The sequence below is a fragment of the Mya arenaria genome, chromosome 13 (assembly GCF_026914265.1).
Source record: "Mya arenaria isolate MELC-2E11 chromosome 13, ASM2691426v1".
Classification (NCBI taxonomy): Eukaryota; Metazoa; Mollusca; class Bivalvia; order Myida; family Myidae; genus Mya; species Mya arenaria.
Window position 1 is genome coordinate 35,936,242 of NC_069134.1, and position 50,786 is coordinate 35,987,027.

Below are 50,786 nucleotides of genomic sequence, written 5' to 3' on the forward strand. Positions count from 1 at the left end.
TTTCCGGTCGAGTACCACTCTACTTTTATCCGTTTTATCAATATAATATTGCCTTCTTGCTCGATTGTAAACAACTGGTTTGTTTTTAGACTGAGGCCCGGACCATGATTTGGTAGTCTTAACCGTATTATTATTATTATAACTATAAGAGCTTTTACGTTTTGCGGATGCAGTATTTGTGGCTGCCTCACTAAAAAGATCGGAGAATGTGCTGGCTGTGCCATCTATAACATCTTGTTTTTCTTCACTATTTCCAAATTGATCTTGTTCCGATTGCAAATGTTATAATTTTCCAAAATTTATTTTATTTACGAATAACGGGTGTTTTCTTCGCTCCACTTTCTGAATTAAAGGATATATTTTTTTATCAACAGACGGCTTATTTACAGTATGTAATGCCACGGTTCAAGATTATAGTGCATGACCGTCCGAATAAGTGGGTCTAGATCAAGTATTTCAAATCATAGTTTTTCATTCAAAAAGAGGCGAGCTTATGAAGTAAACTATAACGGAATTTTGTCTACAGGAATTTTTGTCTTGTTTTTCAAATCTACCGTTTAAAATAAATATATTAATGTTGTTGCATATTTGCAAACTTGTAGTACCGCTTGTTTTCATTTAAGTATCATCAATAGCGCATTTCAGCATTTCATTCTATTTCTATCATGGCTTTTTTATCATTTTCTAACAACAGGTACTATAAATGACGAGCACTTTTAAATGCGACCTAAAGTTTACGAAAATCACATCATAAATTATATATAATACATTCTCAATTGTAGTAAAGGCACTACGGATGCGGCTTTTCATTTATTTCAGTTATTTTTTTATTGGTCCGGTCAAATAAGATTATACAAAATTATAGCCAAGTGGGCCAGAAAACCGAAGAAATTTACAGGCCATGTAGAAGTCCAACGTTGTTTTGCTTGTTCGTTTTTAAGATGAGTTTACGCTGTCGATCTGTATAACTAAAATTTGTTCAAAAATAGCATGGTGGTGAGGGTTTCACCTGTGAAGAAATATTTATGCATTCTTCTAAAGTGTTACCACATTGAAGATCTTATTGTAATGAAAGTCATTATATTACTGTCATTTACATTTGCTTGTTTCGTATGGATTCCAATTTCAGTTCGCTCTTTCAATGGAATCCGCACGTCACCCGGAATACCACCCAAAACAGCCTAGAACCTGGTGTTCCAGAAGTGTTTTTTGATGACAACATCCGTTTAAGGGATGAAAAGAATGTGGTTGTCAGGCCTTCCAGGAAATGAAAACTTACTACTGGGAAATGGTGATAGTCAATCAAGTCAATATTGCTTTAGTATCATAAGCTCTTGTTTTCAATTGGCCGAGCAAGATGGTATTAAATATAAAACTTGTTTAGTAAATAATTTGCAAAGTTTGAGCCTAATCAAAGGATCAACTGTGCAAAGATATACATGAAAAGTGATGTATACACACAATAAAATAATCATCGCAGAATAGAAATTGGCAGTTATTTCTCGTGTCCCTTCTGTCACTCTGTCAAACTGCTTATACTTTGATTGTGTTCATTTATAGATGCGAGAATTTTTAAATAGTTTTCCCCTAAATCATTTGTGTCTAAGTATGCTATTTAGCTTTAGCGATCGCTGGATTTGTGTCGTTTATCCATAGTTGGGCTCATCTTTCTAAATAAAATTGTTATTTCTAATTACATTTTAATTACATGAATCATAATTGAGAGGTTGCAGTTTGTTTTCCGGGACAACAAAAAATCTTAAAAAGTATTGTCAAAGTTTTATTTCATAAATGTGTAGGTGACCCTCTACCAAAGTTGCTCCAACATACGTAATACGGTTGCCAGAACAACGTTTTTGATGTAATGGTAACTTCCTAAAACAATGTTCTTTGGTTGACCCCTTTAAAATTTGTTCAAACTTTTTCAGCCGTTGCCTTCGCCATTAACATGACTGTAATGCCCCTAAATAGCTGGTGAACATTTGGGTTAGACTCTAGACACGAAAATAAAATAATGGAAAAATAAACAGTTACATACACGAAGTGCTTATACTTGGAAAACAATAATTTGTAAATGGCTACTTACTCGTACTTTAGCTAAACTTCGGTAAGAAATTTAGAAAAGTATCCTTTAAGATCTCAAAGTAAAGAAACGCGTTGAAAACGAGTCAACATTCTTTCCTATGGTAAAGTGTTATAATAGTGTTTGGCCTTTTGAGAACAAGTCATGTATTTTAAGGGTAAGGCACATGTACACAAATGTATCAGTATATTTCGTTTATATACTTTCATCAATTACTGAACAGTTTTAATTAACATTTCAGAATAGTCCTCAGATATGTATTATACAATGTTTACGTAGAACGATTATTTCACCCGGCCAAACCATGAACTCTTACTTAAGTTACTAAACATCTCGGATAATCTTTCTAGCTTATTTTTAAAATAGTATTCTCTTTTTCTTGCATTGAATTCGCATAGATTATGTCCGTAACTTTAAGCGTGTTTTTTAACTTTTAAGAAGCATAAGAATAACGACTAAAATTAATGATTGAAACTGGCCCCTGACGCTAAAAAAACGTGAAGCATTGTCTTTGAACTTTGATCTATACGTATGTGGTACCCAACATGGATAGCAACATCTTATGGAACCTTTAACCAAAAATAATAAAAAATAAAAGTCTGTGACCGCCTTTCCGCTAACAAAAGGTCCTACGAGGTATGTCCGAACAGTTTGTTGACGCTTGAGACAAACAGACATACAGACGGACGGCATACAGACGGACAGACGAACGTTCAGACGAACGTACTGACGAACGAACGGTGAAAAAACAATATGTCTTCCTCATTCATTGGGGAAGACATAATTCAAAATTCATTTACCTCAGTTGGTTGCCACAAATGAAATCAAAACATTTCCTTGCTGCCCATCATATACATTTATTAAGAACTCATTTTAGGACAACTAAATACACGTCAGAGTACAAAAGACAACTTTGTCTTCTTTAGTTTACTTTTTCGCCAATGCCACTTTTCTTTTTAAGTGTCGGATACCAGAATAGACACAAAGCAAGCAATGACGTATGCGTGGTGTAAAGGTGAAATATCTAGTTTCAGTATATTAATGTCTGCCATATTCACAGTATTTTGAGCCTCTTGCTGTTTTCCATTTGTTCGCCATTTCACAGTGTCTTGAATTGTTTTTCATGTCAAACTGAAATATTTCACACGTATCTATGCAAATTCAGTTTTATTCATAAGCTCAGGTGATGTTCCAACTAATTATGTGGTACAATTAAGTTTCATTTGCATGGCCAGCACCCATGGCTGGGTGTATTGTTAAATGGGTTTATGACAACCGTATAAAAGAAGCTGATATGAATTGATTTAGAAATCACATTTGTGAATTATGCGCATTGTTAAATGTCACAATAATGCAGAATGTTTTGAAAAAAATATACTATCACAAGGATACTTACTATAATTAGATGCTATAAAATTTCAACCATTAGCACCAGTTTGTGAACTTTTTCTCCATTCTGTAATATATTTCTTTACACGCTTTGAACGAAGATTGTATGATGTTTTATGCAATAACTGTATCGTTTCGATACACGTTCAAACAAAAACAGATATTTCAATAAAAATACTGTCGGATTGGTCAACGCTGGTGTCCCAAATCTGAGGTAAGTTTCAAATTAGTTTTTTTTCTTTATCTTTTTACTGTTGTTAAAACCTTAACGTATGTTCTACTCAGTTATGATCGAAAATAGCCAGGTAAATGGAACTATTATTTTCCAAGTTATTAAAAATGTTGTCAATTAAAGGTCAGTACACCGCATAACGCATATGCTTAAACATATTTGATTTAACAAATAGGGCTTTAATAGATTAATTGCTTGATATTGTATTTATTTATTCATATATTTAAGAAAAACTAGCTGTATATGAAGGTGTGCATAGAATCAATGATGCAAAGTTCAGTGCACGATGATCTGGATGATAATAAAGCGTCTAATAGGGATTGTGACTGATATGGAGTAGGCCAACAATAACATCCCCTTCTTTTTTTATATGTTAAATTACTCCAGTTCACTTTAGTATGCATTTACAGATAAATTTCAGCTTTTATACTATTCTCAAACAAATAATGAACACTTTGTCTGTTAATGTAACAACAGAATACCAAATCCACATAGCATCGTTTTTCAGCTATCATCATTTCTTTACAGTCACTATCTATATAGTCTATGTGACACAGATATGGCCGCATCTTTGGGGTCATCTCTGAATCCTTCCACCTAAGAAAGAGGTCCTGCAAAATACCATTCAAAACCACATTCATTAATGTCTTCAAATATAATATGCATCATATGTAAACTTGAAAATACATACAAAATGCAATGAACACATCATTTAATTCTACCTAAATGCGTAGAGAAAAATGTTTACAAGGATTACTTAAAGGGACTCGGGGGCATTTCATTGTGCGCCGAATCATATGCAGATATTGTGCATTTCCTAAGATTTTACGAAAGAGGTTATTAACACTATAGGTGGTTGTTATAAATATCCGTTAGTGATAATAAGTACTTGTGGACCTTGTTAATAACAACCGGTACTGTGAAAAACTCCCATGCTTACAACGCCAATGATACATGTCTACCACACACCAAGCTGATATCTTCATTGTCAAGAGCATGACTTGAAATTATGAAAACGTGTTGAAGGGGAAGGAATACAAGATATGCTATAGATTAACATATTTGTAGTGTGGGTGTGCCAAGACAAAACCACTCAACTTCGGAGTTCGAATATTATTTATTTATACGTAGTCGAACGAAGCCTAAAACATATAATAAAACATATAAAAGTATATGCTAACATAATCATATTATTAATAACACCAAATACAAAGACAATGGACAGTGATCGGTAAATATATCAAGGGAGACTTCGCGGTTAAATACATAAAACATTCTAAGAACTATGAGCAATAAACTTACCAGGCACGTCTAAATAATAATTAAATATGAATGAATATTTGAGCTCAAAGATAAGAGCGAATATTAAATAAGTAAGAATATAGTAACATCTGTTACAATTGAAATCTTGACTTGCGTCGATGATGATTCAGAACGGAATGATATATGTGTATATATAAATAAGGGCGTGTGCAATGAAGCGGGAAAAAGGGGAAAAGGCATTATGAACCAATCAATCACTCTATAAATTTAGACAAACTCGCATAACCAGTATTCACGCTCTGACGCACTCGGACATAGACGGACATTGACGGACATAGACGGACAGTAACGCACAGAGGACAATAACTACGTAGCACAACACTAAACACGACGATACACAAACAATACAAAACGATATACGATATAGAACCATACCAAACACACAAACTAATAAAATACTGAAATATGCACCATGCTACATACTCCCCCTCCTAGTTGGAATGTACCCTACATTCAGGAAACATACTTTCCGGGTAAAGAGAGTAAATAACTTTATCTCAAGGAAATGAAATATGATAGATATCAATATTAAGTGTCAACGATATTGTATTCAAATAATATTACGAGAAAAATAAAATCTCATAATGTATAGCAAAGGCTTAAGTATTGTTTATAAAACATGAGACAAAGGATGTGGCAAATACAATAGAGTATATCTCAAACAGATACAACTGTTAATACATATATGTCACAAAGGGCAGCAGTCGCTTCGCAATGAAAATGCCTGTAACGCAATATGAATATTACAATGGGTAAAACCATAGTACACTGCGCTATAATAATAAAACTACTAATATTGTTGTGAAAAACTACCTGAAATGCTATAATGAGAGCAGTACAACTCATACATAAGCCTACTCAATCTACTTAGTCTCAAACAAAGAATTCAGCTGTTTGCTGATAAGCCCACTCGCCATACCTATCAGGTGGACGTTTAGTACGTCGCGGCCTGGGCACGGGTATGGGAGTAACAGGACTAGGACTAAGTCTAGAAATACTTGGATCAGGAGTACGTAAGGACGGGACAGGACTGGGCGTAGGTGGAGCGTCACTATGAGGGGTTTGGACAGGAGAGGACGGGGCTAAAGAATTGACGCGTGTGGGCGGTTGAGAAGAACTGAAACGACGGAGACATCGACGCTGCGGGATGATATAGACAGCGGAGGAACTTGACTCATCCGAGCTAGTGTCGCCATCATACTCATTGTCAACAGGGGCTGCTCTGGTCCTCGGTCTGGCTTTTGGGACAGGTTGAGGTGCAGGTGACTCCTCGTCAGTGGGAATTGACTGAAAAGGGAGAAGCATGTTCCGGTGTAATGTTCTTACAGGTCCGTTGCCGGACTCCAGGCGAACCTTGTACACCGGCTGACCATCGTACGGAACGTCTACGATAACGTAGGGGCTACGTTCCCATCGGATGGCGAGCTTCTGCCTTCCCTGGAGGTTGACATTCCTGACCAAAACGATATCACCAACGACAAGCTTATTCTCGTGAACACGACGGTCATAGTGGGCCTTGTTCTGGCTGGCTCGCTTTTGTGCGGCTTCTCTGGCAACCTTGTATGCATAGTGCATACGTTTCTGTAACCTTGCGGCGTAGGTGGAATAATTAGAGTCAGCAAGGTTACCCGGACTGGTGCCCATAAAAGCGTCAACGGACAAACGGGGATGCCAGCCGAACATCAGGAAATGTGGGGAGAAACCTGTAGAAGAACTTTTAGTTGCGTTGTAAGCTTGAACAAGGGCTGGAAGGTAATCTTTCCAGTTGGCTTAAAGATCATCGTTAAGCGTGCCAAGCATACGTAAAAGAGTGCGGTTGAAACGTTCCGCAGAAGGATTACCCATAGGGTGAAAAGGTGTAGTGCGCGTTTTGCGGACATTCGCAATAGTACATAACTCTTTAATAACCTTGGACTCAAAATTACGCCCTTGATCAGAATGCAATTGCTCGGGAAAACTGTAATGCACAATAAAGTGCTCATATAGGGCCTTGGCGGTGGTAGTCGCTTTTTGGTTGCGACATGGAATCTCCTTTGCATAACGAGTGAAGTGGTCCGTTATGACAAGGACATCCTCGTACCCACCCTTGGACCTCTCGAGCTTCAAGAAATCCATGCATACAAGCTGCATCGGTCGTGTGGTGTTGATGGGTACGAGTTCTGCGCGCGGTACCACAGGCATCTTCCTACAGACACAAGATAGACAGGAAGAAACATGATCCTTAATAAAGGATTCCATACCAGGCCAAAAGAAGCGTTGGCGGGCGAGCCATAGAGTCTTGTCGACGCCAGGATGACCGACATCATGGTGGATACCACGAAAAGCAACAGACCTGTAAGCAGCAGGAACAACTAACTGACGGACCTGCTCACCATCCACGGTAGCGGTTCTGTAAAGTATACCATTATCAAGAGAAAGAGATGAAAGATCACGGAGTAGACAACGGACTTCTCGAGATAACTCCTCCCCCCTCGGCCGAGAACCGGACCGCAGGATGGAAACAACTCTGGAAACATCAGCATCCTTGGCCTGCTCCTGCACCCAATCGACAGGATTAACTGGGACAGTATCTGAAAAAATATCATCTCCAAGGACTGCATCACTATCACAAGAAAGACTCTCAACAGCAGCAAAAGAAGTAGTAGCTGCCAGACAAATAGCTTTGACAGCTTCAGAAAACATCTGTGGCTTACGACTCAAACCATCACAGTCGTTATTAGATTTGCCGGACTTGTAAACAATATCGAAGTTGTACGCAGACAAGGCCGCCACCCAGCGGTGACCTGTCGCGTCAAGCTTCGCAGACGCCAAAACATAGGTCAATGGATTGTTGTCCGTGAAAACAGTGAAGGTGTTACCAAACAAATAGTCGTGGAACTTGTCGGTGACAGCCCATTTGAGTGCGAGGAATTCTAGCTTATGAGCAGGGTAATTCCGCTCACCTGCCCGAAGACCTCGGCTCGCATAAGCAATCACCTTCTCCTCGCCTTCCTGCTCCTGTAAAAGAACTGCGCCTAAACCGGTCCCACACGCGTCTGTATGGACGATGAAGGGTTTACTGAAGTCAGCGAAAGCTAGGACGGGAGAAGAAGTAAGTTTAGTCTTTAAAAGATCAAAAGAATGTTGCTGGGCGTCGGACCAGGACCACGGGGATGGGAAATTTCTTTTAGATTTCCTAGACTTCTTAGAAGACTTGGTGGAACCGTGCCCTTCGAGGAGTTGGTTAAGGGGATGGGCTATCTTAGAGTAACCCTGTATAAACCTACGGTAGAAACCAGCAGTCCCTAAAAAACTACGCAACTCCTGGACATTCTTAGGGACGGGCCAATCAGAAATTGCAGATGTCTTGTCCGGGTCAGTGGAAATACCATTGGCCGAGATAACATGGCCAAGGTAGGTAACTGACGACTTAAAGAACTCGCATTTTGATCCTTTTAGTTTAAGACCATGAGAATGGAGGCGTTGAAAAACAGATTGGAGACGGGACAAATGTTCTTCGAAAGAGTCAGAGAAGATAAGGATATCGTCAATGAAAACAAGACATTCTCTGAGGTTTAAATCGCCCATACATTTCTCCATAAGACGCTGAAATGTAGCGCCACTGTTCGTCAGACCGAAAGGCATTTGGTTGCACTCAAAGAAGCCAAGATTGCCTACAGAAAATGCGGTCTTGTGCTTGTCTTCTTCTTCCATTTCGACTTGTCAGTAACCTGAGCGTAAGTCTAGTTTGGAGAAGAACTTGGAACCTACCAAAGTGTCGACGGTATCATCGAACCTTGGCAGCATATAGGCGTCCTTACGTGTCCTGGAATTCAACATACGGAAATCCAGACAAAAACGCAATGAGCCGTCTTTCTTTCGCACAAGAACTACATTAGAGGAGTACGGGCTATCACTTTCGCGAATCGCACCGCAGTCAACCATATCTTTAAGATGTTGACGTACCTCCTCATACATTCCTGGTGGAATCTTGCGGTATGGTTGTTTAAAGGGCGTGTCATTGGTAAGAACTATCTTATGTTTGACGATATTGGAACAGCCAAGATCAGTAGGGCCGGTAGAAAAGATATGACGCCAATTACCAAGTACTTGGCGAACCCGCAGAATCTGATCTGGTGACAAGTTATCGATATCGATTTTGACACCAAGATCGTCAACTGGGTCAAGACTAGAAGAAGAGGAAGGAGGAAGTGAAGAAGCAAGATTATCAACGACCTTGACCTCGTCTACAACACATATGTCTGACTTTGGCCGGATGAGGACGGGTTTGGCAGTCATGTTGCACAACCTAACAGGGACCTTGACATAATTACCATGGTGAGGGGCCTTCAAAACATGGGGTCTAACAAGGTATGGGCTATCAGGAGAAATGTTCTCAGTAACAATCTTCTGAACATCATGTTTAAGACCTCTGGCAATTCCGTTAAGGGTAACAGACTCATAAGGACCAAGTTCTACAGTATGCTCATTAGTAGACTTTACTGTAATAGGTTCACAGACTAGGGCATCAAAGGCTGATTGCCAAGAATCAGGCAATGGACGGGCGGGTGCCACAGACGCTGACTTACAACGTCTAATGATATTGGTGCCCACAATCACCGGATGACTGCCAGTGTCGGGAACTACAAGTACTGGAACATCAAGTTCAAAATTCAAATCAGGAACAGCCAGAGTGATTTCAATATACCCAAAAATGGCAAGTTTGTTACCATTGGCAACAGTAACATTTATGTCGATATTCAAATCAGACAATTCCTTCAAAGGAGGCTTACTAGGCAAAGACCTAAAGAAAGTATCACTAATAGTAGTGACCATGGAACCACTGTCTATCAGACCTATAGTAGGAACTGAATCAACGACAACATTGGATGTATTGGACGCACCAACAATATCAGAAACACTAACAGACTGGCCGAAAACGGCGCCAACCCCTGGGTGGCCACTGGCAGGGGCGGCTAAAAGTTTGGGTGACTAGGGGACTGACCAAAAGAAGAATGGCGGCCACCACCTCTACCACGCCGGGAACCACGGTTACCACCAGAGTATACATTGGGTGTCGGAGGGCCGTAACCATGCGGTCTGGGAGGTGCCGCCTGGGAAGGGGAAAACAAAGGAGGAATGTATTGGGGTGGGGGTACACTAACATTAGGCGGAAGTGTGAGAGTGTCTAGGCGCTGTAAAATAGTGGAAAACTTTTTATCAACACCAGACTGGACAGAAGATATCCGGGAATTGAGCCGTTGCTCTAAGTCAGAAAGCTTCTTATCAAAGTTGGGGTGCTGAGAACTGGGGGGCATAGATTGCTGTTGGCTAGAAGCATGGGGGGATTTGGACTTTGGTAAAGAAAGGGACAGCTCTTTATCAACCTGCCTGACATCCCGGAGAAACGCGTCATAATCTGCTGCTGCGTCTAACTTGTGGCGTGTGTTTGTGCGCAACATCTCTGTGCGCAAACCAGACCATAGTCTTTCGCAAAGCAGTTCGTTACGATTTGTCAATGGGATGCGGCCGCTGTCAAAAGCTTGCGTCAAAGCCGACTCGAGCCGACAACCAAAAGATGTGACAGACTCATCTGGTCTTTGAGCCAAATTGAAAAACTCCTTCATAGATAAAGACTTTTGAGAAGGTTCGCCATAATTCACTTCAAGCTTCCGGAGTACCGTGTCTACTGTAATATTTTCACCAAGTGAAACTAGTAAACGACGAGCTGTACCCCGTAATGAAGACCTGATAGCTTGCAGCACTAAGGAAGAAGACAAAGAAGCGTCTTTCCTCAGACACCGCACCTCATGGCGCCACTCATAAAAATTGATCTCTGACTTAGGCGTAGGATCATCACCCGAGAACGGTGGGATCTTCGGTGCCTTAGTCGCCATAGAAGAAGGTGTAAAAGCAAAATGAGATGGGGGCGTGGAAGGTTGGGTCAAAAGGGACATCAATGGTTGGGGCTTTGGCTTGACATTAGAACCTGAAAGAGGTTTGGGCTTAAAATCAAAAATGGGTGGGGCAAGCTTAGGTGTAATATTATACTTGCTGGACAGTAACTGTAACATTTCAGCTTCAGATGGGTATGACATATCACCACCAACTGCACCAAGCTTCTCCTCGGACATGGGGGCTTCTTCGTCACTCATGGTGACAGAAAGCAACAACAACAGAATGTATAACAAACCCAGAATGAAGAAATGATGTACAGAAAATACAGTAGGAAAGAAAGGGCAAATAAAACAAAAATAAATTAATAAAACAGAAAGCGGCTATGATCCACTACACTGTGTGTGACTATGAGTGTATTAGTGATCACAATGTGCTATGCTAACCAGTGAATTATTGACAAATGCAAATTATGTATATCTTCAATTAAAAAAATGTATCAACGGATGTGTAAAACTATATGTGTACTGTATGTGTAATTAAATTTTAATGTGTGTAAATTAAGTCTAATTAATTATGATGAAAATAAATTTCAAAGTTGATTTATTGAAATAAATAAATTGAACTTATCCTAGTAAAACTATTTTTTCAGTTAATGGTGATATATGAACGTTATACAACGGTGGGCTGAAATTTATCGTTGCGTTTAGGCTTGTAATAAAAACAAAAAGTTAATTTCAAAAAAAACTTTCATTTTTTTTAAAAACGAGTGCTTAATGTGTTTAAGCCGTCAATGTTTGAGTACATTAACTATAACGCTACATATGTTCATCCAGATATCTTAAGGAACATATCAACTGGCTGGTTTACCTAAGAAATTAAGAATATCTTGGTCACACTGTAACACATTCACTTTTTATTTTATCACGGTAACATATCGTTACAAGAAACATGTAATAACATATACATGCAATTTGGTATACAACATGATGGAAAATACAAATTGAGGCCATTTTGCCACCGGGTACAGTAAAAACAAAAATCAAACAGCCTAGTTTCATGATAAAGAAAGTCGGTGTAATCTAAAGCTTAACAGCTTAAGAAGTTTTCATATATAATGCTAGTTGATTTGCTATCAGATTTGTAGTAAAAAAGTCCCTTAAACTTGCCTCGGGGTATTTTGATCAACGGAAAGTTGTGACGTTTTATGTGCAGGCAGAATAAATAGCTCGAACATGTTTAAATTGGAGATAAATTGTTAAGCGCAATTTATGAATTATTCTGTATAGGAAATGAAAAGCTTTTTTGCTTGGTTGGTAAAATGTTCCTTGGCTTTATTAAATGTCCCAGTTGGGCTAAATACCATTCCTAAACACTTATAGTCATCAAGGAATCGTAGTATTTCGTTGTTAAGCGTAAATCTAAAGTGTCGAGCCATGCCCTTCTGTTTGCACCCACTATCATGACCTTTGAAGTTTCCAATGCTGATTATTTTCATTAAAATCGCTTAGGCATTTCTGACGATTTGGCCAGTATTATTGTATCATCCGCGTACCACAGGACACGCAGTTTTCAATAAATCGTTAAATCTTCGGCTAAATATTCAATCGTTACCCCATCATTATTTTTTGTATCCAGAAATTCGTACAAATCATAGAATCGGAGAAAGACTTTCTCCCTGGCGAAAGTCTATAATACAAGAAAAAAAATCGCTTTTTTAAGCATTTTAAGGTAAGATCCACTGGACACAGGTATGTTTTGGTTGTTTTTTTCCGCATATTCCACAAGGTCTTGGCCTTAATAAATTTGTGTTGCCTTACATAGTATATTATCATACGTACGTTAATAATCCTTACTTTTCCGGTCGAGTACCACTCTACTTTTATCCGTTTTATCAATATAATATTGCCTTCTTGCTCGATTGTAAACAACTGGTTTGTTATTAGACTGAGGCCCGGACCACGGTTTGCTAGTCTTAACCGTATTATTATTGTAAGAGCTTTTTACGTTTTGCGGATGAAGTATTTGTGGTTGCTTCACTAAAAAGATCGGAGAATGTGCTGGCTGTGCCATCTATAATATCTTATTTTTCTTCACTATTTCCAAATTGATCTAGTTCGGATTGCAAATGTTATAATTTTTGGAAATTTATTTTATTTACGAATTTACGGGTGTTTTCTTCGCTCCACTTTCTGAATTAAAGGATATATTTTTATCAACAGACGGCTTATTTACAGTATATAATGACACGGTTCAAGATTATAGTGCATGACCGTCCGAATAAGTGGGTCTAGATCAAGTATTTCAAATCATAGTTTTTCATTCAAAAAGAGGCGAGCTTATGAAGTAATCTATAACGAAATTTTGTCTACAAGTATTTTTGTTTTGTTTTTCAAATCAACCGTTTAAAATACTAGTATTATATTATTATTTTCGCATATTTGCAAAATCGTAGTACCGCTTGTTTTCATTTTAGTATCATCAAAAGCGTTAACCTATTCAAACCAAGGGTTAGTATTTGATTAAATAATGTAAGATTTCGTTATCAAAATTAAATTAATCTGCGATAAAATCAACTCTTTCAACAAAATCCTTTGCATTAGAATTGTAATCATTAGTATCAACGCATTTCCTAGTATTGTTATTGTTATTATACATATCGATAAGTTCACTTTAGAAAATAAGCATTTAATCATGGTTAAAGAATCTAGAAGATTCTGAATGAATGTAAGTAATACCTAATATTACATCTTTATCTATGGACAAAGATCCCTTTTTAGCCCTTACAAACATGACATTATCAGACGGTGTTTCTATCAGTTCAAAGTGCTTAACTAGCGCTTGTTGTGATAAAAATTCATAATCATACTAGTAATGTATGTTTTAATCTGATATATATTCAGTAGAGCAGAATATATCATAAATATTAATCAATTATGAAAATTCTTTGTAATGTAATCTTGATTTGGTCCCGCACACATGTAGGAATCCTATTGTCAAAGTTTCCTAGTTTCTATCATTGGTCACTGGACCCTGTCTGTCATAAGAGAGATCGTTTCCGGGGGCTGTGCAGGCGGTTCTTTCCGGGGCCATTTGGCCGGGAGAGGGCGTTTTTGCACTGTTAACTGGCTAAGCACAGTCTAAGCTTAGATTGTCATCACATAAGCTACACATTGAAACAGCCAGTTATACCCCCAATAAAATTAGAAGAGATATGTCTTTATGTTATATGTTATCCAATTGATATTGAAGACGAGTTTCACGTTGCAATTATATTTACAGTGTACAGAATTACCGGAGAGGAATTAATAAAAAGCATAAATATGTATAAGTTCATTAAATTAATTAAATTAATGAAATTGAAGAACAAACTTATAAATGTATAATCAGAAATCTCAATAAAAGTTTATCTCAAGTTTTTGTGTAATGAAATGTTCAGTAACACAGCCTTTTCATTTTCTTGGAACAATATTGATTCATAAGGGAAAACCATTATTTATGTGTACTGGTACGTCTTGCCTTATTTCAACTTTGCTAGAATACATGTTTTATTGTTGAAGTTCGACTCGTGTTCATCCATTTACTTTTCAAAATATTGTGTTCTATGATAGATAAAGGTCAAATGGTATACCTGAGTAAACAGGAGTTAACTGTTCTGCTTCGGTTAGGTTTTAAGAGTGTCACCCCATCCACAAAACGAACAATTGCTTTTGGACCGGAATCCGAAAAACACTTCATTTTGAGCTGGAACCCGGACAACAATTTAATATAAATATGGAGTAAAATGTCCAAATTGAGCTTGATTCCAAATATCGTATATTCTATTTCTATCATGGCCTTTTTTATCATTTTCTAACAACAGGTACTATAAATGACGAGCACTTTTAAATGCGACCGAAAGTTTACGAAAATCACATCATAAATTATATATAATACATTCTTAATTGTTGTAAAGGCACTACGGATACGGCTTTTCGTTTATTTCAGATTGGTCCGGTCAAATAAGGTTATACAAAATTATAGCCAAGAAAACCGAAGAAATATCATTTACAGTCCAACGTTGTTTTGCTTGTTCGTTTTTAAGATGAGTTTACGCTGTCTATCTGTATAACTAAAATTTGTTCAAAAATAGCATGGTGGTGAGGGTTTCACCTGTGAGGAAATATGTATGTATTCTTCTAAAGTGTTACCACATTGAAGATCTTATTGTAATGAAAATCAGTATATAACTGTCATTTACATTTGCTTGTTTCGTATGGATCCACTCGTCACCCGGAATACCACCCAAAACAGCCTAGAACATGTTGTTCCAGAAGTGTTTTTTGAAGGGAATGACAACATCCGTTTAAGGGATGAAAAGAATGTGGTTGTCAGGCCTTCCAGAAAATGAAAACTTACTACTGGGAAATGGTGATAGTCAATTAAGTCAATATTGGTTTAGTATCATAAGTTCTTGTTTTCAATTGGCCATGCAAGTTTGTATTAAATATAAGTAATTGTTCAGTTTAAAGATTTGCAAAGTTTGAGCACAATCAAAGGACTAACTGTGCAAAGATATACATGAAATGTGATGTAGGCACGCAATAAAATAATCATCGCAGAATAGAAATTGGAAGCTATGTCTCGCGCTTCTTGTATCACTCTGTCAAGCTGCTTATACTTTGATTGTGTTCATGTATCGATGTATGTAAAGTCTGTTTAGACCAAAATATTTCAGTATCATATTTCAATCGATGCGAGAATTTTTAAATCATTTTCACCTAAATCATTTGTGCCCTTTCAATTAAGCTATTTCGGTTTAGCGATCCCTTGATTTGTGTCGTTTATCCATAGTTGGGCGCTTAAGAGGGCTCATCTTTCTAAATAAATTTGTTATTTGCAATTGCATTTTAATTACATGAATACTTTTTGAGTAGTTGCAGTTTGTTTTCCGTTACAACAAAAGATATTTCTTAAAATATGTTGTCAAAGCTTATTTCAAAAATGTGTTGGTGACCCTCTACCAAAGTTGCTCCTACATACGTAATACGGCTACGAACTGTAATGGTAACTTTCTAAAACAATGTTCTTTTGGTGATCCTTTTTAAATTTGTTCAACTTGTTCAAAATATTTCAGCCGTTGCCCTCGCCATTATAATGACTGCAATGCCCCTAAATAGCTGGTGACCATTTGGGTTAGACTCTAGAAAGTGAATAATGAACAAATAACCAGTTACATACACGAAGTAATTATACTTGGAAAACAATTATTTGTAAACGGCTACTTATTCGTACTTTAGTCATACATCGGCCTTGATTTAGAAAAGTATATTTTAAGATCTCAAAGTAAAGGCACGCATTGAAAACGAGTCAAAATTAGTTAAAGTGTAATAATAAAGTTTGGCCTTTTGAGAACAAGTATTTTGTTAGGGTAAGGCACATGTATACGAATGTATCAATTAACTTCGTTGACATACTTTCATCAATTACTTAACGGTTTCATTATAGTCCTCAGATATTTGTTATACAATGTTTACGTAGAACGATTACTTCACCCGGCCAAATAACGAACTCTTACTTAAGTTACTATACATCTCGGATAAACTTTCTGGCTTATTTTTGAAATATTATTCCCTTTTTCTTGCATTGAATTTTTATACGAGAATAGAGGAGTATGCATAAATGTATGACGTCATTGTCCGGGACTTGTACTATGGCACAGCTATTTGATTTATACTCGGTTCTCATAATTGCATTCACAAAAGAGTACAGTATATTGACAATGTTCTACAGAAAATAAAAGGACTCAACTATTTCTGGCTGCGCTCTCATTACAGGCTCTTCTATTTTCTGTAGCACGCTAAAAAAATTAATATTCCTCACTCTGATTTTTGTTTTATCTACTGATGAAGGCGTACCACCGAAACGTTTATAATACATAAAAAAATAACATTATAAACATGTTTATTTTTTAATATAGATTTTTATATAAAAAATATCACGGCATAATGATAGAATCATTAAAAATCAACGTAAAAGCTCATTCGATACACAGCTATGTTATACTTGCTATGAAGTTTTTGAGTTTGTTATAAAAATAAGAATAAGCACTTTATACTGCAATAAGATACATCAACAACAAGTGTGTATTGTAAGCAGTTCGATATTAAAGCACGGATATTGTACTTGAGCCACTCTTATTTTTTACACGACAGAATATTATTCTGGTGCTATGTTCAATCAGTGAACAAAGGCGCTGCGCTGCTAGTGAATGCCAATTCTAGTGCGTTTTTCTTTAGTCGAACAAAGGGCATATAGTGTATGAGAATAGTGGACCATGCCTTAATTGATGACGGCAATGGACCCGAAGCGTTTAGTGACACAGGTATTGGATTTAAACTCGATTCATATTGTTACAAAGATATTTGCATCCACAAAAAAGAAGACATATTTAAAAACTCTCCTCACTCCAGACTGCGTCCACATTTTGGACTCTTCAATTCTGTTGAATATTATAAATCATATTAAAAATTACCATAATCATAAACATATATATATGAAAAACTACAATAACAAGCTCAGTCGCCAAAGTCTTAACATGAAACCCGTTTAATGGCACAGGGTAAACGCCAAAGACATAAAAACAAAAAATATCATAAACAAGAAACATGGAACAACAGCATATAACTCCACAAACAACACAGTGCAATTATACTATATTAAACAGCTAGGTGTGTTTATCAAGGATTAATAGGTACCGCCTTAAAAATTAAATATTAAAAATAATCGTCACATGCTGCACGTGATGTTATTTTTGTTGAATGCCTTGAAAATGAAACCTTAAAATAGGCCCACAGTTTCTACGTAGTATAGGATACATCCACAGCGAACGTGGTGTAATCAGTACGATATTACTTCTGCAAGGATATTGTACTTGAACCACTTTGGATATTGACACGACAGAAAGTTAAAGGGATACTTATTTTCCACGTGGTGTTCTGGTGCACCGAGTTGCACTGTTTTCGACGGGTGAACAAGATCGCTTTAAAACGGAGGCTAACCCAATTCGTTTTTTTTTCTTCAGTCGAACAAGGGGCATAACTCGATATTTATTAACACTAGAGTTGTGAATAATGCGATACATGTGTGTAATGTCTCTGACAATATGCGTATCAAGTTTCATTTGACTCTGAAACGCCGACAACCACAAAAAAAAGCCTTTTTTTCGATCAACAGACAACCTAAATATGAAAGCTACGTTGTTTAATGAAAAAGGTTAACGTCAGCAATAGATGGCAATTTTAATTAATAAACTTAATTACAATTTGTCGATTGGACATGTCAGATATTGAACGTTAAGTGTTGGGATCGATAAACGGATTTATGCATTAAAGTTACGAAATGTACCTTTAAAGTAAAATAAATGTATTACATATTCGTATGATTAAGGATATCAGTAGTTATTTCTGTACGATTTTAATTTGTGATGAACTGTTTTACAACCAAAGCCCACTGTATTTAACATGGAAAATACATGGGTTTGGCTAATTTAGGACAAGGCTTATGCGCTTACAGACACATCCGGTAGCTTTATCATCGTTCACTAACAGGATATTTCTCAACTTTAAAACAACGCGTAAGGAAATTCAGTTGTTTCTAATAAACACATAGTCAATGGAAATGTTGGTGACATGGGTGTTAATCCTAGCAGCGCTGTCCGTGACGCAGTTCTGTTTTGAGCTTAGGAAGTTGAAACGCGTTGAAGATGATACTGTGAGAGAGTTTGCGAGTGGAGGCGGTAGTGGTGATAGACAGGACGACGAAATGTTGACAATATGTGGAGACGATCAGCAATGTTTGGAATTTGAGTAAGTTCGATTGCCGTAAGTGTTTAACTACAGTAACGATTTAATGGATAAAATAAACAAAAGGCAAATTGGTCGCGGGAAAGAGTGTGGGGGGGGGGAGTAGGGCGCGGGGGGGGGAGTGAGCGGACGAAGAGTTGGGGTCAAATTAAACATGCGATGTTAAATCAATGAGAAATTATAAAATCATAATCTTCGTTTTTCTACGTAAGTGATATTTCTGAACAGTTTTATAAATACATTATCGGGAAAGACCATTCGAAAGCGTGTGATACAAACAACAAGTAATGTATCGCGCTGTTTCGGTTTGATTGGCAGCAATAGTAGATGTAACACGTCTAATGCCAGTTAAAACCGGCCAGAGCCGGTATTTATTTGCATGAGCGTGCTCGGAAATGGTTATGTTTGCATTGCACTTTACATTTTAAACGTACTTGACGAATGGAATAATGCTTGCATATACTGAGATTCTTACTCTCACACTATGTATTTAACTTAGCAAAAAGTAGTTTTCGAATCGTTGAAAACATTCAAACGAAAAACGGCCATATTCATTTACTAAAATGAAATTTCAAAATTACTATTTTTTCGATGGTATTTGTATAAGTTTGTATCAATACCTCAGTGTCATGCGTATGTTTATAATGTCTATAGGCGTATTTTGAATTTAAAAGGAAACGAATAAACTTTTTTCTCATACAGGTGTCAATAAACCGCAATACTGTTTTGACACGACTCAAGAAAATACAGTTTAATTTACATTATATTATGTATATAAATCGAAACCTTTACTTAACACAATCATTTCGTCTGTATGTACGACTAAAAGGAATCAGTTACGGCTCGGAATAGCTTTTCATGTTCCTTGGTCTGGTTCTTTTGGATAATTTTCAAAATCGCTCAGTACTAAAATAAAAAGTAAGAAAAACGAAGATGTATTTCAATTGTTAAAATATTGCATTCTCTTGGTAGAGTAAAAAATCAAAGTTAAAGACCAAGTATGTTTAATGGTTAAGTAATAAAGAGACAATATGCGTGTATAGCTATTATAGAGTCTCAGATAATATCTGATAAAACCCCGAAGTTTACATGCTGCTTTTTTAAACAGAAGTGTATGTTAAATGGCCTACTCACTCGCCATATGCTTAATTACAATTACTGATTGAAATATGACATATGACGCTGGAATAATACTCCTTATGACGAAAAAGACTCTTCTTTATGTGACAAAAGAGATTTGGGAGATCATTTTAAATACTTCCTTGTATATAGCTACTAAAAAAAAAACGATTAAAGCACATTGATAAATATTTCCGTACGCATCCTATCTGTCAACCATTGCAATCAAATCATCCTACAGGTCTTAAATGGGTGCATTTGCTGAGCATTTTATCAAAACTTTCAAATAGCACTTTCCTTTCAGTATATTATTATTTTCGTGTAATAATATATATTCTATGCATTAAAACCACACACAAAAAGACAATTACCCCACAACACGTAGATTTGCTTATTCATTTGTCCAAGGAATTCAAATTGATTCATTAAACCACAAAAAACGTGCTATATGTGTATACTTCCAAAATTATCTTTCTGTTTATTTCTTCTATTTTAACCATTCGGTTTTGCATAAAAATAACTTTAACATAATACTTAGCTGTAAAGTCACAGTCTTATTCATAAATTTCATTCATAAATTATTGATAGTAACCTCGTGCGTATTTTCTCCCGATTCACTTTGAGAGACATTGAGGCCAAACATTTACAGAAAATTGTTTTGCTAGTGTTATGTATTTCTTTATTATATTTTAACACTGTCAAATGACATGCTTGTATACTGTAGAACACTAGCGAAAATTAAACGATGAATGTTCAGAGTACTTAAAAAGAGAATATTCATTGACGTTTTTCGGCAATTTTAAGGAGTTTTCCACCCGGGGATAAATTCTAAGACGTAGTTTTGGATTTTCCAGATATATATTAATGTCTACGTCCGCCTATCAAAACCTCTGAATTATTATCAAAGTCGAACTATTAAAAAATGATGACTTGTTACTTAAGGGCGACTTAAATTTAATTCATACAACCTCGAGCTATACAGAGCACCTTTTGCTATATTCTTTTAATTATATGATACTTTCCAGCACTCAAAGACTAAAGGTGTTGTACAGAAACCTGTTCCAAACACAAGAACAACTTGACATGACCAGACGCAAGTCTAAGTCTGATCGAGACGACATCTTGCGGTCTGAATCAGCGGGCATTGTGGACACGGAGGTCCTAGATAGTCTCCAGGGAGACGGCGATTCTTGTTGTCCAACGTAAGCAACAATTTCAAGACATTAGACATTAAAATTTTGTTTTAGTTCCCTAATAAAAGTACCTTTAGTACGTTATTAGTCAAATCAGTATCTTATTCAAATGTAGACCGTGTCTCTTTGAGGAGTGTACATATGGAATACACATACTTCCCAGGCAGGCGTGGAGATAGAGGTATGCAAGTGTATATATGGAATGAACATACTTCACAGATTCATTGCATTGTGGGTAGGAAGTCGGGCGCAGTATTCATTTTGGATTCACAGACATCCCAGGCTAGCTGCAGTGGATATTTCAGAGGGATTTAGGTGGACAAATGTACATATGAATAGACATCCTTCCCATACTGACTGCAGGTCGAAGGTAGGAGTTAGGCCAAAGAACATACGGTATAAACAAGATTGCCCAGGCGAGATACAGTTGGGAGGGGTTGTTGAAGGTTTGCCATTGTACATACAACAATACAAATACTTCACAGATGAGCTGCAGGGAGGTTTGAGACGGGCCAATGTACAAAGTGAATACTCGGACTTCACAGGCTAGCTGTAGGGGATTTGACGGATGTTGCCCAATGGACATTTGGAATACGGGCTAGATTAAGGAGGAATGAGGGGGGGGGGCTAATGTACGTATAGAATACACAGACTTTCAATGCTAGCTGCAGGTAGATGGGGAGGAGCTAGGCCAATAAACATATAGAGTATACAGACTTCCTGGCAAGGCTAGCTGCAGAGGAACGAGCGTAGGTGGGCCGATGTACATATGGAATACACATACTTCCTATCCACTTAACACATAGAGTGTGCGAGTGGTCTAGTTGTAAACGTGTCCGCCTCTAATCCACGGAGTTGTTGTTATTATTCCTATTAAGAGGTTTTTTTCAGGATCTCACAAATAGCTCAATGTTTGTGTTTCTGCCCGGACTTCAACTCCACAGTGAATAATATCAGCTTTTATCTGACTGTATTATAGAACAAAAAATAATTCGTGTAAACCAATCTGTATATATAGTTTACCCATTTCATACGCATTTTTGAGAGTAGTTTGTCAATAAAAACGTTTTAACATAGAGGGTCTTTGCATACATACTTACGCCAAATATCTAAATTTTTACTAGTTATCCTGCCCTTCGCACACTTACAGCAGTTGTTTCAAATTGTTACTGTTACTTTTCATAATAGATACAATCAAGGAATTTACTTGATTGACTGAACATCCGTTTATTGTATAAACTGTACATGATGAGCTCAAGTTTACTTCAAGGTCAACAAGTGTGGTTGGCTCAAACACAGACGATAAGTATGCGTTTATTCTACCAAGTTTAATGCAACTTAATGATAGTGAATTATGAGGGCTTATTTTAGTTGTCTGTTAAAATGTATATGTGCGTTTTAAGAAAAGTCTTATATTACACCCGCCGTTTTTAATAAACAAATTAAACCCCACAAAACATATTTGAACCTTTTTAAACACACAGATTAGTGACGTCATTTTGCGTTTGTCATTTATTGCAATAGTATACTAATTCAACCAGCAAATTCATACATTCTTCTATAACGGAAAATGCTTATGTGTATTTATCGAATAATTGCAGTATTATACCGGGTAAAATATTTCATATTAGTCAATTGTTGTATCAGGTCAGAGTTCTTACAACGCTTATTTCACCATGAAGATTTCTAGCATTGCAAACCCAAGTTGTTGTATTTTCAGGATGTTTTACTTCCATAAAAACCTGACGCTCCAGAATGTAGATAAAGTTAAGAGACCAATTATACATATTCCTCCAGACTATCAGTGGATTCCACACGGAACGTGCTTGTAAGTGAATTGATGTTTAAGGGTTTATATTAATAAAAGGGTGATGCTCGTGTATAAACAAAATAAGGTAGCCTAAAGTGGACACTCGAATGTCTATGTAATGTTGTCAAAGACGTATTGTTTTGAATGTACCTCAAAAAATCAAATAAGACTAAGTTATGTAAACATCGTTATTACGTATCGTGTCCGCGTCAATCAACTCTTTTAGCTTATAATATTTCAATTTAAAGAAATATAATTATGTATTGTTTGATGACACCAATTTATTTGTCCCCAATTTTATTTGGCCGTTTCAAAATCACCATTTTTCGGAAGTTATTTCTTTCTGTAGTGCTGATATGGCAATAAACTGTTTTCCCGACAAAGAAAGTAATCAATAAGTAGACAGTTTATAATCTATCTTTGTATAGCTTGTTTTTAAACATAAGTATCGGAAATGATGCCTTAAAGGCCTAGTTCAAGGAATGTTTGGCATGATAATCACCTGCTCTGCATCTCCTGCTTATTGCACTGGTGTCACAGGAAGGGCCAAATTCCTGTGTATTCGTTTATTGGCTCAGGGCCATTTAGGGTCCATTTCTATAATAAATCTTCCAAAACTGCACAGCAGGATACTCGGCCGTCAGCATGTTAAGCATGTTTTGCTTCTTCTGGAACTGGCATGTGTATTTGATAATGCTATTTTATGCACAATAATTATCTCATCACAACTTAATGACTCCCACTGTCTCAATGAACAGATTCCCAAACTGTAGTGTGTATTTTTTTTATTTTGGGTGAATATTGATCTCTATTCCTGATTTACTACAGTTGGTGTGATTAAAGTGTTGTGTGGCGGCTTTAGGATGTCGTCAATCTCCTACACGTCAACACGGACTTTTAAATACGAGGTCTTCCAACAAGGACAACAATATTGTTTTCCACCAAAAAAAAAAGAATCGTCAATGATTTAAATAAGCATATAGCTGTTTCACAATTGGCCTTATATAAATTGTATGTTATATAAGAGAGTGTCTGTTTCAGGGGAGGTGGGAATTGTGGTGGAATGTGCATTAACGAGCCTGTGATGCTGCATCTGCTGACGCTCGACCCTGTAACAAATGAACCTGTGTTTGAAGCGTTTGAGGTTCCCGGATATTGCTCATGCAAAAATATATTTAATTGATTGTGTTACCATGTTAAATTGAGTTTGTAGACCGCTTTAATAAAAGTAAATTTCGAACTGAAGTGAATCATGCCATGCTTCTACTATTCAGTGAGTTGTTCGTGTCCTTTTTATTTGAAGCACTGGGTATATTTTAGACCAACGTATCCATATGTTAAAAGTTAGTTGAAAATAGCTTAAGAAAAGTAGACAGATGACTTATGCAGTTACACTCTGTTCTTAGACCGTTACCTAGGACATATTCATTAAGCATCTTAGTGAAAAAGTTCAATTATTTTTTACTGTTAATTTGAAACTAACAATTATGTCATCCACTCAAACGACAAACTTAAGAAAGAAAATAGTCTTAATAATAACATCGTATTAACAGATTTGATAAGGATAAAGATTTATTTTAAATTATCGTCGTCAAAAATTAAAAAAAAAGTTCACCAAGTTGAAAAAATTCACCAGGATGCTTTATGAATATGGCCCATATATTATTCATACCAATAATGTAGAAATATAAATAAAGCATAATGCATACATAAAAAACGTTTAATTGATGGCTTGAATAATTTCATTGAAATATGCTATATTGCCATGCATGAAAGAAATTGTTAATTGTAAGATTTCGAGATGAAGACAAATGGTACTATTGTTTACAAAAAAAATCATGATAGCAGCGTAAATATATTACCATAATCGCAAGTTTATTGGGGATGTAGCTGCAGAAATAGCGAATTGCTGAAACTCAACAGTGAAAGACATCTGTACCACAACCATGGAAAATACCAATCGCCTAAATAAATTGTAGAAACGAGGGGGATTGAAAGGTTGGAAGAAACTGGTTGGCAACAAGAAAGCATGACGTAGTTAAATAGTTACTTTAATAAATCATAATAACATGTACGAGATGAAATAGTTATTTATAAATTTTCGCTAAAATCTAATTCACCATGTCCTAAGTAGCTTTCAACCAAAAAAACTGTAAGATATTATCAAAATACATGCCAACATTGAAGGACTTATATCTATATCAATGCAAGTGGAATGTAAACCAATTTCAGGTTGCTTGCCCGTACGGTGTAACTGGTTCATAGCAGCACCTGAGTATAACGATAGTCTCCTTATTCCGCCAAGTTAACATAAAACCGGTATTTTAAATTATATACAAATGTAAGCAATGCAAAGCAATAGAATGCGATTGATAAAAACATGAGAAGTAGTACACATTCTGAAGTATGACAGAATGGAAAAGATGAAGGATTTCGATCGGTTAAAAATGAGAATTACTTTTTAGGGTTGGACCCATGAAATCAGAAATCAAAACTGTATATACGCAACATTTTTTTTTTTTTATAAAGAACACACTTATAATGAACTTTATTCAAAACGTTTTAATGCAAATAACTATTGAATATAATCAAAGACGTATACACGCTTTAATCTATAAATCGCATTATTGACATATAATTCATCTGGCCCACTCTGTTCTGTAAAACAATACAGGTTTCATATGTGGTATAATGACAGTATCTATGCGTATGATGGTAATGTCTTTTACAATTCAGCAATGTTTGATGATAAGTCATTTGCTTTATATAAACATTTTGTTATTAAGTTGCTGGAATCCATGTGTGTTTTATAAATCAGAATGAAACTTATTTAGAGTGTTTATATACGAAGGCCGTCCCAGTAAATCGTAGAATATAAACGGGCAAGCAAAAAAACATTAACATAATTTATTCAAATATTTACACACTTTTATGTCATCACTAAAATACGCAGCTGAAAAAATAATTATACAGACGAGTGTTATGAACACATTTAAAACACGCCATGGATAGACGCACAGCGCATAACAACATCATAAGTGGCAATACATTCACAGTAACGTCACTCCTTCAATATTTACTCTTCATGATGTTAATACACGTTTCATGGTATATTTTCCATTTGCTGAACACATTGCTGTACTATTTGTCTAGAGGCGTGTTAAAATCTTTAATGGCGTATCCCATTTCGTCACTGTCCTTAAAAAGCCCCCTAAGCTGAGATTTCAATTTTGGGAAATAGGCAACGTCTAATGGCAAATGATCTGGCAAATTCAGTTTATGTTCAAAATGCTGAAATCTAATTCATTATTTTCAAGTTTCATATAGTCACCTCTTATTAATTTTTGAGTGACTGCAACCAGTTTCTTCCGCTACTTCACGCACAGTTTACCGTCTATCCCCTACAATGACGTTCTTCCCGGCGATAACTTGGCTATCTCCGCGGCATGGCGGTCGTCCACCTAGAGCCTCGAACATCCATTCCTGTGAAAAACGGCTATGTCACTTGTATATAAGCTGCACTTAGACAGTCTTCTTAACAGAGTCATATGGTGTCAATGCTGATTGGTAATATAATTATATTGCTGTTCGGCGCGCCGTACCTTCTTTATAAGTCGACATTTCTCACCAAACGCAACTTACACCGGCATGTTTAAAACGCGCACTTTTGACATTCCAATGACGTGTGATGTTTGAAAATTGACACTTAGACGTTATTATATGTTTCTTTTTTAAAAAAACACAATGATTCTTATATATTTTCTCAGTTTTTGTAAAAAAGAGTATTAGTCAGGGACTCATATGTAAATGATCTCCATATGAACCTTCTTTCTCCCTTAAAATTATCAGCTGCATATTCAGACACATGTTAACTGTGCTGCAGATTACAAAACAAAGCCAAATTTGTTACAAAATGTGGAATTAACTACCATTTATTACAGAAACTCCTTCTATATCCCAGGGCCCCCTAAAGGGCCTCGATTTCATAAGACAGGATGCCTCTCAGGATTGTCCTCTGCACATTTTTTAAACGGCATGTCCTATAGTAGAAGTATGCAAAATTCGGTGATGTTTACACCCTTCGCCCTTACTTTGCACATGCGCTGTAAAGTATAAACTCCGTCTTCGCTCTATCTACAACGACCCGTCTTGGTGTTTTGAGTTCTATCTCATGTACATTTTACATGGCTCGCCTAGACGGACTGGAAAAAAATCACGATGATTTCCCCACAAGAATAATCTTAGAGAGGATGACAACTTACATGCGTGAATATTCTTTTTTTTTAATTCATGTATGCTTACTTTTGTTGTTTATTTTTTTGTTTTTCTCGTTAGTTTTGAGTCATCTTTTTAGATGTTTCTCTGTGAAAGGGTAGTTGCTCATTTGTTACCGTGTGAAATAGAGCACTGACTGTTTTGCAACTATTAAGAATTTTGTCCTTTTCGCTTCAATTGTTTAGTTTTAAGTTAATATTGACATGTGCGACATGTTTTTATATGTTTCATTACACGAAAAAAGCTCTAACAGATAAAACTCTTAGTATCTGCAATATGCACAAATGAAGTCCACTTAAGCCACTAGTTCAACAAATAAAGCCGCTGTTTAAGGTCACTGATATCAGGGTAAGATGTATGGGTGAGAAGGATTTAAGTCAGTAACCTTACTCCTCAATGATACGCAGGGGGCAGAAATTTGAGCTATTCAACTTCTGGTGTCAACTCTCAAAAGGTTTTCACTAGAAACCTTCTGGATTAAGCGGCAAATTAACTCTTCGAATTTTATCCTGAGACGACATGATGTCAGTTTTAAACTAAAAAATGATTTCACAAAGTCAGAATAATAAAGAGACATCCAATGTTTTCAATTTCCCTCACATCATTCACAAGCAACGACATATTATTACGCAAGATAGGTGGGGGGCAATATTTTGAATGATAACTTTGATGTTGTCATACCAGTTTTGATAGAATCCATAGCAACAAAATATTATTTTTTAGGTGGTTTGGTAAACATATTATTTGCCTCTATTAACAATTCATATGTAAATATTGACTTTTAACTTACTGTACTACAAACAATAATACTCGTGCTAGAGCTTTCAAATTGAACAGTCGCCCCACTCATTTTGTTTTTGTTCACATAAAAGCTGAGGTGTATCGTCATTGCTTATTAACAACTCAATTGATAAAAGACAATAAAACCTGTTTCATTTGTTCTTTATTGTAGATCGACTACATTGATTATAGTTTCCGCATTGTTTAATACAACTACAAAATATTATCGAAATAATATCTTAAACAAACACATCATTTAAAGAAACGTTAGACGAAAACATAACGAAACCTGTATAAGTGATATTTTCAATCTCAACATATGTTAAATAAACAATACAATCCACAAACGTTTGAGTAATTGCTTTGTAGTTGTTTGTCAGAATTGTTTACAGTTGTGAAGGTTTGTACAAATATGATAAAGAAATCATTGTAACATTCAAGTGAGTGTCTATAACTATTAACAATTACACTTTGTCTTTTGATTGGCAGTAAAACATACGAGTGGTCTCCATTTCTATCACAAGTCTCTGTATCCACAATAAAAGGGCCACAATCTATGCAACATATTAATTGGGTGGTATGCATTCTACCACGATGTTCCTTGCTTTGGTCTATTACAAAATACCCGGGTGATTCACTATAATACACAATACAGCTTTTATTGGCTGAAAGACAAAAATTGTTTATGGCAACTCGGTATTTAAATATTTTGAATCATTTGTTTTTTATGTAATATTCTAAATGATTAAAACATTCAATTTTAAGAAAAAAACAAAACTTGTTCATCATTTATAGCTGCACTTCTATAGATTTACAGTTTTGACAACATTTTATTTTTTTGTCTTGGAATGAGAAATTATTGGCGTAAATATCAGTAAACCAGTGATATAAGACTGCTGATTAAAGATCAGATAGCAGATTTTCATATTGCCGTCCCAAAATTGATGTTTTATGGCTAAAAGCGTTACTAACGGATTAAGAAAATGCATAAAACATCAATTTTTGAACTTAAATATGAAAATCTGCGACCTGATTTTTTGTCAGCAGTTTTATCACACGGGTTTCCATGCATTTTCGCATAAATTGGCTCGTTCCAAGACAAAAACATAAAAATAAGTTGTCAAAACGTTCAATCTGTGAGAGTGCAGTTTGAAAGAATAAATTAAAATGTTCCTGTAAAGGCAATCTTGAACTGAACATATATCCCTCATTCACGTTTTTATGATTCAAAAGATTAATCCATTTCGTCAGGCATGTATTATTTTGAAGGAATCATAGTTACCATAAAGGGGATATTGTTAAAAATGAAAGTACAAAGATGTTAGGTACAATGAAGACTGAAGACTGAGGCAACGGTCGGATCAGCACCTTTAATAGTTTTACAAAGATCACAGATTTCGATTGTCGTCAATGGTAGATTTCGTGGTGTATATATGGTACAGTTCCAGCCCTTCGTTGTATTTTTTACATTAATATATTGATCCATCTTACAGTTCTTCGATGTCACAAGCTCTCCCATGAATTGAATTAATCATCATAATCTTACCATTTTATAAGGTATTTTACATGCCCATTTGTTTGCATCTTTTTTCGATGTGTTAAAGATGTTCTACATATTTATTAAATACTTTCTGAATTTCAGCTCCATAAAATGACCGTGTGATTTTCTTGCTTTTGAGTCTAAGAGTTTTAACATATCAATATTATGTCTTCTTTATCTATTATATATTCTGAAGATTTCAAAAGTATAATTCTACTCATATTTTTTTCTAAGTGTATTTTTGTTTACTTTAAATGTAACCACGGACACCTTTTTTTGGAGATTTTGGTGTTTTTAAGTACATAGGTGCCCAAATGTCTGCTTGATTGTTTTAGTTGTGTATTTCGGGGCTGCTACTCCCAAACTTGAATTGTACATTGCTTTTTATGTCATCAATATTGATAGCTTCTTTTCTCACGCATCATTTTATACACGATTGTTCTAATTGTTCTTTGTACACGTACATATCATCAGCTTTAGGTGTATTCTGAGTAAGAATATTTTTTTTCATCTTTCATAACTTGTTTGAAACATCTGTTGTTAGGTTCCTTTTCTTTGTCAGTTCATAGTATTTGAGGATTTCGTTCTTGAATGATATCCCAAATAGCACTTAAAACACATTTAGCAGTTTTATTTTCAAGGCTTTAACCGAAATATACCTAGAGAATAATTCAATGACAAATAGTAAAACCATTATTCCATTATTCTATTACAAGTTACCAACAAACATATGATCAGTATCAAACTCTCCATCAATAGAAGACACTCGAACTTGAGACATTCGACGAACCTGTTTAGATGTCGCAATTTTACCATTGTCGAACAAAATGTTAAGCGAATAGACCTTGTTATTTTTTATTCAATATTACAGATAATTTTTGTGATCCTCTGTATGATGCAATACTTGAATTATTTAAATAAAAAAGAAATTAAGTTTTTCTTAATATATGTCTTCTTTCTGAATACTTGTCATCCGTCTTATAAAACAGACTCAACTCATTGTTGGCATGTTTTTATGTTCATAATTGTATTAAATAGGACGATATGATCCACTTGAATGTTTGTCACTTATTTTATGGAAAGTTCATAAAATCATTCTAAAAATAAATAAAGACTAATGTATTTGATAAATAGTGTAAAGCATCTATATCGAACAAATACATAAAATGAATAAAACATTTAGGTTGAAAATGATTTATTTATGGCTACAAAAGTAATAAAACAAAAACATGTTAACAACATGGTATTCATTGCAGGCAAAATACTCGTTAAACAATGCTTCTTAGAACTTGGCAAAATGGCAACAACTCATCCATTGGATGTTCGCTACATAATGAACATTACTCCATTTCTGTTTGGTTTCGGTGAAAACAATTGTTGGGGTATATGCCACATTGTTCATTTGAAGATGAACACATAATATTGATATCAGGTTCATTGTTGTAAGGAAGTTACCGATCATCTATGGCTTTTATTCTCAGAACAATCTTTTTGAGTTCTTCCTTCCATCCGTTAGAATAAATTAGATATTTCCAGCCTTTTGAAGAGAATTGTATGAGCACAGCCCTCTCGGTTGATAAATCCATGGCTTAAACAGATGACTCCCATGAAGAGTTGAGGCTATTGTAGTCAATTTTAGCTACTGTTATGTCGAAATACAAATTCATGTATCACCGAACACATTATGCACGTGTCGTCTGTTTGCCTTAACTGATCAAATTGACATCCGTAACAGTGTTTTTTTACAACTGTTGAAAGTATGTACAACACTGTGGCATTTCATATTCTAAAGTAGCATTCAAATAACAATGCATGTGAGATATATTTCAATATATTATACCTTATATAAATGTGTCCCTTCTTTGTGACTATAAAGTTGATCGGTCCGTATATTAATGTATTTTAAAAAAAAAATCCAGTTTTCATGACGTCAGCGGTCCATATCATGTTTTAGGCCGGTCCGGACTTCGCAAAAAATAATTCCAGTCATGGGATTTTTTGCCCGAAACCACTTTTTGGGTGAAAATGAGATATGAGTATTTTCTGACAGTCCTATTCTTAAGGACAAAAAACCTAAAGAGAAAATTCAAAAATTCCTATTTTTAACGAAATAATGATAAAAACTAGAAGGGCACTTATTTAAGAAACAGCCGGAAATTCGGTGAAGTTCAAGAATTTATTGAAACATTTGTATTCACAGATGCAATAAATTTGCATATAACTACAATATACACAATTCCCACATTATAACGACAACAACATATTTTCAAAACCATTCTCAATTATTATTGAGAAAATAAATGAAAATTAATTGGTTACCATGGCAACCATATTGAAAAAAGGGGTTTTGGGGTTAAATTTGCATTTAAATATACAATAAAAGTCATCTGAAGCATTTGGTAATAATTGATTTGTTAATTAATATCCTCAAACCTTACTGTACCTGGTATATGTATTTGACAAATGTCAAAATAAATAACTGTTCGCCAAGTACCGTAGTTTATTGGAAATTTTTCACAATAAACTGACATTAGGTTGGAACTTGCACCTAATATAAACCAATGTATATATAGAGGTTAAAGTATGTTACCACTGTAAGTTACTATAATTTATCTTTTTTGAATGGTCTTTAAGGGTTTGTTTTTTATCCTGGTTACCATGGCAACAGGTCACAAGCATGATCATTATCACACCAACTTTACCAATTTACCTCAAATGTGATTTTTGTATAGTTATTTATAGCTCACAAAACATGAAATGGTTGTCGATATACTCTTAATTTAATAAACATAACAATACTGCATAATTTACACTATTGTATAATAAGATCAGTTAATAAATGGGCACATTTACAAAATGAAAACAATTTATTAACATACTAACTACTTAGCATGTACACGTCATTGTGTAGTTTCAAGAAGTATGCAATTGGCCACATAGTACATGACAAATGATATTCTCGATGGTTATTCATAGGTAAAAGTTAAAGCTAAACATGTTTATAGGGTTTAGAAAGGTTTTAAAAATGAAGATTTTGAAGAAATCTGAAAGGTTGCTAAGGTACATTTTATCAGGCTGTGAATTAACTAATTTTGACAAACAATTTTATAAACGTCTTCAATTCAAGCATTTATAGGCTTCAACTGCCAGATTTTTAAAGTTTAAAGTTTGCATTGATAATTAATAATCATATAGTGGTCTCCATTATGGCAGAAGAGTTCTACCAACAAAAAACTGGGTGCAGCACCCTTCTATCACTCATTTGCTAAAACCATAGTTGATCACTCAAAATCACTGGTAGCCTTATATCACATAAACATGTTTCTATTGAATAAATAATTGTCAATAAAAAATTGATACACGTTTTCATCAGCTCAGAAACAGATCATTCTCAAATCTTAGATTTAGTTTATAAAGATCACATATCAGTATACTGAAAAGTTCTTTTCACTTATTTAAGGGATCAGAGCCTTTTTGCATCAAGTCCTTTTAGTTGGATGGTTCAGGGTACTCTCCATGGAAAAGCCATTGTTGTGGGCTTGTCAATTTTAACTTCAATCTCACTGTCCTTGGCATGCTCTCTCATGAATTCACTCACTGGGTTGTCAGCTGAAGTTCTGAAAAATAATGTTCATATATGTACAATACTTAGTGTTTGGAATAAGTTATGCAAATTAACTTGAACATCAAAACTCACATCTGAATAAAATGGACAAAAAATCTAAAATTGTTTTTGACTTATGTTCATAGATATACATACACAGGCAGTGATACAGTCTATAATACTTTTGTTATACCTGAAGTGATGATATTTCCTCAAGTTTGGAATGGACATCAGGGGTCTCTTGGTGTACTCCAACCAGTCAAAGAATATAACCAGTTTGCCAAGGTCATCAATCCACAAAGGATGTGTGCTGCCTCCATTTGGTCTAAATAAAATAAACATGTTGTTTTTTATTATTATATAATACCTATTGTTTTAACACAAGCTTTCTTTTACATAATAAGGTATTATAACCAACTTCAATGTTTAAATAAACTACCAAACGTCAATATTTGTATACACAAAATCCTTTAATTTGGCTTTAAATCAACATTTAAAGCACCAAAATTAAAAACAAAACAAAAACAACTTACCTTCCACAGACCAAATCTCACACAGGACTGAACTTTATGTCACCTGCTTCCATTTAAGTATTAAAATGCTGTTTCTCTCCCTTCAGAATACATCAGACCCTTAAACATAGAATTACATACAATTTATTTAACTGATTGCCTTCAATCCATGACATTTAGGAAAATAAGAGAACAGATTTAAGCCTTTAAACTATTTTTATAAGACTAATGAATATTTTGAGATTTCTGATTACTTGTATTGAAAAAATAATAAATGTTACATTGTTCTGTTATTCAAACGTTCTCATGTGTCAATATGCAGTGCATAAGTGATGTACTTCAACACTGTTTTTGTCAATCATACCCAATGACTGTATTGTTTTTATTCCACCCAACAAAGTTGTCAATGTGCAGGTATGCAGAGTCTTCTCTATATGGATGATGTTGAAAATGAGGTACCCCACCATTGGCCACATAACAGCTAAACACTTATCACTGAGGTATCTGATAATCTGTGAACCTAAAAAAACACACTTTGAAATAGAAAAGATGTATTTATATATATACACTTTAATTTTATGTTCAAGTAAGAACTTTGAATAAAGGTGATATAAAATACTTAAACAAGAGCACTGCAGAGCAAATGTGAGCGCTTCTCTGTTTTTTCAGTGAATTTACAAAATATAAAGCTTTTCCATTTCCGCTATAATAATTGAAATGGCAAAGCTGTATTAACCACTCAATTTATAAATAAAATTTACCATATGATTTACAGAACACTTCAAAGCAGGGCACTCTTGCTGTGCCTAGTATGGGTAGAAGACCTGCTCGGCATAGTCAAAGTTGTAATGGATTGTTGTTCTATGTACAGCAGGTGCTTGACCTGAAATTCACATTTGATCATAATGTTCTAAAAATATGTATTTACAGAAATACAAATCTTTAACTGTTTATAGTTGGGGTGATGCCCCGGTAGATCAACATGTACACAATATTGCATGCCAAAGAAATTTCCTGATAGTCTGAACGACATGCATACTCAAAAAGCAGCTTGCAGCTACAGTCATTAATATTGGTCCTGGCTTTTACAGTATTGTGCTCTAATTCTATATAAAAAAATTTCCCCCATCTGCATTAGTCTATTATTTTCATAATCATCATGATCATCTTCATCATAACATAAATTTGTTTCAATGAACCTGAACCTCATGAGATGGTAATTGTTATGCACATAAATCAATATTGCTAAAAAAAGTTCATCTATGATCTACAACTTAGCTAAAAAGACAGTTAAACTGCAACTCAAATTTAATTCGTAAAATCCATCAATAGTTGTATTGATAGTTGGCCGCGGTAAGATAATGAAAAATTGATTATGACCTTTTTCAGTCATCATAAGTATGCAAAAAGAGAATATCTGCTGGATTTTGATCTGTTTACATTCTGTCAAATTTCACTTCCGCTTTCTTTTCCTGCGATCAATTTCCATCCATTTGACCGAATTTAGAATATATTGCATTACATTAAAGATATACACATTTGTAAAATTACATGCTTAAACAATGAAAATAATTCTACTTACCAACAAATTCCTAATTAGATGTAAATGCCTTTGGTTCAGCTTGACCTAAATCCTCAAATCAAATTTGGGTTAAAAAATAGCTCATGACAACTACGGGAGATAACACCAAAAGTAATAAACAATACGAAAGAAAGTGGTTAAAAAACACTATTTCTATGAACATTACATTTTAAAGAATATATTTGACTGAACCATCTAGGGTGACAAATTGTTTAATGGTTGTTTTTACGATAAAAACTTCATTACTTTCTTATTTTTTACGCTTCATGTTTGCGCACGTTTTTCTCGAAATCGAGGCTATCGGTTTCGGGCCAAAAGTCTCATGACGCGTCACATATTATATGGACCGCTGACGTCATATAATATTGACCGCTGACGTCATAAAACTGGTGAGTGCTGTATGCAGTTTTCACAACGACATTTTTTCGCAAGTAAACATTATTAGATTTGTTCAATAAAGCACATCAAAGGCACTCTAAAATTATTAAATGGTAAAATAATGTTCGGTATAATATAAGAAATATTACACACTACTTCGGGCCATATGGCATTATAAGGACTGGCCAGTCAGCCACCGAAGGTGAATGGACCTCGGCTCATATTTCTTCAATAGACTCCCTTGTTATTATCTCCGATTTCGGAGATGCGTTTTAAAGATCGGTGAATTAAAATAATTTGTTAGTGAATTGCTTAATTCGATAAATATGGAGTACGCTTAAATGTTTTTGATTCTAACACCATTTCATATGTCCACAAATACTAACAACCACACAAGATGATAGTATTACCTTTTTAACGTTTGACAGAAAAAAAGACTTTCCTCACTTCGGGCTGCGCCCTCATTCGGTATATCCTATTTTCTGTAAAACATTAAAAGTATATAAAGACATTATGATGAACACAAAAAAAAAAAACGTAAAAGCTGATTCAATACTTAACTATGTTATACTTGTTATTTACTTAGTGGGCTGGTTTAAAAATGATAACCATAAAAATAAGACCAAGGGTCAGCAAATCCGCTCCGAGATACATTCGCAATTTTTATCTTCGTTCACTAACAGGATAAGTTCCGAGTTTAAAAGAAACGCGAATAAAATTTCAATTGCTTTTAATGAATACAAAGTCCATGAAAATGTTCCCAGCATGGATGTTAATCATGGTAGCGTTACCAGTGGCGCAGTTTTGTTTTGAGCTACAAAAAGTTAAAAATATTGAGGATGATACTGTTAGAGAGTTTAAGACTGAAGATGGCAGTCGTGATAGACGGGATGTGGAACTTGAGTAAGTTGAATTCCTGTTAGTGTTTAACAAAATCTGTACAAATTTTAAGGGTAAAATATTTATAAGGCAGATTGGTCTGGAGGGAGTTGGGGTGGGGCTTGATGAATAGTTTCCAAATTGTTAACAACGAACGAGTAAAAGAAGTTGAGTTTGGTTTGTGGGTTTACTATGAGTACTCCGGTATCCCCCACAACACAAGACCACACGCGTAAAATCGTGTCAACGAGAGTGATTAATATTATTAATAATATGATAACTTGTTTCAAAATCGTTGTCAAATAAATAAGAATAAAGTGAACTTAAAAAGAAGGAAAGTGCCACGTTCTATAACTGAGGAATGAAATTTGTTCGTCTAAACAGTTTTTGAGACTTGCACTTGAAAGTTTCTTTTATGGTATCTTTATTTGTACGTATTAGTATTTAAGTATAATGGTTTTTTTATTATATTCTAAGGCATTTTTATAACGAAAAAGGAAACGAATAAATTCGTTCTTCATATAAACAGATGTCAATAAACAACATATTTGTTTTAACACGACTAATGGAAAATTTCATATAGTGTGTGTGTGTGTTATCAATTTAAATACTAATCTGTGTATATGTTATTAATATATCTTGTAAAGGTAAGGTTTTGTAAGATGAAGTCACATGTACGATGTCTTTACGAGAAATTACGAGAATAAAAAAGTTGTATCCTATCCCGCCCGCATATGAATGTTACAATCTTAAGGAATGTGGATTTTCATTATGTGCAGTGTCATTTCATCTTCATGTAGACTGATCTTCGCTGCACACAAAGACTGGTTCCGCGTGTGGTTCTCTCGCATTGGTGTACCGTTCAAGCGACTGCTACAGTGACCTCGGCTGAATATACACTTGCACAAAGAGCTTGTGAATCGCCAGAAATCGTACGAGAATTACCTGAAACCACTTTTGCTTCGCACAAAAACACATACGTGCCGCATAATAACGTACCATTTGGGGGGAAGTTATTTGCTCTGTTACGGAGACCCTTCTAAGTTGGATGACATTGGCGAAGGAATGGCGTATGAAGAAAGCTACTTCCAAACACCAGCCATTCCAAAAATAAAACGAATGAAAATTTAACTAACATGACAATCCTTCATTAAAAAAAATGTTAATGATCGACAACTATAGGAACTGGAAATATTTCTTTATAACAGAAGTCTAATACAAAACTGCAATAAATATGAATATGTATTTTGTCTTCTTTCGATAGTAGTCAGAAATTAAAGATCATTCATTTTAATTTAGCTTACCAAAACCGCGTGTTGTTATTCTGCTGACGGAGCCATAAACCTAGTCGCACTCGCACGACTAAAAAAATAACAGCATGGCATTAATTTACATATATTAGATGATAGTAAGTTACAATAATATAAAACTAAACGCCTGCGTCCATTTATACTCGTTAATTATACCAAATAAGGTGTGATTTGTTTATTTTCGTGTGTGCATTCATTCTCATACCAATAAGAAATGAGCCTATATATAAGAACGATATTTCAATGAAGGCTCGGTGTAAACGTGGTTAAGTGATAAAGGCGTCCGCCTATAACATGAAGTTGTTTGTTTGATCTCCACCAAGAAACCGCCCTCATGGACTCAAATATGGACCAAAGAACTGCCTGTTTCTATCAAGGAAATGGATTCGAGCTTGCTTCTTTATACTCAGAGGTTTCGACGATGTCAATTCGTCGTTGTCAATTATGTTATTTTAAATTTAAAAATGCTGAAATTCCTTACGAAAGAAACAAATTGCGCATTGATCATATGCTTATAAGGACGCTAAAGGAACACCTGCGTCACTTTAGTTTATGGGAGGAGATTATGTAACCTTAACTTACGAAGTTTTCAGGTAGCGAACATAAGGACAAAACGCCTACGAGATTTTAACGATCGATTTACGAGTACAAGGAAAAGTTATCACTTCCGGCACGCCATTGCTATTCGCGTACTTCTTCGTATATCCTTGTTCTGATCAAAATAGCTCCGTATTGAAATAAATCATGAAAAAACAAAGAGTAGACTTTTATTTGACATTCATAAAACCACACTCCCACCTACACACACAGCGGAGATATGACATGCTCAAATGTTATTCCAAGAATACAAACTCGTGCTATGAAGAACAGTTCACAACACATGTGCGTTGGTTTTCATATCTCTAACAGAACACAAAACGCGTAAACTTTGCATGATATGTAAATATAAAATCTCAATATAGTGCTCTTATCATTGTAAGCACTGGCAAAACCTTAAAAAACATAGAGACAGCGCACTCTACAATTGCATACTAGCTTTAAAGCAGAATTTCGAGGTCGAATAATAAATGGCCGTAATTTGCATTATATGCAATATATTTAATATGAAAGGTTGGATGTTTGGCACCCCATGCATAAAGTTTAAATGCAATACATCACTTAGTTGCTGATATATTCTAAGTCGAATAATAAAGGTCCATCATTTCAAGTATTTGAATATAAAATGTTTGAGGTATAAAGAATTAAAATAGTAGGTTTTAACTCTTGTCTTAAGTTCCAATTAATGCAATACATCCAGTATTCGCTGAGCTGATGACATAAATGTGCTTACATGCAAAATCCTTAAACAAGTTGTGACGCCGACGTCCTACTCAATGGTAAGTAGTATTACTTTCCTTATTAGTTCTGAAAGAAAGGGATTCCTTTTGGAAGAAGGTTTATACAAGGTATGAAAATCACACTCTCAGTTTGATTTTTATTGCTCATTTACCACAAAGTATTTAATCAAAAACTATAATGTCGCATTCGAATTGTTACTGCATTTTTAAGATACTATTATTTTTAGCACTCGGATACTAAAGAACTTGTACAGAAACCTGTTCCAAACACGAAGACAACTTAAGGTAACCAGAAGAAAGTCGAAGGCTAATCAAGAAAACATATTGCGGTCTGAATCAGTGGGCATCGTGGGCAGGGAAGGTCCGGGATGTAATAAAGGGAGACGGCGATTTTTGTTGCCCAACGTAAGCAATAACTTTAAGTCATTATACATTCAAACTTTGCATTAGTATTGCAAAAGAACAGTTTCAAGTATGATTTAAGTCATATCAGTCTCCAAATAAAATTATCGAGGTGTCAGTGTCATTGAAGAGTTGTTTAGTGTTTTTTGTCACCAATAGTAGTTGATACAAATAAAAGATTAGTATGCTAATCTTCTACGTAATTCAATTGAAATTGATAGCGAAAATTACAATGGTAAATGTATAGCTATATTTTTAGATAAGTAAGGTTTTACGTTCGCCATTATTTTTAATGAGAAGATATTATATTTATGTCAGTGAAAACTTTTCATTTATTGCAATACCATACCGAAGTAAATAGTTTATTCGATTAATAATTGTGTTATTATATATTCATAAATTGTTGTGATAGGTCAAATTTCGTGCACAGTTTTTTCACCTCCAAAGTCATAAGGATTATCCATCAAAGTTGTTGTATTTTCACGGATGATTTACTTCCATAAAAACACGACGCTACAGAATGTAGATGGCGTTATGAGACCAATCATTCATATGCCTCCTTACTATCAGTGGATACCACACGGAAAGTGCTTGTAAGTGAAACAAAGTTTAAGGGTTTATATCAATGATTGTGTGTTACCCGTGTATAAACAATCTATGGTAGCCTAAAGTGGACAATCGAATTCCATATAATGTTATCAAAGATGTATAGTTTTGAATGAACGTCAATAAATTATGAAAGTAAGACGAAATAATGGCAGCGCTGTAAATAAGAAAAAAAAAGTTTTTTCCACAATAGATAACCATTGAAAAAGAACAATGCCTTAAATATTGACTGTAAATATACTTTCATAGACGTGCACTTCCTGTTTACGTTTCTCTCTTTATTTAGCTATTTCAATAAAAAGTGCTGGAAATGATGCCTTAACAAGAAGCTGTGTTTTATATTTTTAACGTCTTGTTTTAAATCTTCAGTGATGTTAAGCATGTTTTGTTTCTTCTGTAACTGTCATGTGTGTTATTTTGGTATTTTCTAATGCTTTTTCAAAGTACGTGCAGAAATAATTTCGTAACAACTTCATGACTGTCATTGTCTTAATGAACAGATTCCAAAACTATAATGTATTATACTGTTGGTGAATATTAATCTCTTTACCTGATTTACTACAGTTGGTGTGATTTAAGTGTTGAGTGGCGGCTGTAGGAGGTCGTCAGTCACATGGACTATTAAATACGAGGTCCTTCAAAAAGTACAACAATACTGTTTTGCACAAAAGTAACAGATTCGTGAGTGATTCAAATCAGCCTATAGTTGTTTACACATTTGATCTTATATAATCCGTATATAACATTCGGGAGCGTCTTTTTCAAGGGAGCTGTGAATTGTGGTGGAATTTGCATTAACGAACCTGTGAAGGTGCATCTGCTGACGCGTGACACTCAAACAAATGACCTTTTGTTTGAAGCATTTGAGGTTCCCGGATATTGCTCATGCAAAACTATATCTAAGTGATTGGGTTACCATGTTAAACTGAGTTCGTAGATCACTGATATTTCACTCAGTTGATTTAAAAGAAAACTAACATTTTTCTTTTACGAAAACTGCAAAAATAAAAATGAAAATGGTGTTATTAAAATCTGGATATGAATATATTTGAAAAAACAGTGGGGTATTTACAATAATAATTGTCAAAAGTTAAGAAGTATTCATTGTTTAAACTTATATATTTTACAACGATTGTGAAACAATCTATTACAACATTATATTAATCACTCTCGTTGGCACGTCTTTACGCGACAGTGTGGTCTTGTATTGTGTGTGTGGGGGGGGGGGACCGGAGTATCCGGAGGAAATCCAGTTGTCTGGTTTGGTGACCACATACCAAACTCACATGCACTCAGGCCTGGAATCGAACCCGGGTCGCAAAGGTGTGAAGCGATTGCAGTAACCACTGCGCTTACCTGACAACCAAAATATTCATCAAGTTGAAATTTTCACCAAGGTGCTTTTAGAAAAATGGCCAAGATGTAATTCCTATTGATGTAATTGCAAGAGCAATGCAAATATTTAAATAAAGCACGCGATTTCAGTGTAAGATCGTTTAATTTCACGATTGTTATACAAAAACAAACTTTTGCGAGTGGCGATATATACAGTACGTACAATAGCTAGATTGAACCAGTTTGTTCAAATGAACGATGTTTCCATGTACGAAAGAAATTGTCGTTTATTGTAAGATTGAAAGCAAGACGTAGTTTAAAAAATTCATCATGTCCTATGAAGCTTTCAATCAACACAACTGTAACAATACATGCCAACTTTAAAATACTTTCATTTATATCAATGCAAGTGAAATATAAAACAATTCAAGCTTGCTTGCACGTACGGCGTAACTGGCTTTAAATTCCAATGGGAACATCCCTTCCCAATCATAAAAAAAGTTCATCGGACTTTTTGTTTGAAGTCGTATAAACGCTCAGCAACTTCAACGGTTATTAAAGTTGCAAGATGATTTAAATTACGAGCTGCATTAAATTAAAGAAACTGCCGGTATTCCATGTAAACAATGGCAGCATCTAGGACCCGTTTCAATCAGATATCTTAGTCGCAAAACCTGATAAAGAGTGTAAGGGAACACCAATAAAATAAAAATCTCCTAAGGTGATTTGTTTTATTGAAAATCACTTTACGCTTTAAAGGGGTTTTGCCCGTAAAATATATGATTTTAATTATTTTTTACGCTGTATTTTCGCGACCAATAAAAGTTACTGTTGGCACCAACGCACTCAAATTCTTTTTATACCCGCTAGATTTTTACAAGAACTGTTTGGCAGATCAGCAAACTACATTACAACATCATCTGATTTGTTTGCCACCCTTATATTTTATTCACGATTGAATTTGTTTAATCTTACACGCAAATTATGTTTGTTATGTATGCTAAAATTAAGAGAAATGTCGATTTTATTATAACGTTGTAACGTCATTTTGGGATTTCACTTCAGAAATTGTCAACCCGTCACTTTGGATCGCTACATTACTTTCACGCAGCAATACAGTAACCGAATTATATAACAGCAGTGTAAACGAAAATAAAATGACATATCATCGTAAAGCATAAACAATGTGATGACGTATTTATTTATGATAATTCATGATAATCCTAAACATTCACAAATACAATTAAATGTGTCACATTATAACTGATCAACCGGCGCACCCAAAATACCGCCCAAAACGACCTAGAATCCGGCGTACCTGAAGTGTGTGTGTGTGTGCGTGCGTGCGTGCGTGCGAGCGTGCGTGCGTGCGTGTGTGTTGTTTTTAGGGGTGACGCAATTTGGTTTAATTTATAGACATGAGAAATTTGGGCAAAATCAATTGATTAATTTTGGCTATAAGGTATGAAATGTGATGTTTGTACAAAATAAAATTATCACGACAGAATACAGAAGGAATATTTTAAGCAAAGAATATGTCTGGCCTCTTTCGCACTGTCAAGCTCCTTATACTTTCACAGCGATCATTTATATATTTAGATCAAATGAATTTTGAACCAAACATTTCAGTATCGATCCAAGTGTTAACATAATTTAATAGGGATGCAAACGAACGGCAAAATTGATATTCGAATATTCGGTAATTCTTTCGATCAAAAATTCGAATATTCGAATACAAAAATGAACCTTTTAGAATTGTAGTAAACTATTATTCACTATAGTAAAAGCCGGGGCCCTGTTACCCTTCTTTGTTGTATCCGGTACACGCGACGGACACTTATTGTTCCACAAATTAGTCTTTGAATTTCCCCATTTTTAGAATATATCCAAAGAAAAGGCGATACATTTAAACAAAAATCAAATTATTTCAATCCTCTGCGTTTATATTTGAAAACAATGCAAAATAAGATCGGGGATTTTCGTATTTTCCCGGTTAAATGACGATATGCGCCAAAGTGGGACTTGCAGCCTCGTTTTGGGATTGATGTTTACGAAATATATTTATAGAAAACGACACCGTGGCAAAACGTCGATTATGACTAATGTATTGTACAACAATACAGGACATAATTATATCCTTAAACGCTTAACCATACAGTTACGTTTCAAGGCATGAGCGTTATATCGAAACATGGAATACAGTTTAAAGCACATACATTAGCACATGTTCTTCATATCATCCAGGCGATTTGAGCAATATCGCCAACTTGATTAGCACGGAAGACAACACATTGGTATAAAGGCCGATATCTTAAACTCTTAATTGGCATGGCCAATTAAATGTACCCAAAATAATTGGAATGTGTTTAATGTCACTTGTCTAACAGCCAGAAAATGCAAAATAACGGGGACTGTTTATAGTTCCCGACGATATATCCGATATGACGCGTGTATAGTATCATCAAGTTCACACCTCTGGCACTAAGTAATTTTCATTTGAACTTAACACGAATGATTTAAGAGTGGGTGCAATAATAACCAATGGCCAACCTTTGAAATATTTTTACCGAAATATGTCTTGCGTTACCATCTGCCAAAAATGTTTTTACCTTCAAACTACGGTTGCACGAGCAACGTTTTTGCTATTATATGGAAACTTCTGAAATTTGGGTGACCCTTTATAAAACTTGCTCAAGCCGTTGCTCTCGCCATAAACATGGTTGTAAATGCTTCTTTAAATGTTCAATGAACATTTGGGTAAGACTCTAGACTTGCCCTTTGGGGTGGACGACGTTATAAATTGGGACGTTCGACGAGCCAAAGTAGTTCTTTCCGCTGGATAACCTGGTCAATGAGTTCCCAGTATGTATCTAATCTCTATTTAGGTTCAGTTTGTGACACAACCAAAGTGCTGATAAACGCGATAACTCCCGTTTTGGATAAACAAGAAATTGAGGTAATTCCCTCGATACTGCCCATAGAGGTACTGGTAGAGAAACCCCTCAATGACATTTAGATTTTTATGTTGTATGACCACTGCGTGCCAATACTTAGTTCATCGAAAATAAAACTCAAATCGATGTTTACAAGTTAAATAAACCAAATGGCGACATGTCGAGGTTGTCGAAAAAGACATAATATTCTTCCGTGCGATTGCAATACAGAATAACATGGAGTTGAACAATACATGGGACCAAAGACACCTCAGCATGGTGAACCTCCATGGCAAGTTGTTTTGACAAAATCCTATAATGCATGGTAAATCTTTACCTGATTAAGCTCTTTCCAGTCCTATCAACAATAATCATTTTGACAATTAACCTCTTAGTACGACCTTAATAGTTGAGCTGCAGACGTGGGTCTTGTGCATGATACGCCGCCTCAGGATGGTACGTCTTCATGGCATGTTTTTCTTTTAAATATTCTATAGTGCAAAGTCAAGATACAGCTTGCACAAGGATCATTTCACCTTTTACCTGTAACCTAGACCTTTGACTTTGACGTACAGACGTCGGTCTTGTCCGCGACACGCCACATCATTATGGTGAACCTTCATGTCAATTCTTTTGAAAATCCTATCATGCATGGTCACGATACAGCCCGGACAAGAATCATTTCAACCTTTGTCTTCTAACGTTGACCTTGACCATTGAGGTAAAAACGTGTGCCTTGTGCGCGACACGCCACCTCGTCATGGTGAACCTTCATGGCAAGTTCTTTAATAAAATTCTATTATGCATGATCAAGATACAACCCAAACAAAGTAAGTCCTGACGAACGGACAAACGCACGGAACCGCCAGCTATGTTTGGCTCATCGCACGAGGGCTCGACAAAAAGTAGACTTATCGAATATATCATAATTTAAACGTCAGAAGAAAACGGTTTGCAATTGCTGGATAGACACAGAAAAACCATCGAAGTTCATAACACATTTTTTTTAAATTTTATTATTTAATTATTTCTTGTTTTTATCAAGAATAAAGTAGTTTCAAATGTTTATGTTTTCTTTTTCCATATAAATGCAAAAGAACGAAAATGGACAAGACGCCGCTAGGGCTAATTGTACTCGAAGTGCTTCAAGCTATCCGTCCGATTCTGGGAAAGGCCTCTGTATATACCGAAATGGTCAAACGTCCCAGCATAAAAAGGGCAAATATTGAAGTTAACAAAAGACATTATGAATATTTAATAATGCGACATGAAATGTGCTTTTTGCTCGTTTTAATGTCATACAAAATCTGTTAAAATCTTTTTTTTGTAAAATTTGTTTACCTCCTAACTAACCCAAAACATGTATTTTTTAAACTTTTTAGTGTTTGACCTTCCCCACCCACTTTTGCATCGCTGTCGGCCTTTAAGTATACTTTATGATCTCAAAGTATTATCACTCTTTTAAAGTTATTCAACATTCGTTCCAATGGAAAAGTGTAGTTATATTTTATGGCCCTTTAAAAATAAGTGGACGTATTTACTAAGGACGTCTCATATATACAATATGAGTCAGTATTTCGTTTACATAAAACTAATCTATCTTAAACATTCTGAAATGGTCTTTTAAGCGTTAAGATATTTGTTATACAGTATTCAAGTTTTAAATTACATACACACGAGGTTTTGCATAAATACTAGAAAGTCGGACAAACTTTCGCGCCTTGTTTGTTTTCAAAATAGCATCCCCTTTCCTTGCCTTGGATTTAATAGTGTATTGATTTGTACGAGAAGAGTGAAGTATGCTTAAATGTATTTGATTGTCAACAAAAATGTTCAACCACAAAAGGTGACAGTATAACCTTTTTAACGTTTAACAGAAATTGAAAGGACTCCCCTCACTTTGGGCTGCGCCCTCATTTCGGCCTCATCTATTTTCCATTGAACGTTAAAGTTATATGCAAACACAATGATGGAATCGGGCTATTGTCCTAGTGGGCTGGTTTGAAAATAATAAACATAAAAATAAGACCAAAGACTCATCCAACCCGCTTGGAGATAAATTCGGGATTTTTTATCTTCGTTCACGAACAACTTTACAACAACGCGAAAATCAATTCAATTGCTTCTAATAAATACTAAGTCTACGAAATTGTTCACGACATGGATGTTAATCATATCAGCCTTACATGCGGTGCAGTTTTGTTTTATCTACAAAAGGTTGAAAGTATTGAATATGATACTGTAATAGAGTTTGAAACAGGAGGTGGTAGTCGTGATAGGCAGGAAGGCAAACTGGAGTTAAGTTGAATTGCTGTTTTAGTGTTTAACAAAATCAGTACAAAGTTTAAGAGTAAGATAAACATAAGGTAGATTGACCAGGAGGAAGTTTGGGTGGGAGCTTGTAGATATGTTTTCCAAATTGTTTACAACGAACGAAAAAAGAAGGAAAGGGCCATGCTCTATAACTGAGGAATGTTATTTGTTCGTCGCATAAGTATTTGAAACTTGCACTTCACAGTTTATTTTATGGTAATCGTATTTGTATGTATTAGTAATTGATTAAAATGCGTATGTTTATGATATAAAAAGGCGTATTAATAATGAAAAAAAATGTTTCTCATAAACAAATGTCAATAAACTGCATTACTGTCTTGACACGACTAAGGATAATTTTCATAAATGTGTTTATGTGTTATTACTGATTATACAAACCAATCGGAACTCCTCGGCCATTTTCAATCAAATTTCTCGAAACTTCTTAAGTCCCTTATAACAGGATTAAGCTAAGCTCACTATTTTTGGTGTTCAATAAATTGCATAATATTAACTTCTTTAAGAATTTTTATGTTTTAGATAGGAATTATCAATATGATTATCACAATAAACCATTTTTCATTTATCAAAATTCAATTTAAGTATGTATTTTGGCTAATTGAAATAAGCTACTTAAGCCTGTTAAGCTTAAGAAGTTTCGAGAAATTGGGGCCTGATGTATGCCGGTACATCAGTGAAAATAGCTGGTACAATTTCAAATAATAGTATTAATTAATTGTAGTGTTTTAACTTGTATTTTGTATTACTTACTTCAAATTGATTGTCTAAAAAGTGTGTTATTGTGTAAATAGTTAAGAATCCCAAGAAAAAAGTCCTTTGGTTTAACCGCTATATTGAAATTACGACACGATCTACTTGTAGCGTAGTGAAACGTAAAGAATTCTAACATTGTAAACCGTCCATATACAACCGAGGTTGTATTCGATGGAAACAGCCGAGGAGGTCCGATTTAAATACAAACCTGTGTATATGTTATTAATATATCTTGTAAAAGTAAGATTTCGTAAGAGTCACATTTACGATATCTTTAAGGGAAAATTAAGAGAAAAATAAAAGAGTTATCCGAATACCAACCCGATCGCAAGGAATCGTATAATTCGATCGTAACCCCAACAATGCGGTGTGTCATATCGTGCAGTGATATCATTTTACCACCGTGTAGGCTGGTCTTCGCTGCGCATAGTGACTGTTCCCCGCACGTATTATTTATTCAAAGATGGATAAACGGGAAAAGGAGCCAAATTTACATACACTTTTTAAACATACTGACGGACGAGGTGAGCATTCAAAAATCGACTTTAGTAGGGAAATTTATTCGAATATCAAATGGAAATCTATGAAATTGCATTGTATTAGTACGAAAATGAATGCTGTTCAAAGATCCAGTGAAGAGGTAAAAAAGAAATGGACCGACTGGTCATCTGTTGTGAAATTGAAGGCATATAAACTGAAACTATGAATGTCAAACTGTTGAGCCTGCGGGAGTAAAAGGACTTCATGATTCTGGGTTAAACGGCTTTTGATGGTCTCAAACTGGGTGTTTATACCGCTATTTAAAATCGGAGTACCAACCAAGTAACTGCTTCAGTGACTTTGGCTAAATTCACACTTGCAAACAGCGTCCGTGCATCGCCAAAACTCGATCGTGTATCTTCTTTTAAGCAAAATGTCTCACATAAAAGCACATACGTGCCGCATGAAAACGTACAATTTATTCTGTTACGTTGAATGACATAGGCGAAGAAATGGGGTATCAAGATAGCTGCTACTTCCAAACAACGGCCATTCCAAACGCATGCACTTCTGTAAGTATATAAATGTATCAACAGAAAAACCAAAATCAGTGATAATAAACTAGTAGTAATTCGAGCGAAATCATGATGATTGAAAAAAGTGTCTCTCCATATAGAAAAAAGGCTTTCGTTAGAAGGGAAAAGCATGGACCATAAACTATTTATGACTCTAGACGACTTTTGTGCATTCAAGTTAATAATATAAAATGCAGACAGTCTCCGATCCCGGCACATTTAGCAGCATTGGTGTAATGTCGGGCTCTGAGTTTTATACTCCAAGGCGTGTACCATCCCCACTAGACGAAGCTCAAAATCAACCCCTAGTTTCACGATTTTGTGAAATGGTATGTTCTTATTCGTTTGCGCTGGACAATACTATTTTATGATAGAAATACACCAAAAACCTAATATACAAAAGTATGTTTCCTAGCTTAGGAATCCTAGCTACTTATAAAATAAAGTGCACACAGTCATTTCTAAAAAACAAACAAATACAAATTCTACTTATATGATAGACAATGCATCATTTTAAATAATTTTAATGATTTACAACCATAAGAACTGAGCAAAAAATGTTTATTTCTAATAAGAGTAATTCAAACTGCAAAACATGTATTAATACGTTGTCTTCTTTCAAGAATTATCACTAATCAAAGACAATTCATTGTAATTGAGCTTACCAAAACCGTGTGTTTTTTATTCTGCTGACGGAAATCAAAACCTAGGCACGCGAGGACGTTTAAAAAATAATAAAATCGCATTGTCTTACATATATTTATTGATTGTATGTTGCAATAATATTAAGCAACGTATGTGTACATTTATTCTCGTAACATATGTACTATAAGTGTGGTTTATTTCTATTCGTTTATGCATTCTTTCACTACCCAATAAGTAACGTGCGATATTTCAATATAAGCTAAGAGTAAAATATGGACCATAGAAATAGAATTCGAGTTTTGAGGGTTCGTCGTCATTAATTTGTCGTTGTTTATTATGATATTTTGAATAAAAAATGCTGAAGTTCCTTACGAATGGTACATTTTTTCATTGATCATAACCTTACGATGACGCTCAGGCAATCCCTGCGTCACCTAAGTTTACGGGGGAGTTTACGATGTAACCATAACTTAACGAAGTTTTCAGGAAGCGGAAAAACGCCTACGGCAGGCTAATGATCAATTTAAGAGAATTGTAAAAATCAACGTTTTTTTTCTTTCAAATACTGCCCCTAGTTCCGGCTCGCCATACCTTCTCGGGTAGTTTACATAATTTTGGTAAATATCCTGGTCCTTATCAGAATAGCTCCGTATTGAAAAAAATGGAAATAAAGATAAGCTTAACGTTATAATAGAACATGTTTGCAAACACTGATCACTTTTTACTCTACCGCGATTTAACTTGACATTAATTAATCTTAACCGCCCACCCACCCACCCACACACACACACACAGGAGAAATTACAAAAGAATTCCAATTTTAAATTCGAGCAGTGAAGAACGTTTCACAGCACATGTTCTTTGGTTTATATCTCTGACAGAACACAAAACACGTAAACTTTAAATATAAACGCTAAATATAAGGGGTTTAATCAATAAGCCTTGGCCAAAGCAAATAATAAAACAAGAGCTGTCACAAAGACGATTTCACAGCTTTAAGCTTTTATGGCAATTATTTCAAGCATTTGCAAAACAGAGTTAACTTACTTAATACATTTAGTAGGTTGGCTGTTTTGGATCAACTGTCAAAAGTTTCATTACAATGTATGAACTATTTGCTGGGATATTGACTTAAATGTGCAGTGTTTTTTGGCCCTTATTAGGGCCAAAATTTGGCCACATTCCCCATCCAAAAAAGAATATATTGATCCTCTTCCCGGGCTTGGTTTTGTTTCTGTTTCTTTAATTTCTGATGAAGCAATAGAGTACCAGTCATGTCGATAGGTTTGTTGAATGAAAGATTTGGAAACAAGTTGAACATTATATGAACCTAGTCAAATATTGTACGTGGACAGATTTTAACGATATTCTATATGGCAAATCCTTCATGTACAAATTGTATTGACGCTATTTCCGGCCAATCGTGTAGATAAGGATTCTGGGTTAAAGCATATTTTGTCTAGAAATGGTCAATAAAACACGCTAAATTACCCTTAAATGTTATTTCATATCAGTTTCTTGCACGTAAAGTAAATATCCAACGAACAATTATGAGTTTAAGGTGTGTTTTTTTTCATTCCATACTGTCAACACATAACCGCATGAACTTGAATCAGCCAACATTTTTGTATACAGTTCATATATGCAAAAATGACATCT

General features: G+C 35.1%; 2 protein-coding genes and 1 long non-coding RNA gene across 4 annotated transcripts; 1 reads left to right on the forward strand and 2 right to left on the reverse strand.

The window, feature by feature from the left end:
• Positions 1-8,729: 8,729 nt before the first annotated feature.
• Positions 8,730-9,842, reverse strand: LOC128215224 (uncharacterized). Its single transcript, XM_052921931.1, has one exon. It carries the CDS (start codon positions 9,840-9,842, stop codon positions 8,730-8,732), a length of 1,113 nt encoding a protein of 370 aa, XP_052777891.1.
• An 8,473-nt stretch (positions 9,843-18,315) lies between these two features.
• Positions 18,316-24,112, forward strand: LOC128212913 (uncharacterized). The gene is made up of 4 exons (XM_052918305.1): positions 18,316-18,748; positions 20,890-21,066; positions 22,778-22,885; positions 23,909-24,112. The coding sequence occupies exons 1-4, from the start codon at positions 18,555-18,557 to the stop codon at positions 24,048-24,050; spliced, it is 621 nt and encodes a 206-aa protein (XP_052774265.1). The 5' UTR covers positions 18,316-18,554; the 3' UTR covers positions 24,051-24,112.
• Positions 24,113-31,624: 7,512 nt separating this feature from the next.
• LOC128214283 (uncharacterized) lies at positions 31,625-35,257 on the reverse strand. 2 transcript variants are annotated; one of them, XR_008257899.1, is made up of 6 exons: positions 35,161-35,257; positions 34,340-34,461; positions 33,943-34,098; positions 33,600-33,698; positions 33,260-33,391; positions 31,625-33,079 (listed from the first exon to the last, which is right to left on the reverse strand). It is a non-coding gene; the product is annotated as an uncharacterized LOC128214283 (long non-coding RNA). The 2 variants fall into 2 exon arrangements; XR_008257900.1 differs by lacking the exon at positions 35,161-35,257 and adding an exon at positions 34,959-35,028.
• Positions 35,258-50,786: the final 15,529 nt, after the last annotated feature.

What these genes read in the sequence shown, in the direction of transcription:
- LOC128215224 (XM_052921931.1), bottom strand. Translation starts at nt 9,842, where the DNA reads ATGGTCACTACTATTAGTGATACTTTCTTTAGGTCTTTGCCTAGTAAG.
- LOC128212913 (XM_052918305.1), top strand. Translation starts at nt 18,555, where the DNA reads ATGGAAATGTTGGTGACATGGGTGTTAATCCTAGCAGCGCTGTCCGTG. An exon ending in CAGCAATGTTTGGAATTTGA is followed by an intron (nt 18,749 to 20,889) that starts GTAAGTTCGATT and finishes GATACTTTCCAG; the next exon opens with CACTCAAAGACTAAAGGTGT. An exon ending in GGCGATTCTTGTTGTCCAAC is followed by an intron (nt 21,067 to 22,777) that starts GTAAGCAACAAT and finishes TTGTATTTTCAG; the next exon opens with GATGTTTTACTTCCATAAAA.